The sequence below is a fragment of the Pelobates fuscus genome, chromosome 8, assembly GCF_036172605.1.
Source record: "Pelobates fuscus isolate aPelFus1 chromosome 8, aPelFus1.pri, whole genome shotgun sequence".
Classification (NCBI taxonomy): domain Eukaryota; kingdom Metazoa; phylum Chordata; class Amphibia; order Anura; family Pelobatidae; genus Pelobates; species Pelobates fuscus.
In genome coordinates, this window is record NC_086324.1 from 129669258 (window position 1) to 129741346 (window position 72089).

At 40.4% G+C, this 72089-nt stretch overlaps 2 protein-coding genes across 3 annotated transcripts; both read left to right on the forward strand.

Annotated features, from left to right (window-relative positions):
- Nucleotides 1–9785: 9785 nt before the first annotated feature.
- GSPT1 (G1 to S phase transition 1) lies at nucleotides 9786–34319 on the forward strand. 2 transcript variants are annotated; one of them, XM_063430304.1, is made up of 15 exons: nucleotides 9787–10159; nucleotides 18824–18871; nucleotides 21731–21772; nucleotides 23374–23598; nucleotides 24583–24616; nucleotides 25187–25264; nucleotides 25550–25730; nucleotides 28589–28743; nucleotides 28996–29136; nucleotides 29621–29714; nucleotides 29924–30004; nucleotides 30602–30775; nucleotides 31561–31650; nucleotides 32148–32316; nucleotides 32442–34319. In XM_063430304.1, exons 1-15 carry the CDS (start codon nucleotides 9988–9990, stop codon nucleotides 32492–32494), a joined length of 1737 nt encoding a protein of 578 aa, XP_063286374.1. In that variant the 5' UTR covers nucleotides 9787–9987; the 3' UTR covers nucleotides 32495–34319. The 2 variants fall into 2 exon arrangements, with proteins under 2 accessions (XP_063286375.1, XP_063286374.1); XM_063430305.1 differs by lacking the exon at nucleotides 21731–21772 and having other exon boundaries at nucleotides 9786–10159.
- Nucleotides 34320–44885: 10566 nt separating this feature from the next.
- On the forward strand, nucleotides 44886–59017 carry RSL1D1 (ribosomal L1 domain containing 1). Its single transcript, XM_063430306.1, has 9 exons — nucleotides 44886–44988; nucleotides 46309–46448; nucleotides 47421–47559; nucleotides 48354–48502; nucleotides 50437–50538; nucleotides 50618–50711; nucleotides 55267–55383; nucleotides 56164–56355; nucleotides 57919–59017. Exons 1-9 carry the CDS (start codon nucleotides 44950–44952, stop codon nucleotides 58819–58821), a joined length of 1875 nt encoding a protein of 624 aa, XP_063286376.1. The 5' UTR covers nucleotides 44886–44949; the 3' UTR covers nucleotides 58822–59017.
- Nucleotides 59018–72089: the final 13072 nt, after the last annotated feature.

Genomic DNA, 72089 nt, shown 5'->3' on the forward strand with positions numbered 1-72089 from the left:
CTTAACGCAAACAATGGCTAACTTTTATTTAGCTATTTGGTTGTGCTAAAAGTAAGGACTTGACAGTTCCTTTTAAAACACAGGACAATTTTGGGGTTTTTAACTGCTTTTGTATTGCCCAACTTTGTTGCAGTGCAGCCACATATAGCATTGTATACATGTGTATGTACCTGAGCATCCTTGTGTGTGTCTGGGAGTGTATGTGTGGAGTTGTTGCTTGCGTTGTGTTTAAGTGGGGCTGCTTGTGCTCCTTATGTGTTGTGTTTATGATGAGGCTGTGCTATATGTGTGGGAGGTGATTGTGTATGACGATAACCATCTTCAGGGAGTGTCTGATAGGGTGAATGACTGTGGCAAGGTAAGTGCAACAGGGTAAGGCGCATGAATGAAGCAAGGTGAGAGGCAAGTGTGACAGGGAGAGGGGTGACTGGGGGTTGAGTGAGATTTAGGGGCAGTGTGATTGTGATAGGGTGAGGGTTGATGAGTGGGACAAGGATTGTGGCATAGTGAGTGAAAATATGACAGTGTATGGGGCCTTTGTGTGTGGATGGAGGCTGTGTTAAAGAGTCTTTCCATATAGTAATTAATTTTATTTATTTTTCTGATTACATCCCCACCCCTTCCACTTACTTATCTGCTGAGGAAAGGGGCAATAATATATCCAGTGGTGGTCCAGTAGGGTCCCTCGTAGCTTCAAATGGGGTTCCATGCCATCTGCTAGTGTAGCCCATTCCCGTCCTGCTCTCTGTGAGGACGTCAGAGTGCAGCCTGGGAAACATGGCGCCTGAGCTGTAGCTCTCTCACGCCGGAACTTTTTAAAATACCCAGCAGGGAGATCATTTGATTTCCCTGCCGGCTTGAGGTGGGTAAAGGTCCAATGAGAGCTCCAGGCTCAGACAGGGCCCGATTGGGCAGCCGCCTTGGTCACCTTATGGGTAATCCAGCTCTGGGAAAAATGTTATATTGTGAAATAATTGGAGGACACAAATTAGACAGTAAATTAAAATTACTTTGCCACTCTTGAACCCCATCAATAGATTTAACTAGGTAAGAATAAGTTAAAGGAACATTATACTGTCAGTAAAACACAAACAATGTATTCCTGACATTATAGTGGTACAATGGGAATTTGCAAAAAAGGTTATTTTACTCATCTTGTTTCCAGCGCCATTCCGATCTCGCTATGGCTGGCTCTCCCATAGGAAAGCTACTGGGCATGTGCTGCAAAACACCACACTCCTCATAGAGATGCAACAAATCAATGCATGTCTATACAGAGTGCTGAGACGCTGATTGCCAGTGTTGCACACTGTTCAGTACTGACCCAGGAAGCACCTCTAGTGGCTATCTGAGTGACAGCCACCAGAGGTGTTACTAGGCTGTAATGTAAGCACTACCTTTTCTCTGAAGAGTCAGTATTTATATTAAGCCTGTAGATACAGGCTATAGACACCAGAACAACAACAATGAGCTGTAGTTCTGGAAACTAGTGTCCCTTTTATAAATAATAACAGAAAAATAGTGGCAGATATTAACAATGTGTACTGTATATGATCTCACTTGGTATTGCAGTATCATAAAGAACTAGAATCTCCCCATACAGGTTTGGCTTTGTAACAGATACCTGTTTAATTGAGAAAACCAGGAAACCTACTGTCACGCCAAGGGTGCATAATTGTTCACAATAGAATATTGCCATTTAATGTAATTTGTGTAGTGCATATATGAATTGGTCACTTGGTAGAGGTCAGATCACAGAAGGGGTAATGTAAATTGTATAGGAATGTGAAAGGGGGAAGATGGTTTACAACATGGATTGATCCTTTGATTAATCAAAGGCTCTGTAAGGTGTGAGAAGTCACACATAAGTGGCCTGGAAGTCTAGTTCCAATGTAAACTAACTTACTTCAACCATATGGCCTGTACCTCTTAATTGATGAGTTAATTTCTTTGATATGTTAATGATCATTAGCTTTGTGTTCAAGTATCATGTAAAAAAAAAACAGTAATACTGACCCACAGAATAATAATTAAGTCTCATTTTTCTTATATTTAGAATGGGACAAGCACAATTTTCTAATCAAGCCTAAACAGGATTTGCGTAACTTAGCCATATGACAAGGGATTGTGACGTCTGTTACATTGGGCCACAAGTAAGGAGTGGAACATATCTATGGAAGGGTAAAATGGTAACACATCCATAGATGCAATTATTATTTCTGTGGCAAGTACAAAAGAGGAGATAGAAGAAAAGTTTATATTTGGATTGATGTTGGTCTGAAACACAAGAGGGTGGTCACTTATTGTCTCCATAGGTCCACCTTATCTCCACCTCTAGGCCAGGCTTGGTAATCCACAAGGTATATATCTAATGAAATGTGTTTGTACTTGCTTGGGGCCACCATCTTGGAGTCACCATCTTCCTTGCCAGAGACCCCCTGGGCAGAAGTTTAACTTTGAAAACCTAAGTGAGTAAGTGTTTAGGACTTCTGTTATTTTATCCCTTTTGGTTTTATCTTTTGTTGGTGTAAATAATTTGTTTATCATCTATTTTTTGTATGCAATGTGACTATTTTTTGCTCATAATAAATATTCCTTTATTAAGTTCTGCCTTTGCCTGGTAAAGAATCACGTTACCTGAAGAGACTAATAAGTGTTGTGCAATTGTATAGATATTGTGCTAAGTTGTATTTGGTGGGTTTTTATTATTAAGTTACCTGGGGGACCAAGGCACCTCATTTATAAATTGTCTTGGTGGTCGCAGCATTAAAATAGTAATATTTAAGTTTGGGGGGTGTTAAGGGGGACTTTATCATTATTTCCAGTCTAGTGCAGACAAATAGGGAACTTTAACCCCTTCACCACCACAACTATGTCACGCACACTCTTGAATTAGGGTGCGTTCGTGACACCTACTTGTTAAATCAATAGGGGTTTACATGAGGGGCATATTTGAGCAGCATGAAAGTTCGAGAGGAGTGAGAGGCTTATGTCTCCCAGTGAGCAGTAGAAGCAGCAGAGACTCTTTGGTAAATGGCAGACTATAGCAAGGGGAGCAATAGTAAGGGGAATGGAAAGTTTAACATAGAAGAACAATTAAGACAAAGTCGGTGAGAACAGAGAATTTGGAGAAAGAGTGATTATAGTAATAGAACAACAATGAAGTTTACTTGAAAATAAAGTCCATATGAACAAGGCAATGGTTGAATGCCTTATCTCAGAGTGTGGTTGTGACTTGTGAGCTGTGGTCTGATACCAGAATTTGAATGAGGCACAGGAATAATCAGAGAGAAGAGTTAGGTCGAGAGGGCAGAGGTTAGACACCAGGTGGGCAGCAGGCATGAAGGGGTGATCCAAGAGAATGATCAAGAACGAGAACCAGAAGCCAATAATGGAGGATAATGGCAATCCACAAGAAAAGTAAGGATTATGAACCAAGGTGTAAATCTAATGATGAACTGAGTAACCAGACCGGTTATTTGGGCCCACAAGAACTGAGGCAACAAGGTTACACATAGCAAAGAAAATTAACTCAATAATCAAGCACAAAGACAAGTTAGGAGCAGTGTTTAAATAGGCAATAATTGATTATATCAACCTGAATCAATTAAACATACAATCGTGACATTACTGAGTACTGAGCACAGAACATGAGGTTAACCCTTACTTTGGGCATTCTGACGGCTTCATTCTGGAAAACATCTGTTTACATAAGTATGTGCTTCCAAAGAGGAAGAAGATTCTTGCCACATCCATTCTCAAATTGACTAAGGTTCCCTTTTTCCACATGTTTTTGTAAAATTCTAGGAGAGACACTTCATTCCATTTATTTTTCAAGTCTGAGTCACATTGAAGATCAATGTTTTCTCTGGTGTCTCTATTAAATTCACAGAAAATTAGTTAGTCACCAGATTTAGGGTCCTTTCTGCAGCACAGAATTCTTGCAATTTCTTTTGGAACTCAGTCTGGAGCTGAGATTTTGCAGCTACGTATTAAGGTACGTATTCTGCAGATTGCAATTTCAACATGCTTTGAGAAATAGTTTAATTCTGGTCTTGAAGTTGGAACTTAAAGGGTTACTCTAACCTTTTTTTGCTAAACTTCTTTATTTAATGTAAAATGCCCTATTGGGCATTATTTTTTAGGTTCCTCTAGGACATTGTGCTATAGGTAAAAAATAAAAAATAAAAAAAAACTTACACAGTTACACAAATCACCTTGACCATTTTGGCTTTTGTAAGAGGTTATGGTGGTAGGAGTCTGTATGTGCAGCCTGAAATGCTGCAGATGCAGAGTAATGGGTGCTGGGGGCTATTAGCACCGCCAGGCACATGTAACTTAGGCAGCCTGGAACACTTCTCAGGGATGGCTAATGTCAATTATATGCAAAAATTACATCTGTCAGCACACTGGCAACAGACATAATGTGTTACCAATTGTTTTCTTGGAGACTATGGTCCCAGCTGCCTTGAGATCATTAACAAGATCCTCCCGTGTAGTTCTGGGCTGATTCCTCACCGTTCTTATGATTATTGAAACTCCCCGAGGTGAGATCTTGCATGGAGCACCAGACGGTGTTTCTTCCATTTGCGAATAATCACACCAAGTTACTTGGTGATAGTCTTGTAGCCCATTCCAGCCTTGTGTAGGTCTACAATCTTATTCCTGACATCCTTGGACAGCTCTTTAGTCTTGGCCATGGTGGCGAGTTTGGAATCTGATTGACTGCTTCTGTGGACAGGTGTCCCTTTAAGAGAGGGCTCCTAATCTCAGCTCATTATCTGTATAAAAGACACCTGAGAGACAGAAATCTTGCTGACTGATAGGGAATCAAATACTTATTTCACTCATTGACATGCAAATCAATTTATAACATTTTTGACATGCGTTTTTCTGGATTTTTTTTTTGTTATTCTGCCTCTCACTGTTAAAATACACCCAACATTAACCCCTTAAGACCACAGGGCGTTCTATGCCGTCCTTAAGGAAGCGGCTCTAAACGCCGCAGGGCGGCATAGAACGTCCCTGCGATCTTGTGTACTTAACCGGTCGCCGGCGATCGCGGTATGGGGACTCACCTGGGAGCCCAGGGAGTCCCCCTCTGTCTTCTTCGGCCCCTCTGGGCCACGTGATCGTGAGGTCCTTCCGAGGACCTCGCGATCACATGGACGGCATAGCCACCCAAGGCATTGCCAGCAGGGGGAGTGCCTGGAATGACAGGTACTCCCCCTGCTGTCTGAATTTTTTTTTTTTTAAAACAGTGTAAAATTAAATAATATATACTTAGATCATATATATTTATTATATATGATCTAAGTATATATATATACACATAAATACACATACACTGTCTAAGTGTATTTTAATATTAATATATATATATAATTATATATCTATATTCATATCAAAGTACACGTACAATGATATTGACTAAATATATATATAATTATCATATATATATATATTTATATATACTATAAAATAAACAAATATGTAAATACGTTAAAAAATAAAATAAAAAAATTATAAAAAATAAATATATATACACGTGTAATTTCATTCTAACTGTATTTTAAAATTAATATGTATATATTGATATCAAAATACATGTAGAATGAAATAATTTATATATCTATATACATAAGTATTTACGTATATATCACTATATATATTTAAAAATAATTTTAAAAAATGATATACATATATATATAAACACATACCGGTAATTCTACCTATATATTTAGGTAATAATTTTACATAATTAGGTCATTTTATTAATTACAATTTGCAGGACCTGCCTGACAACCCAGGCCGAAAGTTCAGGGATTTTAATTTGCTAACACTATATTTAACCCTGTAACTTTCCAAGACACCATAAAACCTGTACATGGGGGGTACTGTTTTACTCAGAAGACTTCGCTGAACACAAATATTAGTGTTTCAAAACAGTAAAATGTATTACAACGACGATATCGTCAGTGAAAGTGAATTTTTTTGCATTTTTCACACACAAATGGCACTTACACTGACGATATAATTGTTGTGATATGTTTTACTGTTTTGAAACACTAATATTTGTGTTCAGCGAAGTCTCCCGAGTATAACAGTACCCCTCATGTACAGGTTTTATGGTGTTTTCAAAAGTTACAGATTCAAATATAAGGCTTGCATTTCAGTTTTTTCACATTGAAATTTGCCAGATTGGTTATGTTGCCTTTGAGACCGTATGGTAGCCCATGAATTAAAATTACCCCCATGATGGCATACAATTTGCAATAGTAGACAACCCAAGGTATTGCAAATGGGGTATGTTCAGTCTTTTTAGTAGCCACTTAGTCACAAACACTGGCCAAAATTTGAGTTCAAATTAGTTTTTTGCATTTTCAAATATGAACACTAACTTTGGCCAGTGTTTGTGACCAAGTGTCTACTAAAAAAGACTTGACATACCCCATTTGCAATACCTAGCCTTGTCTACTTTTGCAAATGGTATGCCATCATGGGGGTAATTCTCATTCCTGGGCTACCATACGGTCTTAAAGGCAATGTAACCAATCTGGCGAATTTCAATTTGAAAAAAATGAAAAATGTAACACGCTCTATTTGACCCTGTAACTTCCCAAAACACCATAAAACCTGTACATAGGGGTTGCTGTTTTACACGTGAGACATCGCTGAATACAAATATGTGTATTTTATTTCAGTAAAAGCAAACAGTATTTTGACATTCACAGTTAAAATGTCACGTATAACTAAGAAAAAAAAAGTAAAAATCTTATTTTCTCCCATTTGTTTTACATTTTATTCATATTAAATTATGTTCCATACCTAAATATTTGATGTTAAATGAAAGCCATGTTTCCCCTGAATAAAATTAAATATAATAAGTGTGGGTGAATTTAATATGAAAGAGGTGAATTACGGTTGGACACACATATAGCGCAAATGCCAGGTTTTGTTTACGTTTTGTTTTGATCACAACTTGTACATTTGGCTGTGGTCTTAAGGGGTTAAAATTATAGATTGATCATTTCTTTGTCAGTGGACAAACGTTCAAAATCAGCAGGGGATCAAATACATTTTTCCCTCACTGTGTCTCCCAGAAACAGAGGCGCCTGGGCAGGTACCGTGGGTCTGTGCATAAAAGGCTGCATGCGGCTCAATAAAACCAGTTATACTCCCAGTATGACTATGTGTCGTCTAGTTGCTGAGGGGAATAGACCTATTCACTAAAGTGCGTTTATATCCTGCTTCAAGGAAATTCAGCGGAGATACCTAGTCCAGGTATTGGAGCTCTGCTACAAGCAGCACACCTGCAATGGTGCAGTGGGAAGCTTTAGTGTACTCTACCTCCGTTGTATGTTATTACAAATTATTATTATAATTTTTTTATAACCCCGCCTCTATTTACCCCCTATAATAAGTAATGCCCAGTAGGACATTTCAAAATAAAAAAAATCTATATATATTTTTAAAATGGGTAACAATAAAACTTTCATACATAAACGTTAACTTACCTGGAATCCAGTGCCGTGTGTAGCCCCCATTCACTGCCTTCCACAACCCATCTGATGTCAGTCCTTCCCTCTCCAATATCCAGTCAAATGATTCTCACAGAGAATCATTTGGTTGGGTTGTTCTCACCAGCTCAGAGAGCATGTGTGTACTCTGATCCGACGGATAGAGTGGATTATGAACAAGGGAGGCAGGTACAGCATTAATAAAATAAAATGAGTACCTGTCAATAAAGGCAGGAGGGGAGGGAGGTAACCAAGAGAAGGGACATTGAAGGCACGATCCCAGCACTGTCTGTAAGGGTAGATGATAACACCTTTCATCTTCATGCATTACCAGCTGACAACAGACATTTTTTATGCACAGATTTGACATTGGTGTGTCTGGAACAGAGTGGACATGTGACATGGGTGTAACTAGTCAACGGTACAAAAGTACATATATTTGTCTGGATGTGCAGTGTTTCAAGCAGAAATGCTGCGCATACATATTCCTACCATAATGATCACTTATAAAAGCAGAAGTGGTCATGGTGCTAGGAGTGATCATAGAACACTTTAGTTCATATATCTGAAAAAAACTTTCATGTGATTAAATAGGACATGTGCCAGTTCATCTTTTGATATAAACTTAACATTTAACTCATTCAAATGTGAAAAAATGTCTGTAAGGAAGGCAAAGTTGGTTAGTACTTGTATTTGACAGTTGTGTTCACAGGTCACAGTAAAAGCTCTGGAAGGCCACAACTGACCTGTAGCATATGTGTTGAACACCACTCATTTGGGTTGAGCCCTACATGATTGTTAATTTAATTAATTTTAATGTTTCATTTCTGAGTAAAAAGATATAAGCAATCAAATGTGAGCTATGATACAAGTTTAAAGAAACATCAGAACAAACAATACACAGGTCTATCTATGGGTAGATGGGGGAAATATACACCATTCTTCAAGCGGGTAGTAAATATTCTTTATAGGGATCAGAAAATTAGGAAAAAAGAGAGCGCCCACTTGAAGTGGGAAAGTTAAAAGACCACTTCACTCTTTTTGAAATTGTCACTTTTACAAGTCACTACAGAAACACCTCTCGGTCTTGAAGTCAGACAGCCATGGAGGTTATCTTATTGATCCAATTACTATATCCACAAAGTAATCCTTCCCAGAAAGCTGCATGCACACGCTCACAGCCCAAAATCAGAGGCTTCTCAATGAGAAACTTACATTTGGTTATTTCCTGATTTTTTTTTTTTAGCTATGTCAACAGTGGAAAAAAAAAAGTTTTCATTGGGGGTATAGCTAAAGGGTTTTTTTTTTTTTTAGTCCAATTCCTTTAAAGTGACACTGAAGGCACCACGACTTTATCTCATTGGATGGCACAGTCCCACTATTCAGTGTTGGTGTGACACTGACTGATGGTCGCCACTGAATGACTGCAACCTGGCCTCTCTGCTGCTCAGGGCTTCACTGTCACCCAAACTATGCATGAATCGGTGTGACGAATGTCAACTTAAATTCCAAATTAGCCATACCTCCAATGAAAGGAGGCCGGGACCCGTGGGTGCCCGCGTCCCTAATTCAGTGCCAAACTATACATCTGTACAGCGCCCGGGGACTGCAGGCACCATAACAACTTTAAGGTCGATAAAGAAGTTGTTATGGTGCCGTGTCCCTTTACAAACAGTGACAGTGTGCATGCATGTAACACACAGGACATATAGAGGCCTTGCAGCAGGACACACTGGGAAGGGACACAGTGACACAGGGGGTTTACTCACTAAATTCACACCAACTGTAGTTCTATTGAGTTGGAGAATCTTTATTTTTATTATATTTTATAAACATGTTATTTGCCTACATTTTGTAATGTTTTATTATTATTTCACTATAATTCGCTGTTTAGTGACTGGGCCCCTGACATGTTATTATAACCCCATAGAGCCTTGCTGTCAGTGACTCCCCCCGGCTATAAAGCGGCAGTGTGCGGTGCCGCCCGGTGACCATGGAGAGCTCTGTGTACCCGGCCGGTATGTGGACATGCTGCCAGCACACACAGTCTATGCACACACACAGGACGTGGGGGGGCTGAGTGTCGCAAACCACACTTCCCGGCAGCACTTTGCGGCTACGCACGGCAGAGGAGGAAAGGCCAGTCAGCGGCTTTGCTGTCGCGGTGGCTCACGGGACATGTAGTCCGCAGGCGGGCGCACGCCTGACGCTAGTCAATAGAAGCAGGGCGGTCAGGCGAACTACCCGCTGGCGCCTCCCGCGTCGCGTTCTGTGCGCCGGGCTTACGTCGGTGACGTCACGGCAGCACACGAGGAGCCGTTGAGTGAGTGCTGAGTCGGGTTAGTGGCGCCGCTCGCGGGATCAGCCGGGTCTCCTGGAAGCAAGCCGCAGCCGGAGCCGCCTCTCCCCAGCCCGAGCGGGTCACCAGCAGCCGCAGCCCCCCCTCCCCCACACACAACACCCGGAAATGGAGCCCAGCGACTCGGCCCCGGATTCCTGGGACCAGGCGGATATGGACGCCCCGGAGGCCCAGCTCAACTCAGCCCTGGCCTTGCTCAACGTCAACGCCAAGCCCTTCGTCCCCAATGTACACGCCGCCGAGTTCGTGCCTTCATTCCTCATCAGCGGCAAGGAGGAGGGTGAGCAGCGGGATAGCCGGGGGAATAAGCGGGACAGCCGGGGGGGATAGCCGGGGGAATAAGCGGGACAGCCGGGGGAATAAGCGGGACTGGGGGGTAAGGAACGGGCGGGGGGGACCCCGCTCAGCTCTCCGCCAGCCCCCCAGCCAGGGCCGACCGGGATGGGGCTTAAAACCGGGGAGGGTGGATCTAGCTGGGGCCTAGAGCCGGCAGGGAGGGTGGGCATGGCTGGGGCCTAGAGCCGGAGAGGACGGACATGGCTGGGGCCTAGAGCCGGCAGGGAGGACGGGCATGGCTGGGGCCGAGAGCCGGCAGGGAGGACGGGCATGGCTGGGGCCGAGAGCCGGCAGGGAGGACGGGCATGGCTGGGGCCGAGAGCCGGCAGGGAGGACGGGCATGGCTGGGGCCGAGAGCCGGCAGGGAGGACGGGCATGGCTGGGGCCGAGAGCCGGCAGGGAGGACGGGCATGGCTGGGGCCGAGAGCCGGCAGGGAGGACGGGCATGGCTGGGGCCGAGAGCCGGCAGGGAGGAGGGTGGACATGGCTGGGGCCTAGAGCCGGGGAGGATAGTGGGCATGGCTGGGGCCTAGAGCCGGGGAGGATAGTGGGCATGGCTGGGGCCTAGAGCCGGGGAGGATAGTGGGCATGGCTGGGGCCTAGAGCCGGGGAGGATAGTGGGCATGGCTGGGGCCTAGAGCCGGGGAGGATAGTGGGCATGGCTGGGGCCTAGAGCCGGGGAGGATAGTGGGCATGGCTGGGGCCTAGAGCCGGGGAGGATAGTGGGCATGGCTGGGGCCTAGAGCCGGGGAGGATAGTGGGCATGGCTGGGGCCTAGAGCCGGGGAGGATAGTGGGCATGGCTGGGGCCTAGAGCCGGCAGGGAGGGTGGACACGATGCGGCAGCCCTGATCTCCCGGCATGAGGGAGGTGCCTGCCGTGTGATAGCAGACAGACACCCCAGCCCTCTGTCTGCTCTCACATTAGGCACAGTGCCATGTGGGGCCCATGCCTGGGGTTATTACATTGATTTTTATGTAGCACTAGCTTGCATCAGGTAGATTCCAAAAATAAAAGAAATACTATAAAAGTTATGCGGTAGATGTGTATAACCTGTTTATGTAGGTTTAACGTCTGGGGAGGATGGTATTACATGAAAATGGGGATATTGCTACAATAGATATCATAGTCAACAGGAGATTGTTCTGAGCAGGTTACATACATTATGGCTAGGCAGATAAAACTGCACTTTTGAACTTGAGAGGGACATATGTAGCATGTTTACTAGGGTACAGAAGCGGAGTTTAAAAAAAAAAGCATGATTTTTATCACCATGTAGTCGTGATGACTCACAGCGTGAGATGCAGTACAGTTCTTATTGAGAATTACTGCTTTTATTTCACCTCCCTTTTGCAGAAGCTTTAGGAGTCGAATGGTAGAAACTGGTTTGGCTTGGGTATTGGCAGTTAAAAAAAAATTTAAATATTTTATGTAGTTTTAGCACAACTAGTTTTTTTTTCTTGGTTTTTGGTTTCCCTTCCATAACTTCAACGATAAGATCTTGAGATTTCAAAAAGTGCACACCTGGTGTTTTTTTCTCAATAGTTGAGATATATACGCTTGTTTAAAGCGTGAATGTCCACGTATAAACAATTTCTGCTTGCATTAAAATAACATTACATAATTTTTTTTTTTTAATACATGGTAGCAGATGTATAGATTTGAATTGAAGCACCATAACCACTATAACCTGCTGTAGTGGTAATGGAGCCTGGAGTATACTTTAGTTATAACTGTACACAGCGAAGTAAAGCCATGCAGGACTGTGCTCCTTGCCTGATAATATCTGCTGAGTGCTCTCTGCCAATACACATGGCTATGCTTTTATTTGTAGAGTTATCTTGTTTCTTCTGCAAGAGGAGACTGGATCTAGCATGGGTGTTCGATGGACCCAGGTAACTTGTAAACTCATATTTATACATTTTAGGGATATACTGTGTGATGGCACAGGACACTCATTGTGCCATTACTACTGCAGTGACTGAAGTAGTTGTTCTTGGGGTGCTCTTTTTAATTAAAATCCAGCATTTCACTGTCAATACTGGAACACTTGAAGTTAAAAATAGACTTAGAATTAAAATTAGAATGTTCCTTCATTTGAAAAAAGTCCACATTCCATAAACCAAGGCTTTATGCAGTGCCAGTCATGGTCAGGGCAGTAGGGGTTGCAGGACTGGAGCGTGGTTGTTACAATAATGTGAGACCAACTGATCTCCGAGAATCATAGTACTAGAGTGAAGGGTGGAAAGTAAGTGATAATATAACTGAAACAAATAAATCATTTGTCTTCTGCATTAGAAGCTGTTGTATTTAAAGGGCCACTCTAGTGCCAGGAAAACTCGTTTTCCTGGCACTAGAGTGCCCTGAGGGTGCCCCCACCCTCAGGGACCCACTCCTGCCGGGCTCTGGGGGGATGAAGGGGTTAAAATTACCTCTTTCTCCAGTGCCGGGCGGGGAGCTTTCCTCCTCCTCTCCTTCTTCCTTGCGACGTCATCGGCTGAATGCGCATGCGTGGCAGGAGCCGCGCTCGCATTCAGCCGGTCGCATAGGAAAGCATTTACAATGCTTTCCTATGGACGCTTGCGTGCTCTCACTGTGATTTTCACAGTGAGAAGCACGCAAGCGCCTCTAGTGGCTGTCAATGAGACAGCCACTAGAGGTTTTGGAGGCTGGATTAACCCTCAGTATAAACATAGCAGTTTCTCTGAAACTGCTATGTTTATAAAAAAAAGGGTTAATCCTAGAGGGACCTGGCACCCAGACCACCTCATTAAGCTGAAGTGGTCTGGGTGCCTAGAGTGGTCCTTTAAAGGTATGCTCCATAACCACTACAACCTGCTGTTGTGTTTATGGTGCCACTAGTGCCATGCAGCTCTGCCAGTGTAATTTCTCAAATCATTTTAAAAAGCAGGGGACTGCAGCCCCCTGGCACGACCCAGTTAAGTTTTCAAACCTTTCTAAATTGGTTTGAGAAATTATTCTGGGAGAACTCCCAGGGCACTGCAGGACAACCCAGTTACATCAGGAGTGCCTGAAAAGGTTGATCCCAGATGTCTTAAAACTAGTGTTTCCATGATGCTTTGAATGCCTTTTTAGAATGGCAAAGCATCATGGAAGTCTTAGTTCTACAACATCTGGGGATCTACCTTTTGAGCACCCCTGAGTTAGATCCATTTAGGAAAGCACTCAAGTGCAATTTTGTATCTGGCCGTTCTTTGCTCAGGAGAGACATCTGACTTCTCTGAAAACAAACGTAGAATGGGGGCCCAAGTAAGTTTCAAAACAGTTTGTCACAGATTACTCTTGCAGGCTGTAGTGGCTATGATGATCAGTCTACTATTTTGATGTTTAAGATGATGCTTAAAGGGACACTATAGTCACCCAGAAACTCCAGTGCCAGGAAAACAATCTGTTTTCCTGGCACTGGAGGGTCCCTCTCCCTCCCACCCCCAATCCCCAGTTACTGAAGGGGTGAAAACCCCTTCAGTCACTTACCTGAGGCAGCGGCGATGTCCCTCACCACTGTCTCCTCCGCTCCTCCTCTGTATTGCGTCGGCCGGTTGGCGAGACTGATCCCGCCCACCGGCTGGGGAGACCTAATGCGCATGCGTGGCAATGTCGCGCATGCAAATTACGTCTCCCCATAGGAAAGCATTTAAAAATAATTTTTCAATGCTTTCCTATGGGGAAATGAGCGACACTCTAGCACAGGTTTCCTGTGCTATGAAGGAGGAAGTGACCTCTAGTGGATGTCTACTAGACAGCCACTAGAGGTGGAGTTAACCCTGCAAGGTAATTATTGCAGTTTATAGAAAACTGCAATAATTACACTTGCAGGGTTAGGAGTAGTGGGAGTTGGCACACAGACCACTCCAATGGGCAGAAGTGGTATGGGTGCCTAGAGTGTACCTTTAAGGACCAAACTTCTGGGGGAAAAAAAAGGGAATCGTGACATGTCACACGTGTCATGTGTCCTTAAGGGGGTTAAAGAACAATATTTACATTGCATGGTTAAACTCCACTCTTCTTGCTTTCCTACAGAGAGCCACTAGAGGTGCTTCCACACTAATAACAGTGAAACTTTTATATATTTATTCAGTGCTTTCCAAAGATATGCGTTTGATTGGACATGTTATGTTTAACACCCTCCCATTCAGTGTTAAACTGCTTGCAAATGATTAAATATTGAATAGGGGGATGGGGCTCAGTGTAGCAAGGCACGATAACCATTCACCTATATGAAATAGTGGTTAGTGAGCCTTTAAGGCAGGGGTTCTCAACCCAGTCCTCAGGACCCCCTTCCAGTCCAGGATTTGGGGATTACCTGGCTGTGTCTAAGGTGTTTAGAAAAAGGGGGTGAAAAAACACCTTAGACTCTAAGGTGTTTTTTGTTTTTTTTTCTAAACGCCTTAGACACACCCAGGTAATCCCTAAACCCTGGACTGGTAGGGGGTCCTTGAGGACAAGGTTGAGAACCCCTGCTTTAAGGAGTAGTGAGTATTTGGGTGATGTGCTTTAGTTTTCTCTCCTGTTGTTTTTGAGTAGCTTGAAGAAAAGCTGGTCATTGCTGTGATCAAACACCTGCCCTTCTACCGTGGCTCGATTTTGGAGGTTGTATTTCCAAATTGGCTGTCTAATATTAACCACGACTAATAAAACATGAGCACAAGTTTCACTTGACCTGCTAAACATAAGCTTGTCTAAGTTACATTACACCAGTCATCCAAATCTTTCATAGAAAGTGAACACAAATTACATACATGGCTAGTAATCTATAGATGTAACATTCACACAAATAGCTACTCTTGGTCTGCCCTTTTCCAACTCTAGCCACATCTGCTTCAACTTCGATCTTTTTTTAACTGAACATTCTGCTTGTCTCACCATAGCTCCTGCTCCCCCTGTTAGAGATAATCAGTTCTGGTTACCTCCTGGTCAATAGAGAGCTTCTGGTAGAGGAGCATTAGAAGGCAGTTGGCGCCATGTAGATTTTCTGTTTATATCAAACCATTCAATGTTTTGATATTAAATTGAGGAATGCTGACGGGAGTCTAGGAAACATAACCACCACAGTAAGTTTGTAGCAGTTATGTTGTGTAGTGTCCATTTAAGTATCGATGGATTTGAATGGTCACAACTTTCCCAAGTCGTTTGATTTTTGTTTCACATACTTTGGTTTACATTGCTTTAACCTTGTTCTTTCTGCTCCAATCGAGGAGCTTTCAGTTTCTTTAGAGATGTATGTTACAGGGCTAGCAGAGTTTTTGTAGTCTTTCTGTGATATTTGTCTAGTTTAGTTTGTCTTTCTAAAGATTACGTTTCTCAGCAAGACTCCATAATCTGTGTCCAAGTGCTGTAGATTGACATATGTCCTATTGCTTCTAATCTCTTTTCCTGTATGACTAAGGAAAGTCCCACCCACTCTTGCGTAAACTAGTTTTCTGTACTTTGCTTGCAGAGAGCTCACATGTCCATTTCTGTTGGCATAAGAGAAGTCCTTTTCAATGTCGTTTGATTAACAAAGGGTGAGCAGCATCACTAAACAGCATTGTTTTGCATTACCTTTTAGTTTCTTGGCCCTGAGAGCCAAAACAATCCCAATGTCATGTATTGAATTTACAATCTGCTGGGAAATACTTCTTTGAATTTTAAAATCTCTTAAACTAATAAAATGTATTGGATATATTAAAACAATAATATTTCTGACCCTATAGTGTTAAAACCACCATGTAGCCCCCACTGGCCCCCTTTTGCCTCCCTAAATATAGTAAAATCTTACTTTAAGTCAAGTCTGCAGCTGCTGTCTCTAACCTGTCTGCTGACATCAGAAGTGGTGGTCTGAGTTGATCACAGTGCTTCCTCATAGGATTGGCTGAGACTGCCTAGGAGGCAGATCAGGGGCAGAGCCAGCACAAGTCAAACACAGCCTGGCCAATCAGCATCTCCTCATAGAGATGAATTAAAAATCTATGCATCTCTGAGGAAAGTTCAGTGTCTGCATGCAGAGAGTGGAGACACTGGCAGTGCGGCACACTAGGCAGGTCTGCCCCAAGAAGCACCTCTATTAGCCATCTGAGGAGTGTCCAGTGGAGTTATCACTAGGGTATAATATAAACACTGCATTTTCTCTGAAAAGACAGTGTTTACAACAAAGCGTGAAAGGAATGATTGACTATACTCACCATAACAAATACAATAAACTGTAGTTGTTCTGGTGACTATAGTGTCCCTTTATTTTATCATAGTAGACCACTGTGCCCCTTTAAAAAATAAAAAAAAATCCCTAAAATCACCAAATAACCTTGCCTGAAATCCAGCAATGGGAAAGTATACTCACATAAGACATATCCTCCTCCTGTGGCATCATGTATTCTCAATACTTCTGTATCTGCAAATCTGATTTCCTCAATGAATCTAGTGCTTCTCAGAGATGCACTGGGCATGCACAGCTTCTGGTAAAGCATACTTTTTATACGGACGTCAGTGGGTTCAGAATTTGAATCTTTTCCTGTCTGGAGCCTCTTACGACTGTCTGACAGGCACTAGTATGCATGGAAACAGTAAAATATATATAAACTTTTTTTTGAGAGGCAGTGCTGTTTATAGTAGCATAGCTGCACGGGGCGTAATTTGTTCCAACATAAATACACCTATATGTTTTTCTGCATTGTCCTGAGCCTTTTATGTTCCAATCTCCTCTACTTCAGAGGATTTGGCAAACTTAGTCTCACCAGCTGTTTAACTTAAAATACCATTAGGGAACTTTATTGCTGATGGCAACATTCTGTAAACGCATCCATTTTCCTGCAGCAATTACAAGTTTAAAAACTCACTTTGAGTACCAGAAGAATGTCATTTTGAGGGATTGACATTATACTTGTGGCATTTACCGTCTGAGGGGAGGTTACCACTGGGTTATTATATGCACTTTTCGGCCATCTTTTTAAGAGTCCTCATCCTATATTTATGTTGAACCGCCACCCTGTTGTAAGTATTCAAGTAGTAAGTAGACTTCTTATCTTGGTGCTGCAGGGAACCACTCCATTGAATTAATCCGATAGAGCTCCCTCTCTGAGCTAAACCCAGCATTGAGGGGTTTAGCTTATTGTTTGAGAGCAATCATCTGACATACTCTGCCATTGAACAAGCACTGCAGGTCTTAGCACAGGTGAGCTAACAGAAGCTCCATCCAGATTTCAGTCAGATGCAGTGGAGGCAGGGAGTGGCGCTTGGACTTACCACTCCCCATCTCCAACACAAGTAAGCCAGAAGTTAATAATTGGACATTTTTGTACTCTCCTTGCCTGAGAGTGATCAGCTGAGCTAATACTGTCTTTAGAAGTGGAAGGGAGCTGCTCCAGGCATTCCCCAGGTAACCAGTAAAGCTGTTCTAAAACAATTTGACTACTTAGAGGGGCGCCAGGACACGTGCTTCGAGTGTTTAAGTACTACTTAAAACTCTGGCTTGCAATCATAATTTTATATTCAGTTCTGCTGCCATTTAATGGTTTTATGTGTGACCGTTACTTATTTCGTAGCCAGCTAGTGTTTTGTGTTTTCAGGAGCCAAGCAAGTGCTATACCAATATCCTTCAATGGGCCTTGACAAATGTCACCAGCATCTAGAAGCCATGCAAGATTTTTAAATAAAGGGGTGCTCTAAGTAACACACCCACAACTGCTTGGAGGCCTGTTTTTTGTTAAGGTGTTTGAGCGTTGTTTTACAAAATCTTTGCTCTCTCTGGCCTTCGGGACCACCCCTTGCTCTGCCACATTGATAATGCAGAATTTACACGTCCCCATTTTATGATTACCAGTTCTGTCCAACTTAGATGGTTGTGATAGGCTAAGTGTATGGAAGCAAGAAAGCCATGTGGTTTAAAAGTGAAATACTCCTTGGCAAAACAAGCTACAGAAATTTGCTTCGTAGAGTTGGCATCCCCTTTACCTTAGATCTCTGACTACATATTTATCTAAAAAACTATGTAATGATTTCTGTTGTGACTGCAGGGGCAGCTTCTATGTCCTAAAATCACTTCATTTAGATGAAACAATTTTGCTGCTTTTTCTCCTCGTGACTTGTTTGGAAGCCATTGATTTGGTTGTCATGGAATTATTCACAGGCGGAGAACACACATAATCAGTGACATTTTAAGATTAGCATAGTGAGCTGTTAATAGAGGTCATTCTGGCTTTCCTTTAAATTGTCCTGCTGAAAAGCTAACTTGTATTTTGCCTGAGGCATCACCGCCTTGGTTTCTGTATCACCTGAATGACTGCCTTTGTTGGAAGCACTTACAATTTTAGTACAATTTCAGTTAAAGGATTTTAGTGGCCACATTATCAGAGGGCCAGACAATGGTCCATGTTATGGCTACGTGGGGAGAGCTTATAAACTCTTTCCACCATAACCACTGTAATTATATTTAGCATTTACAGTTCTCAGTCGCTTTAAATACTTGTCTTGAAACAATTGTCCTGATTTTGTAAATTAAAGCAATCTGTTTTACATGCCATTTAAAAAAAAAAAGTAGCTTAAACCCAGGTTGTCTTGAATTTACCATTTTTAATTTTCTATAGTTTTGAAACATGTCCTTTTGGTTTCCCCAGATACAACCGATAACTCGGCACAAGATGAAAAATCTCTGTCTTCAGAAGGTATGCATTTTGTATATATTTTATCTTCCTGTTTTTCATACTGGAAGTACATTTTTTGAAAACACTTGAATGAATGTGTCCTACAGCACTCTTTATGATACTGGGTGTTGCTGCACGGAGGCCATGACTTGGCATTTAATGCCAAGTCACCATCTCAAAATAAATTCAAACAATTACACCTTTGACATTCAGGGTGGTGGGATGCAGCTGTAAAACATTTAACTATTTACTAAAACCTGATATAAAATGTATTTATATCTGAGCTGTTGAGTATGGATCTTATAAGCAACAGCAGTTCATTCTCTGGAGCTGCTCTTATTTGCAGAGCATTAAAATAGATAACTTAGAGAAGTTACTAGCTGCGCAAGTTGTTTTTAATTGATATTGTAGAGGTACTCTAAACACAATAGCGCTACAGCGTATAATGGTATTGTCATGATGACACCAAACCACAGTCACCCTCATTTTCCATAAACTTCATACAGCCATGAATGGCATTGATCGCTAAACTACCCCAGCACACTCAGCCTATCGCGTCCATCCACTGTTGGACAGATTTTTATTAATGGCTTTTAGTTTTGGGAGATGTCTGTTGTACTGTCTAGACTGCTCAAGAGCAGTTTAACATCTTCAGCAATCTGGATAAAACATGGCCAACCTCCACCTGTCCTTGTATGTTAAGTTTCCCCCAATGCTTACAGGACCAATACTAAATAAATATATATATATATATATATATATAAAAAATTTAATATGCTGATCGGTCTTTATACACTGCTGCCCATCTTGCATATCACCTATGCATTTTTACTAAAAACGTAAAACTTTAGTGGGCTTGGTGGGACTGACTTAATGTGATACAGGGAAATAGCACCTAATGACCCATTTGACTAATATTATTGGTATTTGTATAGCGCCGCAGCGTTTTTACAATATAATGAATGGGGGTAAATTTAACAAAGTAGATATTTACAAAATGTTACAGGACCAATAGGTAGATGAGGACTCTGCCCAAACGAACTTAGTCTAGAGGAGGTGGGGTATAAAAAAAAATAGGGCAGCAAAGGGGGAAACTAGCATAGCTGGATGTAAAAGTGGAGTGGTTCTTTAGGAGAGAGCAAGAGACAGATATGTTACACTGGGAGGCCATAAGCATTTCTGAACAAATGGGTTTTGAGGGACTTCTTAAATGATTGAAGACTAGAAGAGTCTGGTGGTAAGCAGGCAGTAACAAAGAAAAGTCCTGCAAGCGAGAGTTCGCAGTAAGCAGTCCTGACACTTGTAGGATACAGGAAGCCAATGTAAGGATTGACTGAGGGGCAGGGTATGGGAGGACACATTCATTACAAATTGTAGGGGGTAGTACAGCTTCTAGGGAGACCAATTATGAGAGAATTATAGTAATCCATGCGAGGGATAAAGGGTACATGAACAAGCTGCTTGGCAGCATGTTGTGTATGAAGGGGGCGGATGCGGGCAATGTTTTTAAGGTGGAATCGACCGGTTTTAGCAACCTACAGGATATGAGGTGCAAAGGTGAGGCTATTATCAAAGATAACACAAAGACAACTAACTTGCAAGTACCATGAACTTGCAGGAAAGCAAGAGATGGATTAGCATTGTGAGGAGGAAAAATAATGAGCTCTGTTTAAGGGGGTGAGGACCAGAGTGAATAGGGTCGAGGAGAGAGTTGGAATTGAGTAAGCGAGCCAAACTAAGGAAAAGTCTTTCTAGAAACTTGGGGGGAGGGAGCAGAGATATGGGACGATAGTTGGAAGGAAAAGATCTAGGGTGGCTTTTTTTAGGATGGGTACGACAGCATGTTTAAGGGGAGTAAGGACAACACCAGACGAAAGATAGCTGTTAAGGATGGTTCAAGACAAGGGGAGAGAGATCTGATAAAGTGGGAAGGCACGGGATAAAGCCGACCGGTGGTGAGACAAGAGGAGAAGCGCAGCCATCTCCTGTTCAGTAGCCGAGAAGCTTGAAGGGTAGGGAAGGTATGGTCCATGTGTGGTTGCGATAGAGGGGATTCTTTCCTTAATTGTTTAATCTTGTCGGTAAAGTAGCCTGAAAGGTTAGTTTGGGGGTCGTCTTGAGATGGGGGAAGAGAGTTGAAGGTATCAGAAGCCTGGGATTGTGAGAGCATGGACGAGAGTGGAAATGTAGGATTGTATAGCCAGGGTGATGGCTGCGCTGTATGTACGCAGAGATGGATTTTATAATAAGTTTGCCAATGCGGAACTTACTCCAGCATTGTTCAGCTGATCGGGAGCATCTCTGCAGGTAGCTGGTTGACTTAGTGTGCCAATGTTGAAGTTGGGGCTATATAGTCACTATATAATGGTTTAGGTACTTCAAGTCCATACAGTTTTAAGGATATGCTGAATGTAGCCAAAATATATAATACATGTGGGATACAGCGGCTAAACCTAAAATATATAATAATAAAAAAACAAAGCATAATACAGTTGATGGAAATATAATCATTTCTGCTAAAGATTGCACTCACATGATTTTGGAGTTAAATACACTCTAATGGTGCCTCCCCTGGAATTTGGGGGGCTAATGTCTCCCTCTTAGGATCAGGTATCACCCAATATCAGGAATCATGCAGGACTCCGGCAGGTAGATGAGTAGAAGAGGTTTATTGGAAATAAGTTTTAAAATGGCAATAAAAATACATTTTGGTCTTGCGCATTTCGTCCTCTTATGGGACTTCCTCAGACCAATATTCAATAAAAACAATGATGCTCCCAAAAAAGCAGCCTAAACTATGCTGAATGTAGATATAGATATCTGAAACAGTCGTGTTTGCATCAAATGCCAAGCTATTTTATAAGGTCTTTTTGTCTTCAGATTCCAATGCAGCTGTTGGGATGGAGATTTCTGAGCCTGTTGGTAAGTGACAGCTTTTTATATTCTGCTGTCGGTTCAGTTATGTAACACTGTTTGACATTTTGTTGTTGGGGTATAAGGAACAATTTAATGTGTAGTTTTTAGTTTACAGGTAATTTGGGTATATGAATTATCTGTGTGTATTTATGTTGATGTCAGTGTGCTTGGATTTTCAGTCCACGGCAAATTGAGTGTGTGAAATCTTTACCTTGAGAAAGCGACCACTCATGTGAAATGTGAGGGCTATTTAGGAGCCAGCAGAAGCAGAGCTATGGAGCAATACTGATGTGAGACTTTGACATCCTGACAGGAGAGCTACCACAGACTCTGGGTGCAGGGACTGTCAATCACTGCGATATTTGGCTCTCTGCTCACAGTGCTTTTATTGCAAGCCTCACTGTTCCAAAATATACATATTCATTCTCTAATGGCAAGTGGACATTTTGGGTCCTGACAAACCTTTGTAATGCAGTAAGGCTACATAGATCTGTAATATTTCTTTTAACTCCTTAAGGACCAAATTTCTGGAATAAAAGGGAATCATGACATGTCACACATGTCATGTGTCCTTAAGGGGTTAAACTGTCCTTTGAGACAGCTGTTTGTATTGGCTCTTTGTGTACACTACATGGTCAAAGGTATATGCGTCCCCATTGTAATTAATGGAAGAGTACAGGAGTAGACAACCTTGCAAAACATCTCCCTTAATGGTTTGCTAGCATTATGCTAGATAAAGTGCATATCTGAAGTGTTGAAGGATTCCTACTCCTGGAAATAGGGTATATTCGCTTGTCATTTAAAAAAAAATAAAAAAAAAAATTTAATTCCTAAGTAGAAATGTCTAGTGTTTAATTATAAAAATGCTTAACTCGCACCAGGCCTCCCTTAACATATAAACATAAGTCATTTCCAGGCTGTGCTAACTAACCCTATAGATTTCGCTTAAACTCTGAAATCGTAGGATTCCCGCAAATTAAACGCTCAACTGTACATGCCAAGATTGTACCAATCTCCTTTACAGGTCATGCAGAAGAACGTTGCTATGCACAACCAATTATCATTCATTTATGTTCTCTTAAATAAACCCTCCTGTATAGTGGCTTTATGGACAGATTTGTCTTTGGCTGAGCATGTTGGGTGACTTGCTTAGCCAATCAGTGGCATAAAGAAGTAGAACTTCTGCATTAGTTGTTTTTGTTGGTTGAGGGCAGAACCCACGGGTGCTAAGAACCTGTTCTTGACCAAGAACAGGGGGTGACGTCCACAGCCTAACACCATAACCACTACATAAGCATGTACTAATTATGGTGTTCAGGCTGGTCCTCTAAGCTTAGCACTTTGTGTTCTCCAGTATTGCCAAACCAATTTTCTGTCTTTTATGCATCTATACTAGATGTTGACTTTGATCCAGTTGACCATTTCGAATGTTTGTGTAGGATTTTGAAATGTCCGTGGCATAAGTTTAATTCCCATTGTTCTTTCTGAATTTTCTTCCAAACTACTAGGCTGCTACTGCTTTTAGGTGTTCCCCCAACAGGTCACTAACTGTCAAAAACACAACTTTCTTAACCATGCAAACCATTACTTTCTATAATCTCTTACAGTAGAAAATGGAGAGACGGAAATGTCACCTGAAGAGTCGTGGGATCACAAAGATGAGCCCAGTGAAACAGAACCTGGAGGCGGTTTAGGCGATGGAGGGTCTTCTGAAGATGCTGCACCAGAAATGATGGAGGAAGAGGAAGAAATTGCAAAACCCAAAACAGTTGTAGCACTCCCAGATGCCCCCAAAAAAGAACATGTTAACGTGGTTTTCATCGGGCATGTAGGTATGTTGGCCAGGACGCTTGTTCTTCTTTAATTAAAAAAAATTATATAATTTTTTTGTTTTAAATTTATTTTAACATGTTAAATACAATTAAAGGTTTGCTGAAGGCCCTTTCACTTATAAGTCTGCTTATCTGTGTTTGTACCTTTCAGCGATCAGACCTGAAATTATCAAATGTATAGTATATGGCTGGGTTTATCAGTGCATGTGTTTTGTATGAGCATCATTAAATGGAATACAGTTCTGCATGTGAATTACCTTAAAGAGACACTATAGTCACCTGAACAACTTTAGCTTAATGAAGCAGTTTTGGTGTATAGAACATGCCCCTGCAGCCTCACTGCTCAATCCTCTGCCATTTAGGAGTTAAATCCCTTTGTTTATGAACCCTAGTCACACCTCCCTGCATGTGACTTGCACAGCCTTCCATAAACACTTCCTGTAAAGGGAGCCCTATTTAGGCTTTCTTTATTGCAAGTTCTGTTTAATTAAGATTTTCTTATCCCCTGCTATGTTAATAGCTTGCTAGACCCTGCAAGAGCCTCCTGTATGTGATTAAAGGTCAATTTAGAGATTGAGATACAATTATTTAAGGTAAATTACATCTGTTTGAAAGTGAAACCGTTTTTTTTCCCATGCAGCCTCTGTCAATCATAGCCAGGGGAGGTGTGGCTGCTTCTAAACTTACTATAACAATGGGTGAAAAGTATTCCTAATGCAACGTTGTTCATGACAAATGTTTAAAGATGATTTAAACGTTATTCAAGTTCCAATGCTTCTGGTTTACAGCAAATTCATTTATCACTTAAAGCATTAAGGGACTTTGCACTCATGTTCCATATAGGCCACCCAGCTATGGGCTGCAGGTAGTATAGGGAAATTTTCTGCACACTGCAATAAAATGACTTGGAAAAACAATAATATTTTTACAAATGTTTTTTCATCCAAACAAAACCTTTTTACTTACCATTTCTATTATTTCCAGATGCCGGAAAGTCTACCATTGGTGGCCAAATAATGTAAGTATATTTAATCTGCATACAACACAATATTACAAGTGTTGAATCTGTAATCAGAGATGTGATGAGAATGATACCAAGATGTAGACAGTAAGAGTGGCAGATCCTGGAAACAGGGATTGCAGGGGTGGGGGGAGAGACAAACCCAGAGAGATACAAGTGCAGGAAAGCTCACCATGGAGTAATGTCTATTATTATTATTGTATTTATAAAGCCGCATCAGATTTCGTAGCGCTGTACAATGGGTGGACTAACATTTAATTGTAACCAGACAACTGGACATACAGGAACAGAGAGGTGGAGGGCCTTGCTCAATGAGCTTACATTCTAGAGGTCTTTCTTCCTCAATAATATTACAAGAGAGGCTTTAAAGGAACATAAAAAAATGTCTTGTAAGGTTGGTCAAACTGAAGCTGTCCTTTTACATTGATGTTGAACAGTACTATTGTAGTGAGCAATAAGCCAAAATCCAAGTAAACCATAGAGACTGCTAGTCCAAAAATATGTAAACTGGCTATTTTTCTGTGTGTGGCTATATATATATATTTTTTTTTTTCTTATTTTGTTTAGGTATTTAACGGGCATGGTTGACAAAAGAACACTCGAGAAATATGAAAGAGAAGCTAAAGAGAAAAACAGAGAAACCTGGTAATTTTAATCTTAAACTGTCTTACTTGCACACACGTATACACAGTTAATAAACTGCTGGGTATTCGGCATTGGAATTATACTATTTTTATAAAACAAAAAAAGCACTCCAGTCATTTACAACTCATATCTCACAACATTGGCACTACATGACCGATTTATTACTGCCCTCTTTGTTCTATGCTGACTCTGTAAACTTTGTAGTCTACCTTGCACATTTATTTGTGAGAAGCAGTCATGCTTTTTACATTTCATAGTGCTAACTAGAGGTCTTATTTGTTTCAGGTACCTCTCTTGGGCACTAGACACAAATCAGGAAGAACGAGACAAAGGTAAAACAGTTGAAGTTGGCCGTGCTTACTTTGAAACCGAGAAAAAACACTTTACTATCCTTGATGCCCCTGGCCACAAGAGCTTTGTTCCAAATATGATTGGTGGAGCTTCTCAAGCTGACCTGGCTGTTCTAGTAAGGCTTGTTTATTTATTTTTATTAAATGTTGATTTTGATATTTTTTCTGTGAGATACATACACTTGACGTTCCTGTGTTTTGTGATTAAAAGCTTGTGTTAAATAAAGTCTTGACAAACTAGAAAGTGATGGTCAATCCTGATGCTTAAATGGCAGGTGTGGTTTAGCTTTGGCTGTTGCAAATGGAGGGGGAGTGACAAAACAAAAACATACTAATTGTAACCTATATTTACACATGGTTCCTAATGAGTTAGTGTTGCAGGTGTCGCTTTAAATGTCTGCTTTAAAACAATGCTTACTTTGTGGCTTAAAACTTGAAGTCGAATGCTATTAACCCGGCTTTTAAAGTTACTCACATAGCCAGCAAGGATTACATTTTACTTGCCAAAGCACTTGCTAGCAATGTTCGCATGATGTAAATTGATGCACAAAGCACCATAACCACATCACTAGTGATGGTGTCAGTAGTCCCTTGTGTCGTCCTAGTGTAAGACATGCGTAACGTATGGATGCAACTAATTTTTTTTAATTTTTTTTCTATTAATCTGATCAAATAAAAAAATGCTCAAAGTGAATTAACACTTTACAGAATAAGCCATTTTATGAGTCATATAGTAGAATAGAGTGGTAATCTGTGATAAAGGCGCTTAAAAAAGGTGGATTGCAATATAGTACACAGTAGAGTGGTAGCAGCTCACACAACAAAAATAGGCACTCAACAACCTATTCACAATTAAAGCGGCACTGTCATGCCGAATCCCGTTTTTTTTTTAATCCCCCTCCTGCCTCCACTACATCCAATCGACCCCCTAGTCACCCCCAAATGCCCCTAAGCCCCCCTCATTACCTTTTTTTTATTCTTTATCTTCTGCCCCGATCTTTATTCAGGGCGCCGCCATCTTTGTGTGGGTAGGTGAAGTCCCTGTGGGACACGTCATCTACCCACACTACACAGACTGTGAGATTCCCACACATGCCCAGTGAAACACCTGGACATGCGAACGGGAATTTCATCCATTCATTCATTCATTCATCAGACAGACGAATGAATGAATAGAAAAAATCAGATGAACAAACTAACACTGAGTATCAGTGTTAGTTTGTTCGTTCAGTTTATTACAAGGAGGGAGCTACCGGCGTGCAGCTCCCTCCTTGTAATATGTAACTATAGAAGCGGCAGGGAGCTGTGCTCCCCACCACTTCATAAGCCCCCCAGGTGTCCTCCTCACTCTATGGGGGTCCATATGACCCCCATAATAGCACAAGGGAGATTAAAATCTCCCCAATGCCCCTACTCGCTATACCGCGAGTAGGGGCATGTCCACTAAACAGTGAGCAGCCTGTGGCTGCTCACTGTAAAAAAAAATGGTGGTAAGGGGGGGGGGAACCTACTGTCCTCCCCCCTGGCCCCCACCCCTGAGCGGTGGGTGGGGGCCCTAATAAAACAATAAGGGGGGACCTACTGTCCTCCCCCCCGGCCCCCACCCCTGCGCGGTGGGTGGGGCTCTAATAAAACAATAAGGGGGGGACCTACTGTCCTCCCCCCCGGCCCCCACCCCTGCGCGGTGGGTGGGGCCCTAATAAAACAAAGGGGGGGGAGAGTTTTTTTTTTTTTTTACAGTGAGTAGCCACAGGCTGCTCACTGCTTACTAGACATGCCCCTACTCGAGGTATAGCGAGTAGGGGCATATTATTTACGAATACCAAGTAATCTTTACTTAGTATTAGTAAATTTGGCTGAAAGACCAATTCAGGTCTTTCAGCCTTTTAGTAGATAACTCCCTAATTCCCACGGTATTAGGGAGCTATCTACTAAGCGGCTGCAAGATGCAGCCACAGCAATGAATAGGATCGGAGTTTCATTCATTAGAATGAAATTCCGATACGAACAAAGTACCGAATTGCATCCTAACACCAATGGAGAAACTGTTCTCATTCTGTTAGGATGCAATTCGGCAGTTTTGCCGGCGTTCTGTCTAAGTGACAGAACGTTCGGCAATACTGACAGGAAGCATTGTGGGAACAGGGAGGAACGCTAGGGATCATGGGAAAATTGCTCTGACCAGCGGAAATAAAGCACACTTTGCTCTTCCGCTGGTCAGAGCTGGTCAAGCGGAGGAATCCTCCATAAGACAAAGAGTCCCTACTTTGTCTTATGATTTTAAAGAAAACTAAAGAAGACGGGAAGAAAAGAACAGATCCCGAGAGAGGGGGAGAAGAGGAAGAGATTGAGGAAAGGTAAGTTCGGCATGACAGTGCCGCTTTAAGTATATACAAAACGCTATTGTGCAAATAAATGCCTAATAGTGCAAAAGAGTGTGGAGCGCTTTTAGCAGTAAACAAAACACTTACTCCTGTGGTATTCAGGAGATATGTAGAAATAGTCCAGACTATTGAATATAGTCTGGACTATTTCTACATATCTCCTGAATACCACAGGAGTAAGTGTTTTGCTTACTGCTAAAAGCGCTCCACACTCTTTTACACTATTACGCATTTATTTGCACAATAGCGTTCTTTGTACATTTTATGAGTCATGGCCATCACTACCGTTGGGATATATTTTTAAGTACTACACACACACACATATAGATACATACATGGCTATACAAATGCACACATACACGAAAACATTTTATTTAGGCACCCTTGATTTTAGTTAGCATTTTGCAGCTTGATCATGGCTTCCCTGGGGTGCAGTGGGGAATTCTAAGCTTGCTTGGGCTGCATGTGACAAGCTCCTCTCCTCACATGTGGTTTCTACGGGGGGGGGGGGGGGGGGGGGTGCTCTTGATACATTGCAATGAGTAAACCATAAATGTTTTTTTTAATTTATTTATTTTTCTTCCTTGCAGGTAATCTCTGCACGAAAAGGTGAATTTGAGACTGGATTTGAAAAAGGAGGGCAGACGAGAGAACATGCCATGTTGGCAAAAACAGCCGGTGTAAAACATTTAATAGTTCTTGTTAACAAAATGGATGATCCAACAGTGAACTGGAGTAATGACAGGTAATTGATGAGTTACGGTTACCTTCCACTAATAGCTGGTTGGAGATGGCGTGTTGCACCGCATGTGTTTTAGGATCATTTGCACAGAATGACCAGGAAAATGTAAGTCAGGAAAGCATGCATAGCTACATCTGTTCTCGATGCTTTACCACAGTCTAGTTGTAGGTCAATTGCTTGAACTAATATATCCAGCTATGTTTTCATCATATTAACTAATTTACTCTGATGATTATTTATTTTTTTTTTTGTTAGGTATGAAGAATGTAAAGAAAAGCTTGTGCCCTTTTTGAAGAAAGTTGGTTTTAACCCTAAGAAAGATATTCACTTTATGCCATGCTCAGGACTGACTGGAGCCAACCTTAAAGAGCCAGTGGATTTTTGCCCATGGTACAAGTAAGTGTTAAAAATTAAGATTCTCATGCAAATGTTCTGTACAAATCACAGGGGTGCAATCCTACATATACTGTTCTAGTTGAAGTAACCATTCTTTTAACAGATTGGTTTTCCATACTCTCCATCTATCGGTCTACTTCAACCTTTTTGTTTCCCATTACATTTTTCCCACTCTTCCTTTTTGCCACTCAACAGTTGTTCTGCCCTGTGCCAGTGTCCTTTCTGCCCTTTTATCTTTTCACTTTCCTGTACCAGTCTACCCTATTCTAAACTCCTTTTCATTACTGCTTATTAAATTTCATTACTGCTTATTAAATTGGTGCATAAAGGTTTTGTCTGAATATGAGGCCATGTCGAACTGATCTCTGTGGCTAGTTTAATAGTCTTCTTGCGTACCCTTTAATACTTGTGCAAAGTTTATGTGCTTGTGTCATGAGTTGTATGTAACCCCAAATGTTGCTGATCAATCGTATTCTTTCTGTAGTGGATTATCGTTTATACCATATCTGGACAACTTGCCAAACTTCAACAGATCATATGATGGACCTGTCAGGCTGCCAATTGTGGATAAGTACAAGGTGTGTTTTTTTTTTTTTTTTTCTACTACATTAAGTCTTTTATTTTGAATGTACAATTTTTCAGTTATTGTAACCTTTGTAGCTTGGTGCAGGTGTATTCAGTATATGTTAACTCTTATTGCAATAGAATTAGTTATTAAATGTTGTGCTGTGATTAGCTGGAAAATGAGGCATTCAATCGGTTTTTAACCCGTTTGGTTTCTTTGCAGGATATGGGTACAGTTGTTCTAGGAAAACTAGAATCTGGTTCAATATGTAAAGGACAGCAGCTTGTGATGATGCCAAATAAGGTGAGATTTGATTTTGCTTAAACCTTTTACATTCTTTTTAAAGGACCACTATAGTGCCAGGAAAACAAGCTTGTTTTCTATTAACACTATAGTGTTAATAGGTGTGTCCCCCCCCCCCCCCGCTAGGCTCTAGGGGGAGGAAGGGGTTAAACGTTTATCTTTCTCCAGCGCTGGGGACTCCTCCCTCTTCCGACGCATGTGCGGCAAGAGCCGCGTGCGCATTTAATCAGTCCATAGGAAAGCATTTTTCAATGCTTTCCTATGGACTCAAGCATCTTCTCACTGTGAAAATCACAGTAGGGAAGCGCCTCTAGTGGCTGGATTAACCCTAATCTAAACATAGCAGCTTTTCTCTGAAATTGCTATGTTTACAGCGGCAGGGTTAACTCTAGATGGACCTGGCACATTGAGCTGAAGTGGTCTGGGTGCCTATAGTTCTCTTTTAAAGATTCAGTGAAAACGTTATGGGGATTTTTCACCCAGTGGAGTGTAGTCTTGACAAAATGAAGATAAAAATCAGTGTTATGCTTTAAACTTTGTTAATCTGCATCAAGTATAAATATCTTGCTGTTATTTTTTTTTATTATTATTATTTAGCACACAGTTGAAGTTCTTGGACTGCTATCAGACGAAGTGGAGACAGAGCTTGTTGCGTCAGGTGAAAATCTGAAACTCCGACTTAAAGGCATTGAAGAGGAAGAAATCCTTCCAGGTTTTATTCTTTGTGAGCCGACCAATCTTTGCCACTCTGGACGCACGTTTGATGCACAGGTTAGATGATATTCCTGTTTCAATGATTATAGCAGCATAATGATTATGATGGTTAGGAGTACGTTGCCCCCATTAATGTAGCAAACTTTTTTTTTTTATTGGTTTGTTCTCTTACCACTAATGCAAATTTCAGGCGTCTGCAGAGCAAAGATCTTGCTGCTCATTGATTGGCTGAGAGTTAGCTGATCACTCTCGGCCAACGAATGAGCGTCTGCATTGAACTTTTCTCAGAACTGACCTTAACTAATGTTGCAAGAGAGCGAAGTTACACCTCCAACAGCAGAGTAGTTTAATATTCAAATTTTAAAGTGAAACTCTGAAACTGTGAAACAGTCTCCAGACACAATGACCACTTCAAATAACTGAAGTAGTCATGATGTAATCCTGGAATAACCCTTTAAGAGCGCAATAGGTGACATGCCACTTATATAATGTGGATAGATTCATGGATGCATTGCCTCCTAAAATTAATGTAATTTTTCCTGTTTTTCAGCTTTTAGTAGTTTCACCGGCTGTGTGGGGTGGGGTTGGGTTAGTTATAAACTGGGTACTCTAGATCAGGTCTTAAAATTTACACTAGTCATTAGCGAATGAAAGTTTAGCCCTTGCAAGTAGAAATTAACCCCTGATACGCATTCTATGACTTGTAGTGGCAAGTACATTTTATGGCATGGCTAGTAGAATAGAACTTCAAATTGTAATCCCTACTGTAGTTAATGCATACATTTGCTGGTTTGTTTTTGTATATGTTGATTTTTAATTTACAAATTTTATATGTATTGCAGATTGTCATTATCGAGCACAAATCTATCATCTGTCCTGGTTACAACGCAGTGCTACATATTCATACCTGTATTGAAGAAGTCGAGATAACAGTACGTGTTTCCACATATCAGCTCGTTTAGCATAGCTGACCATTCTGTTTTTTTCACCTGTTAAAACAAATATTTTTTGGGTGGGGGAATGCACTCCAGCTGCTGATCACTAATTTGTGAACAGATGTCACTGACCGGCAGCTCATGCATGTGTAGACCTGCAACAAGTGACCGTTGCAGGACTACAGGTGAACATTAGTTGATAAGCATAAGTTTATGACTTCAATAGTATTTGCTCAGTGAGCATCCATGTAGGAACAAAGTTATCAAAGCTGGTATGTGTTGATTTGCAACACACTGCATATTGTGACTCCATGCTTCTTGAATATTTGTAAAGCCAAGCTTCTAAATGTGTAATTCCTCTCGGGTTTTTGTTTGTTTTTAATTTTAGGACGCTTGGCACAATGGCTCTTAAGATAGGACACTGCAGTTTAATTGGAGTTACATGTCTGAATCCTGTATCTAAAGTTACTTCCTCCCCCCCCCCCTCTCTCTAGGCCTTAATCTGCATGGTAGACAAAAAATCAGGGGAAAAGAGTAAGACACGGCCCCGGTTTGTAAAACAAGATCAAGTATGCATTGCCCGCTTGAGGACAGCGGGAACTATCTGCCTTGAAACCTTCAAAGATTTCCCTCAGATGGGTCGATTTACCTTGAGAGACGAAGGTAGGATACTGATGTTTTAAAATTACACCAGTTTAAATTGAATGTGTAGTTCACTTTATAATATGATGCTATTCTTCCTCTGCTGCAGTTGTATTCTCACCACATTTCTCTACTTCTCCATTTAGGTAAAACCATTGCAATTGGAAAGGTCTTGAAACTGGTTCCAGAAAAGGACTAAGTTGTTTTTCTGTATTTTTTTGTTTCTTTATTCTTTTTCTTTTTTTTTGTTTACATTTTTATTTTATTTTATTTTTCCTCTTGATCCTGCACAAACGTGAGGAAAATTGACTATACAGAAGCCTACTTCACATCGCCTTCTTATTTTCTGCCCATTGACAAACAATTCCCAGAGATCAATTTCACAGCAGAAATACTATGTCCACATTGTCAGCTTTCTCATATTGAGAGCTCTGCTATGCCACTGTTGTACACCCCCTGGATCTTTTTTTTTTCTTTTTTTCTCAATCCCGTCTAAATTCCATTTCTTTGGAGAGATTTGGCTATAGCTTTTAAGTCATGTGGACAGTTACCTACATACCCAATTCAAATTTTTATAATTTTTCTCCTCCCCTTTTTAAATGAAACATTTTCCCTTTCCTCACCTCCAAAAAAGACAACTTTGAAAGGCAGAACATTCAAAGTGTGCGAATGTGTGAGCACATGTTACAAAGAACTACCACCATGTTAATAAAATATTCCATTTAAAACCCTTATTCGGTATTTGAATTGCTTTTGAATGCTATTTTTATTTATTTTGATTTTTTTTTTAACCTGAATGTAACACCTGCTGCGTTAAATTTTTAACTTTCCAAGTAACCAATATTTTGGCTTGGACCCCTAAATTATATACCCATTACCCTTTCCCAACAAATATGCCATATACAGATAGGTTTGTAATATTTCCAGTTGCCCTTATGAAGTGTTAATTTTGCGTGCCAGGCCTGGTGAGCAAAGTCTCCTGGGCAATTCGCATGTTGGCGGTCTTACAAACTAACTGCATTTAAGCAAACTTGACTCTGCTATTGTTAATCACAAGATTGTTTTGAAAAGAAAAATATATTTTGAAGTTTGAGTGTAAGTTCATCAAAAGGCAGGTGGAGTAAAATACTTGTATTTTCTATATTCAAACACTATATGTGTAGTAGAAATGATGAGGGGTCTGTTACTCCTCATCTCTGCAATACGTTGCAGGTTTCTTCAGCATTTCAAGGGATGAAATTACAAGCTTGCTAGAAAATGTCAGATTTCTGATTTTAAATGGAAGTCATTAGTAGCTTTTAAAACAGGCTACATTTTAATATTGACTGGAAAATATTCCAGTTCTTGATTCCAGTTAAGTCTTTGTGTTGTGTAATATAAAGACTTGACTTCTTATCCTTGCTGCTTTAAAACTTGTTTGAGATGAGCAGAGGACTATCATTTATTAAGCTCATACGAGTTTGCACATATTGAAATTTTGGATATATGATCTTAGATAGTCCTGCCATCTGTAAACTGCATATCAAGAGTTGTGCTTCTCTAGAACTGAAAGCAATGTCTCTGAGTTATTAGAAACTACATCAGCCAACTTTGTAAGCCTTCTGCCCCTCTTATCCTCAGGGATACCAAAAGCAAAAGTGTAGTGATTATGAAATGAAACATCCACTGATACAACAAAACGACCTTAACGAAAAATATGTTAGAAGGCATGTATGCTCATGTCAGGCAATGCCTGAATTTGATCTTATGTGTTGCCTTGTAACACTTTTTTTTTTTTTTATTACTTATTACATTAGAATCTGGTTGTATTTCGGCAACCTATACACAACTGCAGTTTTCAAAAGTTGAAACCGTAAAGATTGTTTAACCCAATTTTGTTTCTTTGTAACTGTGATTTCACATTCATTTCACCTATGAGGCTACATTGTAAGGCCAGAGAAATTTATTGTCCTTCAGTTTCAATTGATTGCTCTTGTAGCTGCCGTAATGCATGAAATGGAAATAAATTTTATTATGTCGGCAAAGATGTGGGTTTTCAGTTTTTCTGGTCAACCTTAATTTTATTTTTTATTTTTTTCATTTATTGTTTTTACATTTTGTGGTATTGTGGGGGGAGCAGGAGTTTTCTTTTTATTTTATTTTACATACTCTTGAACTTAGATGATTATAATAAGATTATTTATTATGAAATTGTCTAGATGCTTTGTTTATACTGTTCCATATGAATTATTTTAGCAGATTGTTAAATATGGTATACACAGTTTGATTAAGAGCATTTGTGTGATCCATTCCCCTCTAATGCTGTGCATTCCCCCACCACTTTTTTATTTTCTTAAAGGTTACCAATTACTCAATTTTCATGCATGTGTCTATCAAGCTCTCTCATCAGGAATAGACCCCACCATTTCATTCTGTTCTATGGGTTTCTCCTTCTGCCATAAACGAATAAGTAGCAATATACAAGATATAAATATCCCTCCATTAGGAATTTCAATTATTTAAGATAGGTGGAACTCCTCAGTTAACTGGTAGCAGCCGTAACATGGTTCAGTAAATGTAGCTGTATTCAGTGACTGGCATAGTTGCCTTTAGTCCAAGTAGTGGAGACCTCAGGATTGCTATTGGGCTGGCCCTAAATTGTTAGTTCCAATTGCTTGATTGACAAGTCTGCTGGACTAACTTTTATTTAATTTTAAAAAAAAAATTCCTGCAATTTATAAGTCATGGTTAACAAGCCCTTTGTTGCAGTGGTGACAAATGACCTGGCCCTGAGATTGTTACCAAGGGAAATTAAAAGGTCTCTCCCCTATAGTCTGTGAGTGAGCCTGCTGTCTTTTACATGCTCCAGCAACACACCTTCAAGACTCCCCTCACTGTCATGCATGGTACTGTATGTCCCATGAGACCATGTGATTAAGGTGAAACCCTGAATCTGCTGCTTACTTCATTTTACCCTTCAGAGCAGTGACAGAAGAAACTTGACTTCAAGTAACAAAAAAGCATGGTATTTGCACCAAAGACTTCTTGCATACAACTGCCATGTAGTTAGTGGTGTTTTGTGTTACTTAAAGGGTAAATACAACTTAATCTGAAATGAAAGAATTAAATTGTATCTGTACACTGCTAGCAAAAGTCTAGATTTCTTTAAAATCAGATTTAAAACTGCACTTTTCTCCTCGTCAGTTCATCCTGTGTCAATGTGCTCCGCATGTCGTCTCAGGGAAACCCTCTTCTGGTTCTCTTGCTTGCCTCCAGCCTAAGGTAAAGCAATGCCCCCCCCAAATTCACTGCATTGCCCATGGCTATATGTTAAAGTACTCTGAGTTATGGTAATAAATATTTAAAGGGTTATTATAAGGTCCAATACAACCTGGCTTGATTGAAGATAGTGGTGCACAGTGTGCATTGCATTCACTTTTTTTTTTTTTCTATAACTCCCACCCCAACTTTGACCTAGCAAATTCTTTATTTATCCATGTCAGTTTTGTACAACTTTGGCCTTGATTTTAATATGCTTTCCAAAGGATTCAATACAGTTGTAAACCTTTCTAAGTGATTTTAATAACCAATGTCACCATTAAAGTCTAATGGAATTGTAGATAAATCATTTTGGAATTATTTCCAACAGAGTGAGATGAGCATTGGCTGTGTGTATGGACAGTCTGGGGCTCAGAGTGCAGGGTAAGCGGAAGCTTGATGCATTTGCCATACATGGTGTCAACTACTACAACAAAGGAAAGGAATGTTGCAAAGACAGAAATACACATAGTTTAGTATTTTTGATACATGGTTTTATTGACCTATAGAAAACAGAATTACAATAAAGCACATGGTGAACAGTAGAGAGAAAATATTACTAGTTATTGTAAACAAGGATATGAATAAAACCTTATAATGAGTGATATGTGGAAAGATTCCAAGTAACCGGAAAGGTGAGGTAGGTATAGATGTGTAGGTATGATTTAAATGTTAAAGAGTCCCTCTAATACATAAAACGTCTTTACGTAGTGGTTTTCATCTGTCTTTGCAGTCTCTCTAAGAGTGAATCATTTCAAGAACTGAAATAATTAATGGAACTCATAGAGGATCATTGGATTCAGTGCATCACACTGACTGGCGTTTGCTGTGCATGTGCAATATAACGCAAGTGTTTCTCTATTAGATGCATTTGATTGGCCCAAGATCATTCGTTGGGATGGTCTCAGAAAAAAAGTAAGCCAGAATGATGTTGAAGAAAAAAAAATGTTAATGTGCCTTGCCCCCCATTTATGTATTACACTGTTTCATAGCAAATAAAATGTAGCCTATATTAGCAATTCATTTTTGCATATATGGGGTAGACATACGTTTATTAAAACCAATAAGCATTCACTAGTTTATTTACTGAACAATAGGTTGAAGTGTTAAACTGAATAGTGAAATGTAAGCTCAACTTACAGGTTTTTTGTTTCCCCCTCCCCCCCCAAAATGTTATTGAACAACTCGTGTGATTGATGTGTAAATATAGTCGGAATAAAGTAAATTGCTTAACTACGTCTACAATCCTTAAAGTATATCATGATTACCATGACAGCCACTATAGATGTTATGTTGCCAGGAGTTACCTAGTGTGATTTATCAAACCATTTTGGAATGCTTTGACAACTTACCTGGATCTCCTGGGCACCAGCAGCCACATATCCTACTCTGGGTCCTCCTTGTACAGGAATCGCGTTAGCTGTGCTAAGCTAAGCAGGGCCATGCAAGATGTGCTTCTTTACAGAGTGTCCTGTATCCGCTTTGGCTCTAGGGACCCTTTAGGCTTCTCCTGCAGGAGAGAATAGTTTGTGGTCTGAGGTTCCCTGGGGACGCAGGTAAGTTAGTTTAATTTTGTATTGCAAGGTAGTACAAACAAGAATATGTAGACCTCGCACATGAGTATATAGAGTTGAAAACCTTGTCATCAAGACTGCACTATTTATGTTTTTAATGGAATAAAGAGGTCAGCAAGAGCACAGCCAAGTATTGAGTTAACTGAGAGAAATACATAAGTTGTAACAGGGAACTGAATGGGAGTTCAAGATACAGCCATGGTAGATTCTTTATAGGAGGCCATGTAAAACACAATGTATTATAGCAGAGAAGAGTCAACATGTCGTACAGTTAACTAGACAACACAAAATAAAGTAAAAGAATATACGTGGCAGTCCTGTCATATGCCCGTGAATGGGAGGCCTGCACCCTGTAGGAATGAGTTAATCTTGCTCCGTGGGTTCTCCCAATTCGTGCCTCCGCGAGTCGGCAGTATCCAGCGGGAGGGACCCAGGTAAGTTGCCACCTGCTTAAGAATTACACCTGAATAGTGCCAGGCCCTTTCTGACACTACAAAAACTAAGTTGAGGTAGTGGCTATATTACTGAGTGTTCCTTTTAATACTTGTATCAAGCAAGTACCACACGTGAATTTCACTTATTTTAGCAGAAAAGATGTGAGAGCAATAGTATGAGGAAGAATCTGTGGACTTGGAAATAATCGGTCATTCTTGCCTGTGGAGTGATGCATGATGAATCTGCTTGTCTGTTTGCCCTTATATAATAAGGCATTCCTCAACTTCTAGGAAGAAACTAGTTTTTTTGTTTTATTCCTTCTTGTAACAAAACAGTCCAAATAATTGAATGGGATTTATTGTGTGGCATGTTTAAACAGATGTATGTGACCCAGAAGAGTGGGTTGATTGAAATGCTTATTTACAGCAATGTATTCAAATAAACATGGTGAAGATTCAAAATGTGTATAAAATATTTCTAGCTAGAATGATTTCACAGTAATTTTATTGTTTTATTTAACAAATATGCATTAGCTACTGTCCCATCCAATGACACGCTTGCTAGATACCTTTTTATTTTCCTGTTTTGTATATCAAACCAGATCTAGACTCTGCAATTGCATTTTTTTCAGTCTGAGCTCTTGCGTGTTTGGAATTTGCATGCCCCTCTGGGTAAAGTGCGACTAAAAGGGACACACCTGCCCTGGGTTACAGCTGACCTCATTCAAATGTACCAGTTTAGAGATTCACTGTGGTCAAAGTTCAAGCATACTGGCTCCACGAACTATCACTGTACTTACAGACATTGGCAAAATAGATGCACAATAACAAACAAAGATGTCAAAGGCCCAATATTTCAGTGAAAATTTGAACAACCTATCAAATCCAAGAAACTTCTGGAAAGTCATAAATAGCATACAAACCCCCACAATCCACTCCCAACCCTCTACGGTCAAAGTGGACAACCAAACACTACAACACCCCCTAGATGTAGCGAATGCCTTTATAATTATTTTGTTGGGTGTGCTACTACCTTGGTTGCTAAGATAATGAATGACACTCATTTTCAGACCACAAATAAAGATCAGGCCCTGCCAGATCTTCAAAATACTCATTTAGAGAAATTCCATTTTAGACCTGTACCTGTTGGTGTCGTTAATAAACACCTTAATAATTTAAAAATGAAAAACCAGTGTGGACCAGATCAAATCCCAGCAATGTTGTTAAAGCACAGGATACATTCCCAAACTTTGGAAGACTGCAAAAGTTGTACCTATCCGTAATAGTGGTGACAATACTTTGGTTTCTAACTATCACCTGATATCATTGCTCCCTGTATTGTCAAAAATCTTGGAAAAATTTGTCCATGCGCAGCTATGTGAATATTATCAACGATCAAATTATCTGACCCCTGATCAATCAGGCTTTCGTCCAAATCACTCAACTTCGACAGCCCTCTTAAAAGTTTGCAATGACATCCAAATTGGCATGGAACAAGGAGACTTAACTGGAGCTATTTTCCAAGGCTTTTGACATAGCAGACCATGGCATTCTTTTGCAAGAACTCAGGCATTGGTGATTGTATGTTTAAGACCGATTGCAATATGTGGCCATTTCTCGTAGCTCTTCCCTCCCTCTTGCAGTCACGTGTGGTGTTCCCCAAGGCTCCATACTTGGCCCCCGGCTATTCACATTATTTATAAATGATCTGCCTAATGTCTGCAAATCCTCAACTATACACATGTATGCAGACGACACTGTAATCTACGCTAGTAAACCCAAGCTACCACAGCTTGAGGATGTGCTCCAAAACCAATTCACAGAGGTAGAAAAGTGAATAGCGGATAACAAACTCTTCCTAAACACTGACAAAACCGTTACAATGATCTTTGGAACTGTACCTAAATTAAATAAACAACAAAATCAACAATTGTGTATCATAACAAATTCAAATAGCACACTGACAGCCGTCTGCTCTTTTAAATATCTAGGTATGTTGCTAGACCCCAATCTATCTTTTGGCCTTCACATTGAAAAAAAATCTCTTAAAAAATGTACCCAAAACTAGGTGCCCAGTACAGAAACAAATCCTGCCTACACCCTACAGTAAGGAAACCGTGCAACAAATGCTAATTGATTATGGGGATGTACTGTATGCATCCGCACCGCAAACCCACCTTAATAAACTTAATACGTTATATAATTCGGTCTGCCGCTTTGTACTAGAATGTAATTACTTTACCCACCACTGTGACATGTTAAAAGAGCTAAACTGGCTGTCGTTGGAATCCCGACACACTTCATCTTTCCAGCCTTGTGCATATGAGCATTTTTGGGAAACTCCCACCCTACCTGAGTGGAATGCTCTCCCCAGCTGTTCTGACTTCCTATTACCTCAGATCCAGTACTAGCACGATATTTAGCATACCGCAATACAAAAAAAAAAAAAGTGCCTCTTTTTTTCTACAGAGCAGCGCAATTATGGAATAAACTCAGGGACACAGTCAAATCTTCATTCAATCTAAAATCTTTTAAGAGATCTATGGCAATATACCTCAGCACATAATGCACCTGTTATGCTTGAATATATTTATTACCTGTTATGTATTAAATTTATACATATATATGTGTGTGTATATATATAGATAGATAGTTTGTTTATTGTATTTTTGTAATATTGTAACAATGTAATGTTTTGTGGACAAAGACCCAGGACATACTGGAAAACAAGAGAAATCTCAATGTATCCATCCTGGTAAAATATTTTATAAATAAATATCACAAGATACCTTACTTGAGGCCAACGGTGATGATGTGGAATAAAAATGAATGTGCAGAGTTTGTGAAATGACCCCAAAGATTTTGTTAAATTAAAGGAGCACTATACTGCCAGGAAAACAAACTAGTTTTCCTGGCACTATAGGGTCATTAGGTCGCCCCCACCCTCATGGCCCCCCTTCAGCCACTTACCTTTCTCCAGCGCCGAGCAACTCTCCTCCCTCTGCTGATGCCAGCCCCGAATGCGCATGCGCGGCAAGAGCCGCGCTCATTAAAAATGCCCATACGGGGAACTGATGCAATCCATGTATTTCTATGAGGATATTTCAGCGTTTCCTTGCAGAGTGTAGAGATGCTGAACGACCCCATGAAGCACCTCCAGTGGTCATCTAAAGAGTGGCCACTGGAGGTATTCCAAGGGGGCACTGTAAACACTGCCTTTTCTCTTTAAAAAAAAATAAAAAGGCAGTGTTTATGTGAACATGTTTGTAGGGAAAGATCAACATTAAGCTATAGTTGTTCTGTTGACTGCAAGCATCATAACCAACACAGCAAGCTCTAATGGTACCAGGACCACCCCCTCCCCCAATCAAATGTAAATGCTCACACCATTTTAGAATGTTTTAACTTCTTGCCTGAGGCACACCTGGTGCTGCTCCGCTCCTCAACTACAGTGTTCAGAGAGCCAGCAGGTCTCTTTCTGAACTAAGCCCAGCTTAGCTCATTGGTTAAGAGCATTCCACCAATGCTCTCAGCCACTGGTCTATGCCATCACTGCAGGGCATGGCTCAGGAGCTTCTAGATTTCCTGGATGCAGAGAGATGGCTGGGTTAGAAATCAAACTGTTCTAAACAATTTTAATCCTTACAAGGGGTAAGTGTTCTGTACTTGCTATGGTGCTTTGAGTGCCCCTTTAATGTATTGGGTAGTTCAGTATTTTTATGGGGACCCAATAGTAAGAACATTCACATCATAATCAGATACTGTCAAATTGCAAAATTCCCACAATTACGTTTTTAATTGTTCCATGCAGTGCGTACCCCTCTGATAATCAAGTTTTTTTTGTAAAATATTCTTATTTTATTTAAGAGTGTATGCGCATCCTAACAGATATCAGTATTGGCAAATCATACCATTATCAATCCTAAATTTGTTGGTGTAGCACATTTCCCTGTATATATGTAAAACTATGAAACACGAACAATTGCAATAAAGGTAATTTATCCACACCCCACACCCTTCATGATTCATCATTACATGACAAACAATGTGAATTTCTATAAAGAAGAAATAAGTGACCACAGGCAGCTAGGCCAGTAATTACATTTATACAGGAAACTCAATCAAACACCTATTATAGGTAACTTCCTCGTGAAGAGACTGAACGCATGTATGTATTCATTGGTGGTATGTCTACGAAATAGGGATTTTGCTTTAAATAAAAAGAATCATTTAAAATGTGGAGTGGTCCTTTTAAAATATAGAAGCCAAGATTGCAAAGGTTTTAGGTATGTGACAGTGTTCTTGGTGGATAAAATACAGAAGAATGGCTTCCTGTCAGCTATGAGGATAATTTGGGTGAAGCCTGAGTACTTTGTATTAGTGGAAGGAATGAGTCATTAAAGGACCACTATAGTGCCAGGAAAACAAACTTGTTTTCCTGGCACTATGTAGTCCTTAGGTGTGTCCCCCACACCTCATGGCCCCTCTCCCGCTCGGCTCGGTTAAAACCCTTTCAGCCACTTACCTTTCTCCAGCGTCTGGCTCCCTCGGTGCTGGGGAACTCTCCTCCTCCTGCCGACGTCAACAACGAATGCGCGCATTCAAACCGCCCATAGGAAAGCATTACTCAATGCTTTCTTATGGATGTCAGCGTCTTCTCACTGATTTTTACAGTGAGAATCGCGGAAGCAGCCTCTAGTGGCTGTCAGTGAGACACACACTAGAAGCTGGATTAACCCTCAGTGTAAACATAGCAGTTTCTCTGAAACTGCTTTGTTTACAGCTGCAGGGTTAAAACTAGAGGGGACCTGGCACCCAGACCACTTCATTGAGCTGAAGTGGTCTGGGTGCCTACAGTGGTCCTTTAAATAAATACCATATTGATTGTGCAATAAACATTCCAAGTAAACAAAAACAAAGCTGAAAGGACAATAACTAATAGCTTGCCATTCAGTGGGTCCCCAATAAGTTAATAATTTTACCCCAACTTGTACCAGTATAGAGAGATCCTAAACTCTTTGCATGTCGAATCAATTCTACCCATCTAAAGGGCAGTTATATCCAAAATGTTGGCTGGCTCCCTCTGAACTATAGATCCGTAATTCAATACTCCGCTGCATTTTAATTTCTTTCTATCGGATCTGAAAAGTGGAATCGTTGAATAAGCTAGTTGGAGCCTTACCACAGCTGCCATTAATTTATTGACAGACTTTGGACATTTTTATGAATGATGGCTGTGTATATTTTTCTATAATTTGGACTAGACTACCACTACTACCACTAAACTACCTTTAGCTATCCCGATTCCCAAGTCCACAAGAATGGAAATTTTTCTGTTTTCGGTACTGCCATATGCGCTTTATAGTCATATCCAATAAGAACATTAACACTCGATATTCGGTTTGATTTTAAATCCACAAGTAATTTAAGAGTTCTGCGGTTTCATCATACATTGTATTTTTCTTCAAAAGTCGAGATCCATGCAATTTAGTTCCATTTGCCTCCCTCCTCTGTTTTTGCACTTGTCAATAAAATACCTCCCTTAAAGGGAAACTAGTTCCAGGAAAACAAAGTTGTTTCCTGGCACTACAGCACCCTATAAAAAAAACTGCACTGAATAATTTTCTAGGAAGATCAAACCATAAGTCAATAGTAGGCAACCTTTAGCAATCCCAAGGTCGTGGACTACATAGGTAATTGTAACTTAACTTACATGACATATTTCATGCAATCCATCACAATGATTAGGTCTGAAATATTAAGGGGTACACAAAAGGTCCTCTGTTCTAAAGAAAGGACTGTAAATATTCTTAATTAGCCAGGCTATTTGTTCAGGACCTGTGTGAAAAAGAACATCTTGAAGCAGATTGGATGTTTGATAATATTTACAGAAGTTTGGTAAGCACAATATCCCTTCCCAGGTTTAAAATAATGGGTAAAATTGGCTAATTCTCGTGGGTGCATTGGCTTTCAAACCAAATGTAGTTCTACAGTAGCTTAATAGAATGTAGAAGGTATAAACTGGCAATATGAAGTATTTGGTATGGAATTATCTTCATAATGATAAAAAGTGATCTGACAGCAGGGCTGTCACAAACTTGAGTCACGGACAACTCATGCCTATGTGTCAATACTAATGTAAGAACATGTCAGCTGGCCCCACTCTGAAAAGAATGAAAATAAAATAAACACAGTAAAGTAAAGAGCCATACGTGTATAGTCTGTACAGAACAGACTTCCTCAGGGGAATATTTTCTGTATTTGTCGGTTAATGCGCCATGAATTCCTCAACAGTCCTTGTGTGATAACCAAAGAAAAACAAGTTACCTGCGCTCTTTCCTTAATCCCTATGTATTTTTAAACAAATGGAGGTTTTTTAGTTACCTCCAATGGCCATGAGAGGATGAGCCCACCTGCCAATGTCAAGGCAGGGGGGTCTGCCTTGACGTTGGCAGGTGGGCTCATCCTCTCATGGCCATTGGAGGTAACTAAAAAACCTCCATTTGTTTAAAAATACATAGGGATTAAGGAGAGAGCGCAGGTAACTTGTTTTTCTTTGGTTTTTACTATATATTGGGGCTGATGTGTACTGTAGTCATTGCAGCCGCCCAGTGATGGGAGTGAGCGCAGGACTTTTCTTTCTGCATTTGAGTCCTTGAGTGATGCTGAGTACATGCTGGTGTTATAGCAGAGTGGGCACCTGCTTTCCCCATATTGGAGGTGCCTACTCTGCTAGCATTTACGCGGCCAGCGAGGGAGCTTAGTGTAGCCTAACCCTGCAAATTCTCTAATTCAGCAATTATTCCAATTTAGCTACTTTAACCTTAAATCTGAAATTCACTTTGAATTCTCACTTTAGTGAAAAAAACTAAGAAATTTAGAGTTTGTCCACTAAACAGCACATTGAAACTTGATTGTCAAGATTGAGGTTACAATACCAAGCTGTGACCATAGCTGAGCTGCACACTATATATTTTCCCAGATCAGCTAGTTTAACCTTGCTGTATAAATCTCTCATTCGGTTGTTATGTTTGTAGAATAAATCACTTTAGTGAGAATTTCCAATAAAGGCCAGAGTAGCCGAATTGAATGCAGAGCTGATTTGGAGAATGTTTCCAGATCGGCTACTTTGGCCTTGAATGTGACACTTCCTTTAAAAAAAACAACCCCATCTCACTGGCGACCAGCAATGATTTTCATGCCGACCTCTCCCACGTGTCACAAGGTACACGGAAACGTCACTTCCGGCGCGACGTACCCCTAGCTGTCCCGTGTCAGTATGAATAAAGTTTTGCTTGTTCTGTGCTCCTTCCTTGTGCACCGTGCCTGCTACACGTGTTTCTGGTAACATGGCCGAGTCCGGGGCAGTCGGCTTGGACAGTGCTCAGGTGAGCCCCTCTTACTGCTTATAAGGCTGGGGTAGGGGGTGTTAAAGGGGTACCCCCACTATTGGGGGCCAGGGGCTCTAATAAAGTTGAGAAACATACCCCATTCACTGTATGGACAGCCTCAGCACCCCATGCCGCGTGTGTGCCAATAGCTCAATTGACTGCCAGCAAAATGGATTGAGATTCTCTTCTTTTTCAGTAATCATATATAAAAACCAAATTACTTCTTCTGATGTCACTACAATAGTTTTTTGGGGTTTTTTTTTGTGATTTGTCCATTTCACTATTTTGAAAACCTCTTGCCTGCATGTTGTCAGTATGTTGCAAAATAAACAAGAAGATAATTAAAAATAAATAAAAAAAATTAAAGCTGCTATTTACTTACGCTGTGACCGGGTTATTCGTTAATGCTGAATAGTTGCAAAATTGCATTCTAGTGGCAGAAATGTAGGCTAATGTAGCTAGTTTTGGAGCGAGAGAGAAAAATCAAACTACACTATAGTCACAGTTTATAATTTGCCTCAATTCAGTGTTTAATAATCCTGTCTATTGTGAATTTCAAGTGTTTTTTGAAACAGCTAAATTTTCACTTTAACTGTTCTGGACAAAACTTTAAATTCGCTGTGACTTTTTAAAATAAATTGGTTCTTCTCATCGCCTCTGCACTGCTACTCTATGCTTGGCTTAATTTGCTAATGTGAGTATATAGTGACTGTTTCAGAACTTCATTTATGCATACATGGGGAAACCAGACTCCTCCAAAAGCCGTGTTCATAAGCATACCTCCCAACATTTTAAAAGGACACAAAGTGACACTTAAATTTAGGTCAAGTTGGGGAGTAGCCGGGTGTGAGTCTTTCCTGAGACATTTTAAGAGACATACTAATATAAATTTATGCAACTGAAATGTAATTTAGAAAAAGAACAATGTATCTTATTTAAAAAGACTAATTTCTAAACAAATTAATTGCAGCAAAATAGGGGACTGTCCCTCCTAAATAGGGACATAGGGTGGTATGTGTGCAAAGGGTTAAGTGTAGATATAGCAGTTTTGACCATTTTTGGACAGAATTAATTGAGCGAGGGCTGGACATGGGTGGAATTTTAGTTGGTAGGAACTAATGCAATTGTTTTATCAGAAGTGAGGGATACACTTTGAGGGATCTGGGTGACCTGGGTAAGTGTCGAACTGTTAAATAGCCGCTTCACTGTTACCTGGGTGGGCAACACAAGCATACTCCTGGCAACATATACTCTTTAACACACTGCAGTGGCTTTCGTGCTTAGACTGATTCTTTAAGGTGTCAATTTCCTTTGTAGATCAAAAAAGCCGTTCAGGCCCTTCTTGCGTACCAGAAAACTAAAAAGAGTGGAAACTCATTGCTTCTTAATGAATATGACCGCATTTCGTTAATGATAACAGTATGGAGAATACCCAAGCGCGAACAAACCATCAAAATGTGAGTATTTTTTTTAAAATACTGCTTCATGTTTTCGTTTTTTTTTTTGTTTGTTTTTTTACTATTCTTAAAGTGTTCAAGTATTCAATGAATCATAAAAATCATGGTTTGCTAAAGCATTTTTTTAATTTTATTTTTCTTTTGGTTTGCTAAATGAAAGTCCATAAACCTCACTTGTAGCATTTATACCCCATAATTGATTACCAGCTTGTAGAAGAATTAAGTCCCATGCTCCCGATTAATAAAAGTTAAAAGCACCAGCTTTTTAGACATAATGGTTTTACCCTTCAGATAAAATGGCGTCTGGGTCTTCATTGCGCCATAACTACGTCATTACTATGACGTTGTTATATTGCCCATTGTGTCCCTTTAAGCTCAATAACCATTACAGCCCACTGCCACAGGAATAGCTATACACAGGTTCTGAGACAAAGCGTCTAGTGCTACTGCCATAGCTGCAACATTTAACTGGCATTTTGTGGCAGTATCTATGAATGTCTCTGAGAAGCATTAGGTTGGATGAAAGTAGTCACAGATGACTTCACCAAAGGTGGGGCAAACTGCTCTGTGTAGGCTTATCTAGCCGTAACTAAAGGTAAGTTGTAAGGCGGAGAGGGGCGATGTGGACAATCTGAAAGCTAAAACTCTCAGGGTTATTTACGAACTGAAAGCATAGTTGACTTTTTCCATTTCGGCTTTAATTCTCACTTTAATAAATAAGTCTAAGGATGTTAGAAATCTTTTTTTTTTTTTTCTTTTTTTTTTTTTCTTTTTTTAATATAACATTAGTGCTGGTTTGAGTCTAATTTTCACCAGTTTGCTCTCAAAACCCTCTGTCATTTTTTTTTATTTGCTTTTTTGTTTTTTTTTCTGTTTTAAAAGTAAAATTTGTTCTATTTTTCACTTTATTGTGGATTTTGATATTGTGTAAGTGGTTTTAATGAGTTAAAATGTGCAAATATCTAATTACAGTGGATTACCCCATGGGATTCGACCTGAGGAAGTTGAGGTTTGTCTCTTTACTAGAGATGAACCAAGCATGTCTTCTGATCAGACAGAAAAATTCTACAAAAAGCTACTCAGTCAACATGGGATCAAACACATAACAGAGGTAAATAAAGAGGGTCATAGTCAAAAGTAGGATGTGTGGTTTATATAACATTTTTCTTTTCAACAGTTAAAGGGATACTATAATCACCAGAACAACTACAGCTTAATGTAGTGGTTCTGGTGTGTATAGTATGTCTTTGCAGGCCTTTTAATGTTAACTCTGGCTTTACAGAGAAAATGCAGTGTTCACCTTACTGCCTAGTAACGCCTCTAATGGCTGCCACTCAGACGGCCACTAGAGGTACTTCCTGGGTCAATGCTGCAATACGTTCAGCGTCTGCATGCTCTGCATGGAGGCGCTGAATGTTCCTCCTAGAGATGCATTGAGGAGATGCTGGTTGGCACAGTGCTGCATTTTGCTGCGTATGTGCAATGGCCTCTCAATGCTTTTCCATGGGAAAGCATTGGATTGCCTGAGATCATGCATTTTGATGTTCTCAGCCAAGGAGGCACAGCCAGCCGTGGCCAACCTGCTCGGCGCTGGAATAAAGGTGAGGTTTCATCCTTTTTATTATTTATTAACGGGGTTAGGAGACACGGTTTGTATTCCTGACACTATAGTGTTCCTTTAATATCAACACAGATCATGACATCCACTGCTGTATTATAAAATGAAGAACTCACCTTTGTGATGGGTCCAGTTTAAGAATACAAATTTGCTGTTATGGGAAATTAGTGCTTTTCAGGAAAATTACAATATCGAGTAAATCATTGGTGGTGTGAAGGTAACTGTTCCTGACTGTTTTTATCAGCTGATTAAAATTCCTTTAAGAAATACTCTGACTTATTTTTCAGGTTATTCCCCTTCAAAAGCTTAAAAAGGAATACAAACCATTTGAGGCAAAGCGGCGTCTTCTGGGCAATTTTGACATGTTCCTTTCAGATGATAGAATCCGCCGTTTTCTGCCTTCTCTACTGGGGAAGCATTTCTACAAGGAAAAGCGGTACGTGGATGTGTAGTATTGACGTCCTCTTATATTAAAATGTTACTCCATCCATCATAAATACTACTGCCCTCTGTAATGATTATGGTAGGCACCCTGGCACAGTTCCCCCATTTTACAACAGTTTACCCACTTACCTGGGTCCCTGGTGGGCACTAGGAGAACACTGCATGTACAGACGCCAGGCACCATGACCACTTCAAATCACATAAGTGGGCATTGTGCCTGGAATGACCCTTTAACGTGGGAATAATGGCACAAATTGTTAATCTAATAAGCATGTATCAGTAACTGCTTGAGTAATGTTAAAACCTTTCCGATTAGGCAAATGCTAGAATATTTACTTTTTGTTTGGTGCTATTGTAAGCTCTTTGACCAACACATACCATACCGCTATTGGACTCTTATTCTATGAGTGGGGTGAAAGCTGGTCAGAATATACTGGGAAAATATAATAATAAATAAAATAAAAAAAAGTTAAAGAATAAGTCTCTATTATGATGGAAATGACTAGACACGATAACTGACATTCATTAAGCATTACTGATATGCATTAGAAGTACTCGTGTAGCTTAACTCGTCATGTAAGAATCCATAAACAAATCGGATACTGGTACACTACTCTGCACTGCCAATTAATGTCACTAATCCCAGTGCACTGTCATTCTGCTGATACTTACGGAGTTCTTCCCTCAACAATAACCTTCCATGTGCAATTTATTCAGATCTACTAAAATAAGGGATAGGAAGTTGCACTTATATCGGCAATTAAGTGATAACGTCATAATGGTGCTTCAGGCAGCAGAAGCCTCACCAATTCTATTACTGTAAATCAGGGCTCGACAAATCCCGGGCACCAGGTCGCCATGGCGACTAGAAATTTTGCCCTGGCGCCTGGGATTTGTCAGCCTTTAACCAAAAGTGCCTGCTGGCTCAGGGAGCATGTAGCCGGCCGCCCTGGGAAGAATGGGGGCGGCCGGCTCAGGGGTCGTGGAGGTGGCAGGCAGGGGCAGCGTGCAAGGGAGCAGTGATCTTCCTGTAGCTCCTCTGTTTCCTCGCGCTGTGTAATGATGCCGGGAGCCAGAATGACACCATTCTGGCCCCGGCATCACTGCAGACCGTGCAAGGGAGCTGAGAGGAGCTGCAGGAAAATCACTGCTTCCTCGCACACAGGAATAGTAGCCCCACTGGACCCCAGGGAAAGTCCACTACGCTCTCCCAAAGGTAGGGAGGCTGGGTGGATTAGAATTAAAAATATACATTTGTGAGTGTTAGAAAAAGTGTGTATCAGTGTGTGTGTCTCTGTTTAGGTACACATGATTAGTGTTTTTACTTACCTTTTTTCCCTACGCCGTGCTGGTTTTGCTGTTGCTCGTCCTGCCTCCATAGCGGAGATCTTAATGATCTCAGCAAAGCCAATGCTTTCCCATAGGAAAGCATTGGGGGGATATTACGCATGTTCTCTATGGGTAACATTCGCGCCTCCATGCAGAGCACTGACACAGGACTCTCTAGTGGCCATCTGAGTGACTCACTAGAGGTCTTAGTAGGTTACAGCGTTTACATTGAAAAGGCGACAGGGACAGGCTATAGGCACCAGAACAACTTCATTAATCTATAGTGTTTCTGGTGACACTAGTGTCCGTTTAAAAAATAAAAAAAGACTCCTAACTTTTTTAGCAGCCCCCTAGATTCGAAACCAATTTGTCAAGCCTTGCTGTAAATGGTGTACCATGACATGATTTTACATAGTGGTATCCTGATATGTTTTGTTATGCAACATATCTAAGCCATTGGTTTCAGTTGTGACATTCTGAATGAATCGTTGTTTTGATTATGACAGAGGATTTAAAAAAAATGAGAAATTGAACTGTCCTAATGATGCAAACCAGCATATTGTACTTTCTTTAAATTTGAAAAATGTATTTTAACAGGAAGCCTATATCTGTGGACCTGAAGGCAAAACTCCTAGGGGCAAAACTAAACCGTGTTATACAAGGAACACAACTCCAAATAACAAACAAAGGTTGCTGCTAGTAAGTGCTATTTAAGTTATAAACGTTTATATTTGCAATCTTGGGCTCAGTGAGTAAATCAATCTCTCCTTCTTTTCAGTTCGATTCGTGTTGGCCACACTGGGATGAACATTAATGAAATAGTGGAAAACGCTGTCGCTGTTGCAGGTGTTCTAGCAGAAAAACTACCATTGGTACGGTTTAGTATGGTTTTTATATGTAACAAGTGTCCTGGTTTGTCATTAGAATGCTGTAATGTAGCAATATCATATACAGTAACCTGTAAGACACTCGATGTTTGGAAATCATAAAATGTTTTGTTGGGGTGACGTGTTTTTTTTTTTTCACTAACCACCAATCTGGAGTGAATTATTAACTGAAATGAGACATCTTAAGCTTACATAGCGCTGTATATTTTGAGTTGGAGAATTTTTTTACTTTATCCATTCAAGTTTAATCGTTTTGAGGGGTACATGACCAAACTGATTACATAACTGACTTGGAGTATTTTCGGGTTTAAATTCTCAGGATTTAGTAAATAACAGAAATTTTGACTCACCATAAATTCTTTTTTTCTTAATATGGTGGCAGTACATATGAGTTGTTCTTCCTAATTCCTAACAAGCATCTGCAAGATAGGTCATTAAGAAAAGTCCCTCCCCTTTGCCCTATAAAGGGCTAACAGGTAATCTGATCTTCTGAATTAGGCTGATATTGATAGGTACATCTGAAATGCCCTTTTTTTTAACTCTAGAATATGCTATCTAGTTCCAGCGGGGAAGTGGCCTAATTATAGAAGGATGAGCTGATTAACTGCTCTAAAAGATAACTCTGGAAGATTTGAAGTTTTAGGATGCAACACAACTTTCACCCTGATGGAATATAAGAAATTCCACTGAAGATATATCCTGAAGCTCGCTTACGCTCTTGCCATAATGTAATTTAAATCCATAACCGGTTTAACCCCTTAAGGACACATGACATGTCATGATTCCCTTTTATTCAAGAAGTTTGGTCCTTAAGAGGTTAAAGGAATGATAACCAGGAGATTCCTGAAGAATCGAAAGAGCTTTGTGGTTCACAGAATCATATTTCAAACTCCTTGAATCCAACAGGAACACTGTTTCTGTAAATATAGTATCAGATGTTCGGAAGATTATGCATTGGGCAGATTTGAAATGGTGAAGCGGTGCCCTCTTTAACTAGATCAAGAAACCAGGGATTGCAAGTAGGTTCTACTTAAAAGCCAGGCAAGAGACATTCAGAATATGTATGTATGTATATGTTCCCAAATGCATCCTAGGAATGTTAAGTGACTATTGAATGGTACTCAAGTCATCTACCTCAAAGGGATGAAGGGCTAAGTCAACCCTGCAGGGGAAATCAACCTGTGAACCCCCAAGGTTTGAACAAGGTCTAAACCCACTGAGCTATCCACACTTCGTATAAAAATGCAGGATCACGCCTCCAAGCTTCCTGGCGTCCGAAACGCCTACCCATGTCGGGCCTAGTTTTACTTGTCTTGAGGCAGAGATTTTTTCCTTTTTCGATAAAGGTTATAAAAGATACCCCTTCTCCCTAATAGGAGTAAACAGGGGACCGAAGAGGACGCTGATCTGCCGTCCAAGCTTTAGCCATCAGGATATAAGGGAAACAGCAGATCAACCCATGATCTTGGCCGTCAAATTGTATTAGTCAAATCCATATAAAGTATGTGACAATCACAAATAAAATAGGAAACGGACGAGCTGCTTATCGGGAGACTTAAATAACCGACATTAATGATTGTAAACAAAGTTATACGTTTTTGTTGCACCTGCCCGCAAAGACCCATACCGAAAACCATCATTCTGGAATGATTGTCTGCAAGAAGTCTCAGCCTTCTTGACGACAGGGTTATTAAAGCCACTACTGCTGCAGAATTTTATGGATTCCCAGTGTACCTGGGGGTGTAACATTTACTCATTTGATGGTAACATTTTAAACGCTGGGCAGGAAAGGCTCGTTACAGGGTTCCCATTTCTGCATATAAGAAAGACGTGGGGTCTGGGGGAACAGATTAGTTTAGCAGATTTATCCTGCCCCATGACAGATTATATTCATAATGAACCTTGTCAGTACATCAGGTGGGAACAAACTCCACACAGTATGATTAACTAGACATGTCTTAAGAAGAGGTAGATAAACATTCGCCAGACATTGGAAGTAATCGAAGGACGCTTCTCTTCTGTCTGCGGAACATCTCGGGCAGGGCAACTGATACACTTTTATTCTTTATAAGAATTCAAAGCTAGGAATGATCGCATATTCTCTGCTTAACCCCTTCAGGACCGGTCTGTTGTGTCCATGTTGTATGTTAAGGACCAGAGCTGTTTTAACACTTTTGTGTTTAGCTGTAATTTTCTACTCTCTCATTTACTGTTCCCATACAAATTATATATTGTTTTTTTTTGTTTGTTTAAAGGGTTTTCTTTATATACCATTATTTGTATGATGTTATATAATTTACTTTTTTTTTTTTTTTTTTTTTAAATGGGTAAAAAAAAAAACATGGTTTTTGACTTTTACTTAAAAAATATTTTGCTTACCTACAAAAGCGAATGGGGAAAAAAAAAACTGCTAAATAGATTCAAAATGTTGTAGTGAGTTTTAAAACACCCACAAAAAAAGTACATGTGAGGTGTGATTTAAAGTAGACAACCCAGGCTATTCAATATGGGGTATGTCCTGTCTTTTTTAGTAGCCACTTACTCACACTGGCCAAAGTTAGCATTTATATTTGTTTGTGTGTTTAAAAATGAAAAAACAATTATGAACACTAACTTTGGCCAGTGTTTGTGACTAAGTGGCCACTTAAAAAGACTGGACATACCCCATTTGCAATACCTTGGGTTGTCTTCTTTTGCAAATGGTATGCCATCATGGGGGTAATTCTCATTCCTTGGCTACCATACACTCTCAAAGGCAACATAACCAACCTGGCAAATGTTAATATAAAAAAATTTGACCTGTAACTTTCAAAAACACTATAAAATCTGTATATGAGGGTACTGTGTTACTCGGGAGACTTCGCTGAATACAAAAAACAATAAAACGTATCACAACAATATCAGTGGAAGTGCCGTTTGTGTGTGGGAAAAATTAAAAAGTCACTTTCACTGACCATATCATCGCTGTGCTAGGTTTTACTGTTTTGAAAAACTAATATTTGTGTTCAGCGAAGTCTCCCGAGTAAAACAGTACCCCCCATGTACAGGTTTTAGGGTGTCAGCAAAAGTTACAAGGTTTTAATACAGTGCTAGCAAATTAAATTCTCTGGACTTTCGGCCTTGGTTGTCAGGCAGGTCCCTCAAATTGTAATCCATAAAATTACATAATTGTGTATAAATATTACATAAATATGAATGTAGACTTTAAATATACATTTATATATTTGAAGTCTACGTGTATATTTATGAAATGATGTATATAATTTTGTGTGTAGATATATTAGTTTTTTTATATATATATTTATCAAAATACAGTTAGAATAAAATTACTGTAACTTGTATGTTTTAATTGTATTGCTTATTTATATTTTATAATCTATTTGCTTGCATAATTTAATAAGTGTATTTTTATATTAATATTAACGATTACTGCTATGACGGTTCAGGACCATCGATCCTCAAGGGGATATTTCTGATGCCTGTCCTGAAGGGGTTAATTTTACCGAAGAAATTGCAGCACCTTGGTCATATTTATAAACCCCAGAACCATATTAAAGGGAGTAGCACAGATACAATAAGCAAAAGCCTTGTATAGCAGAGGCATTCCACGGTGTACAAACAGTGCAGTTTGCACATACAGTCCACTTTCTGCAAAACAATTTCATCCATAACTTGCAATTTTAATCAAAACAGATGTTCAAAGCAAAGATCAGCTAATCTTACCTTGAAAAGCTGTGTGGTGGGTTGGTGACACGGGGAACCCTTCTGACAAGGTTCCTCCTACCAGAGGGAACAGCACAGCGACCCACACTCGGCAGTTTCCCGGAAGTTCAGGTTCGCACATGCGCAATAGTGCGCCCGGAACCTTGATGGAACGCGACACCACCCGGGCGTGCGTCCCACCGCTGTGCGCAGGCAACATAATGATGGTGTCCCCCGGCCCACCCATACTCACCAAGCCGGAACATACTCGGTGCAAAGTTAAAAGGGCTACGGAGCCATGCCGCTCAGCCAAGGCAGCTATCAGCCTTCCTCCCCCAGACAGCAACCGGTGTGCCTCACCTTAAACAGATGCTTGATCCGTCCTGTGCTGGGACAAGGAAGAACTGAGGTGGGGTTGCCGGGGGAAGCCCTTTATAGGGTCAAGAGGAGGGACTTTTCTTAATTGCCTATCTTGCAGATGCTTGTCCCAATTAGGAAGAACAACCCATACGTATTGCCACCATATTAAGAAAAAGCCCATTTTGACTCTCTCTCTCTGTTACAGTACTTATTTGACCCACTACCAAAGATTTGTGCACCAAGAATGAGTCTTAGGGTTTCCTCCTTTTTTTTTTTCCCTCTTTTCTTTTCATCTTCAGAACTCATTTTTGTATGTTATAGACTCCACTTTTAACAGCGTTGTTAGGTATTTATTTATGAGACCAGAAACTGTTGTTACATGTTCTGCATTCCAAAATCATTTAGCATGTTGTTCAAATACCTGGTATTCAATTGGTTATTACATCTGTTTTGATTTAATCTTTATTTTTGGTTTTAGAAATGGAAGAATGTTAAAATATTACATTTAAAAACCCAGTCCTCTGTGGCACTTCCAGTGTACACCTCTGCCTTCAGCAATCTGAAAGAACTTGAGCACTCTTCGGACAGTCGTAATGTAAGAATATACATTTTCACATCTATTTATTATGTATTTTACACCAGTTTTTTTTTTTTTTATGCACCAGTTTAGGTTGATTGATACACATACTTTTAAAGGCCAAAATAACCACGGCAAATAAAAATGAAATGAAAACCAAACAAGTTAAGCCTTGTCCTTAAGAGGATGACATTCTGTTAAGTTCACAACAATTCCTTGTTTAGTGAATAAACCCCACAGATTTCTTATGGTTACTGGGGTCTGTTCTGGAAAATGCTTAAAGGGACATTAGAGTCACCAAATTAACTTTAGCTTAATAAAAAGCCGTTTTGGTGTGTATATATTATGCCCCTTAAGTCTCACTGCTCAATTCTCTGCGCTTTAGGAGTTAAATTGTTTTGTTTATTCAGCTTTAGGCACACCTTCCTGCATGTGACATACACAGCCTTCCTAAACACTTCCTGTAAAGAGTCATCTAATGTTTCATTTATTGCAAATGCTATTTTAATTTAGAATGTGTCTACTGCATGTTGTTATAGTTAAATTTACAGAGCAGGAAAAAAAAACGTTTAAATTAAGTTACAATTTTGTTTTCATGCAGGCTGTGTCAGTCACAGTTTGGTAAGGTGTGGCTAGGGCTGCATAAACAAACAAAAGCAATTTTAACTCCTAAATGGCAGAGAATTGAGCAGTGCAACTTCAGAGGCATGATGTATACACAAAAGTTTAACGGACTCTCGCTTATTAAATGTATATTTATATTAAGTATGTGGGTAAAAACAATTTGTATTTACTCAGGTAAATCAAGAAAATTCAAATAAACTAAAAAAGAAAAAGCCACTGGACAAGGAGATTGATAATGTGTCGTCTGACCATGGGATAACATCTGATTCAGGAAATGCTTCTGCAGACCAACCAATACCAAGCGATGAAGAGATTCCGATGCTGGTTCCTATCCAGTCGCCCACTGGAAAGAAGAATAAAAAGAAGGTAATTGTCACAATCTTTGTGTAGCATTAAATAAACACTCCAATCGCCATAACCACTATAGTGTGCATGGCTTGTTCCATTAATGACTTCCTAATTATTCATCATTCTCTAAATTGTGGGTCTGCTAAAATATAGAAGAATTGAAATAAAAAAGACAAATCCATACCAAGGAGCTGCCTGAAGGGTAAATCTAACATGTTGTTCAATATATTTTCGTGTACTACTCTGCTTCAAAGTGTTGTATATTTCATAGAAACTATAGAATACGGGAATATTATAGGGTATGACAAAAATGATTTGAGATGTGGATCAAAGTAAAACCAAGAACTTGCTGTGAGTAGAAATAATTCTAAATCCAGGAGTCATGGTATTCCACAAATTGTATATATTGACTGTGACTTCAAGGGAGGTGATTTCCAAATCACAGCACTTGGTGTCAGTATTATTTGTTTCATTTAAATGTGAATTTCAAATTTGAAAGTAAAAATAGCTGAACTGGAATTCAGTTGTTTTTGCTTGAAGCTCTGTTATTTTGGCCTAGATTTTTAAATTTACTATGAATTTCCAATAATTCTCAATTTAGTTGTTAACCCTGTGTGTTTTGAGGGATGTGAAAAGTTAATATATCTTCTAAATGTCCTTCATGGCATTACAGCTATTGGATTGTCTTCCTTCTCACTAACCAGTCAGGTAAAGTTAAACGCCCCCCCCTAAAAAAGGCCCAAGTTATAACCACTTGCTTCTCCCCTCTGTTATGCATGGATTTGTGCCTCAATACACATGTCCCCAGTGTCTGGCTGTCCTCAGTAAGGACAGGATGGTAATTGGCTTTTTTTTTTCTTCATTGAGTTTCCTAGTTGGAGATATGCATAGGTTCATCTGGGGCCGTGTGGCATTCTTGCATCTGTGCCCTGTTGTGACGTGGTGATTTATTCAGTGGCCCGGGTGGCCTTCTGTCTGACCAGAATCCTAGCCAGGTTGGGGTTATAGCATTTCAGCAGATCTGTCATTTCTCCAGCTTGTTGAAACAAACTCATCATGTGTTGTGTTTTGGACAGGCAAAAGGATTGGCACAAATTCTAATTTAAAATGCGTTGCTGAGCGGAAAAGCAGTGTCTGGCATTTTGAGTGGTCTAAGAAGGACAATCTAATTTAGGCTATAAAGCTTGTTAAACAAGGCCCTATTTTGGTGGTTTCAGATACAAGAACATGATGGTTTTTTTGTTTTTTTAACATACCTGTTCAAAAGGAAGCTTGTGACTAGGTGTGCAGAGTGGGCCAGTCACATTTGTGAGTGCATTTAAACTTGAGGTGTGTTAAATAGTTGCTAATACCATTTAATAGAAATTTGCAATAGTATGATGCAGCAACAGAACAAATCGTGCAACAAAACAGATGCGGTTAGAGTAGCTCAGTCTAAGACTATATATACATTTCATTTTAAATACTACAAAATGGCAGATTATGTTGTTCGTGATTAGGGGGAGAGTTACCTTATACTCTGATGGAAAATCACACAATTTTTACGTTCCGCTGGTGATTTTTTATTTTTCTATTTTCCAGAAAACAAAAGTCTGCAAAACACCTAATAAGTCTGAAGTGGAAGAAAGCCAGGAAGCTGCCGAGAGCAATGATATAACACAAGCTAGCAAAACTACTACCAAGAAGCTTAAAGCAAAAGAGAATAACCAGGAACCTGTAGCAAGCAACCAAACCCCATCACAAGTCAGGAAAACGCCGGCCAAAACACCTAAAGCAAAAGAGAATAACCAGGAACCTGTAGCAAGCAACCAAACCCCCTCACAAGCCAGGAAAACGCCGGCCAAAACGCCTAAAGCAAAAGAGAATAAGCAGGAACCTGCAGCAAGCAACCAAACCCCCTCACAAGCCAGGAAAACGCCAGCCAAAACACCTAAAGCAAAAGAGAATAAGCAGGAACCTGCAGCAAGCATCCAAACCCCCTCACAAGCCAGGAAAACGCCGGCCAAAACGCCTAAAGCAAAAGAGAATAACCAGGACCATGTGGAGAGCGATGAATTGATAACACAAGCCCGCAAAACACCAAAAGCGAAAGCAAAGAAACAAGAACCCGTAGCAAGCAATCAAACACCAATACAAGGCAGGAAAACTCCTGCCAGAACGCTTAAAGAGAAGAAACCAGAACCCGTGGAGAAGAGTCAAATCATGTCAACACCACAAAGTGTAGTAAAGAAACGCAAAGCTAGTGATGTGAAAATTGAGGACCTTGCAGAAAAAACCAACACTGAGAAAAAGTCTACTCCCTTAAAGTTGGCCAAAACAGAGGAACAGGAGCAGAACTCTCTGACCAAAGCCAGCATCCTTAAAAAGACACCCAAAAAGATTGCTGGGAAGTCTGCTGTGAAACTAAGCAAATCTGTTAAAAAGGCTCCTCAAACCCCAAAACTAAAGCAGAAGAAGATTCTAAAAGCCCCAAAGTCTGTTTAGTGCCCTTTAGAGCAAAACTAAGGTCTGGTCCGTCTCTACTTCGTGTTTCTAGTTAATCTTGCTACACTATCTGTAAGCAAATTTATCTAAAAAAAAAAAATTTTTAATGAACATTTTATTTTGTATTCTGGTAAAACCGTTCTCCATGGAGTGTGTAACATTATGTATTTTGCAGCGATAAAAGCCTACTTAAAGTTTTGGAGGGTTGTTACGTACTTTTTTTTTTTTTTTTTCCTATGAAGAGCTATTAACCCTTTAAGGACACATGACGTGTGACATGTCATGATTCCCTTTTATTCCAAAAGTTTGGTCCTTAAGGGGTTAAACTGTACCTGTCACATGTAGAGATTTTGTATCTTCTGCAGTGATCTATCCAAATGTCATGTTTGCTTGGTAAGAAAGAGAAGTTCCCATTGTGCTAGTATTTCTGTCTGCACTACTGCCAAGTCTTGTCAAATGAGTCTTGGAGGAACCTGTATGCACATAATTACAAAACATTAGTCTGTGGGTGTCCATAAGAGTTGGCACCAATGCTATCTTTCACTCCATTCAGAGATTTTCTCCGTGATTTCAACTACTTAAAGGGGTTGGTGGGGTGGGGTGAGGAGACATGACTGCATACATTTTGTCAATCTAGTTTTGCTTGGTGTATTTAAATACTATTTATATATTAACCAGCAGTTAGGGAAATAGACAATCTAAACACAAATAATCCATAAAGTAAAAAATAAAATCTTATTTTTGTACTTTTTTTTTTTTTTTTTTTTTTTTTAAATGAGTCTACTGCCATAATTCTCAACCAGTATTATGAGCTGTTCAGGCAGGGTGGATACACTGCAGCCCTTACTGTAGGGAGATCAGACTATTTCCCTGCCTGGCCCAACTCCACATGACTATAGCGGAGTGTGGGGGGTCTGCACCTCAAACAGATGTAGAGCACTCTCCGTTCCCTCAATGTCCTGGTTCTCGGGGAATGAATAAAGTGCTGTCCGTGTGTTACTATGGCAATGCTCATTGGACCACTATGGATAACACTTGTAGGGTTATTCACTAAAGTGAGAATTTAGAGTGAATTTAAAACATCCACATTTTATATTTTGGAAGCTTCAACACACTGTCTGGTGGAGAGGCAGTAGGAAATGCTGGTTAGAATTAAAACTGAAACAGACTGAAAGAGTAGTAGCAGTTATGACCTAGAACTTGAAGAGCCAGAGGCACTTATAAAATAACAGGGGAAAAAAAAACTGGAAAGGTAAAAAAAAAAAAAGATGAAATGGTTATCAGCAAGAGGTACTGTCACAGAAGAGATGGAGACACATAACTAACATCAATTATTAGACCAAGAGTCCATATGACCTGTGAATACTCCAAAAAAAAACATTGCTTTTCCCGCTGAATGTGATTGAATGAAATACAGGTGTCCTGGGGACTTACAAAAGTTGTCGAACTCTGAAATGGCTTAACATCTAATCATGGGACAAAACCAGGAAACACCTGGCAAAACCACTACAGCTTTCTGTATTACAGAAATAAAAATTGATGAGAGCACACAAATATTGTACAATATTACCACAAGCTACACAAAGAATATAAACCTAAAACCACAAAAACATGGAAAAAAAATACTATAGTGTAATACAGTATGAACACATTGAAATGGAACATGCAAACGGTCTCTCATATGGCGCTGAGCTACTGAAATAGCTTGCTCAGTTCAATGCCTTAAATTTAGGGGTTCCCAACCCAGTCCTCAAGTACCCCCTAACAATCCAGGATTTAGGGATTACCCTGTTGTGTCTAATGTGTGTTTTATTTTTCTTTCTTTCGAAAAGACCTTAGACAGAACAGGGCAAACCCTAAATCCTGGACTGGTAGGGGGTACTTGAGGACTGGGTTGGGAACCACTGCCTTAAATGAAAAGATGACATTGATATTTCCAGAGATTGGCTAATTTAGCTTTGCTCACACTTGACGCGTTTCGACTCCTGCCTTTATCTAAAGCACTTATATGATATTTTAGGAGAGACACTTCATTACATTTGATTTTCAGGTCTGAGGCGCATTGAAAGTCAATGATTTCCAGTAGGTGGTCCCCTGCAGTCTTTACATTCACAGAGAAGAGATTACTGTATATACTCTAGTATAAGCCGAGTTTTTCAGCACATTTTTTGTGCTAAAAAACCCCAACTCGGCTTATACTCGAGTCAATAGTCTGTATTATGACAATTTGCATTGCCATAATACAGACTGGGGGAGAGGGGGGCTGGCAGAGCTGTAACTTACCTGTCCTTCAGCTCCTGTCAGCTCTCTCCTCCTCCGCGCTGTCCGTTCAGCACCTCGGTCAGCTCCCAGTGTAAGTCTTGCGAGAGCCGCGGCTCTCGCGAGACTTACACTGGGAGCTGACAGAGGGAGCTGCACGGACGGCGCGGAGGAGGAGAGAGCTGACAGGAGCTGCAGGACAGGTAAGTTACAGCTCTGCCAGCCCCCCTCTCCCCCCCCCCCCCCCCACTGAACTGCTAATGCTGGACCACCAGGGATGGAGCCCCCTCCCTGCTGAGTATCAACCAGGGAGGGGGGGGGGGGGGTGAATAAAATATATATTAATAATAAAAATAATAATAATTAAATCAGAAATAATAGTACAAAAATAATAATAATGAAATTAAATAATATAATAAAAAAAAGTAAAATAAAAAAAAAAAAAAAAATTGCCCACCCCCCACCAAGGCTCTGCAACACTCATACACACACACACACACACACTGCATTCATTATACACACACTGTAAATAAATATTCAATTAATATATTTTATTTAGAAATTTACCACTAGCTGCTGCATTTCTCGCCCTAGTCTTATACTCGAGTCAATAAGTTTTCCCAGTTTTTTGGGGTAAAATTAGGGGCCTCGGCTTATACTCGAGTATATACGGTACTTGCTTTATTTAAGGTCTGGGTTCTTGGAACTCCGTCAAGGGTTAGATATTGCAGCCACATGAATGTATTCTACAGACTGCAATTTCAACATACTTTGGAAATTAGGTAAATGTTGATCTTGAAATTGGACCTTCAAGAGTCCTAATTTCATCTGACTAAACCGGACATTCATCAGCTGATCTTTTGGCTGAAGCTTTACATTTAACACACTGAAATGAGAAGAGGTACCACCCATAACTGAGTGATGTCAATAGAATTTCACGCATGTTCGTTAAGAGTTTTATACCAGCTCAGCTCTGCAATGAGAAGTTACTATGCTGTGCGATCAGCTTATAGTTGATAGATTTCTGACAATATTGAAGGAATAAGCAGAACATAGTTTGAGCACACACAAGCTAGATAATCAAGGTTGTGGGGGATCTGTGCCTTCTTATACCCACCCAATGTTATCTCCATGTGATAACTACAACAGTGGGCTTAGTTAGCACCCCTAGTTTTGCAGGACCAGTTGCTACAGGCATGGTGGTTAGACTGAGACTAGCTTTGTAGCAGTATTTTATATAAAGGTTGCTTAGAGGTCTATGTATAGTTTTTCTAGTGTTTAGAAATTAAAATCTATGAGTTCATATCTACTTGTATTATTGAAATACATAAACAGTAAATATATTTCCCAATAAAACTATTTTAATTAAAGCTATGTAATACTACTGGTGTAGATTTTCTTCCAAGTAGATCAATTTTCAGCTAACATATTTCCGGATGTGTTATCATGTAGTTCATGTGATGTAGTGATCTGGCAAAAACAGAGTCACTGATACATTTTAACCCTAGGCAGATGTAAGAAGGACTGCTGGAAGAGAGGCAAGTACCAATCAACATTTAGCTTGTTCTGTACAGAAAGAAAAAAAAAACATCCGTAAAACATTACTTCTGCATGTGTATATCTACATGTAAAAACATAGTTTTAGTTCAAGATTGCAACTTCTACAGTGTAAGGATATAAACTACAGCCCAGTGTTCAGCTCATAGCTTTTTCTGCATGATCCCTTGCACAGCTAGGGATAGTAATGATTCCAGAATGCAGTGTAGGAACTGTATTGCCAGGGTTTGTGGGGACACAGGAATAACCACTCACTCCACTACACAGAGCTAGATGTAAAATACCTTTATTTAAAATCTCTTAACTGAAAAAAATGCAGTGTCCCTTTAAGTATTATTTGGAATTTTGAATAACACTACATATATATTGTCCTGATCAGCATCATACTTTGAGTCTGTTTAAGTGAGAAAACTCATACATTCTTCAGTGTAGAATATCTGTTTAAAACTGTAATGGGCATAAACTCTGATACCAGCCTCCTGTTTTCATACCATTTGTGTGCAGGCAGGTGGCCTCCCTGGAGCTCAGTGGGAGAAGGATGCTAAGAACCTTGTCCCTCTTTCCGCAATGCAGCTCCTGCTGGGAGGAAGTAATGTGGAATCACTGCCACTCAAAAAAGCAGCAATGGCCAAGTTGTTTCTGTCAAGCTGGGTTCTAGTCTGCTGCCCTGTTAAATATTTTCTTAGCAAGTTATTTCTACCCTAGCAGATTACACAGTGGTATATTCGCATATACACTGCTCAAAAAAATAAAGGGAACACAAACAACACAATGTAACTCCAAGTCAATCACACTTCTGTGAAAGCAAACTGTCCACTTAGGAAGCAACACTGAGTGACAATCAATTTCACATGCTGTTGTGCAAATGGGATAGACAACAGGTGGAAATTATAGGCAATTAGACACCCCCAATAAAGGAGTGATTTTGCAGGTGGTGACCACAGACCACTTCTCAGTTCCTATGCTTCCTGGCTGATGTTTTGGTCACTTTTGAATGCTGGCGGTGCTTTCACTCCAGTGGTAGCATGAGACGGAGTCTACAACCCACACAAGTGGCTCAGGTAGTGCAGCTCATCCAGGATGGCACATCAATGCGAGCTGTGGCAAGAAGGAGGCGCTACCAGGAGACGTGGAGGAGGCCGTAGGAGGGCAACAACCCAGCAGCAGGACCACTACCTACGCCTTTGTGCAAGGACGAACAAGAGGAGCACTGCCAGAGCCCTGCAAAATTACCTCCAACAGGCCACAAATGTGCATGTGTCTGCTCAAACGGTCAGAAACATACTCTGTGAGGGTGGTATGAGGGCCCGACGTCCACAGGTGAGGGTTGTGCTTACAGCCCAACACTGTGCAGGACGTTTGGCATTTGCCAGAGAACACCAAGATTGGCAAATTCGCCACTGGCGCCCTGTGCTCTTCACAGATAAAAGCAGGTTCACACTGAGCACATGTGACAGACGTGAGTCTGGAGACGCCGTGGAGAACGTTCTGCTGCCTGCAACATCCTCCAGCATGACCGGTTTGGCAGTGGGTCAGTAATGGTGTGGGGTGGCACTTCTTTGTGGGGCCGCACAGCCCTCCATGTGCTCGCCAGAGGTAGCCTGACTGCCATTAGGTACCGAGATGAGATCCTCAGACACCTTGTGAGACCATATGCTGGTGCGGTTGGCCCTGGGTTCCTCCTAATGCAAGACAATGCTAGACCTCATGTGGCTGGAGTGTGTCAGTAGTTCCTGCAAGACGAAGGCATTGATGCTATGGACTGGCCCGCCCGTTCCTCAGACCTGAATCCAATTGAGCACATCTGGGACATCATGTCTCGCTCCATCCACCAACGTCACGTTGCACCACAGACTGTCCAGGAGTTGGCAGATGCTTTAGTCCAGGTCTGGGAGGAGATCCCTCTGGAGACCACCTCATCAGGAGCATGCACAGGCGTTGTAGGGAGGTCATACAGGCACATGGAGGCCACACACACTACTGAGCCTCATTTTGACTTGTTTTAAGGACATTACATCAAAGTTGGATCAGCCTGTAGTGTTCCACTTTAATTTTGAGTGTGACTCCAAATCCAGACCTCCATGGGTTGAAAAATTTGATTTCCATTTTTTTATTTTTGTGTGATTTTGTTGTCAGCACATTCAACTATGTAAAGAACAAAGTATTTCAGAAAAATATTTAATTCATTCAGATCTAGGATGTGTTATTTTTGAGCAGTGTATTATCCTATGTGTAGGGCAATGGCACACAACTCTTATTTTGGGGTTAATGTTTTTTTTTGTTTTTTTTTAATATAAGAAGCTTTTTCTAATAATTTAAATTAAGCAAGTGGAGAGTGAAGTGCATTCTTGTAGTTTTTTTCCCCCATAAGACAGGACCCTTGATCAGAGATGATGCTTTATGCACTGATGGCAGCGATAATTGTGAAGGTCACCTAAAAATGTATTTTTTTTTGCATTTTTCACACAAACGATATAATTGTTGTGATACGTTTTACTATTTTGAAACACTAATATTTGAGTTCGGCAAGGTCTCCTGAGTATAACAGTACCCCCTATGTACAGGTTTAATGGTGTTTTCAAAAGTTACTGAGTCAAATATAAGGCTTGAATTTCCTTTTTTTCACATTGAATTTTGCCTGATTTGTTATGTTGCCAGAATTACCCCCATGATGGCATACCATTTGCCAGGGCTGCCATCAGAAATTTTGGGGCCCCTGACAAAGCACAAGGTCTGGGTCCCCCCCTCCCCCGCCCCCTCCCTACCTAGTCCGCTGACAATGATGCGGGACTGAATGTGGTGTGTATAGTGGAAGTGAATTAGAATGTGTGTAATGGATGTAGTGTTTGTGTGTATTAGATACTGTTTGTGCAGTGAATGCAGAGTGTGTGTTTGTGTAGCGGATGCAGTGTGTATAGTGAATGCAGAGAGTGTTTGAGTAGTGGATGTAGTGTGTGTACAGTGATGTAGTGTGTGTGTTGTGTAGTGGATGTAGTGTTTGTATGTACTAGATGAAATGTGTTTAGTGGATGTAGTGTGTGTATTAGACGCAGTGTCTGTGTATAGTGAATGCAGAGTGTTTCAATTTGTGGTGGATGTAGTGTGTGTACTGTGAATACAGGATGTTTGTGTAGTGGATGCTGTGTGTACAGTTGATGCAGAGTGTATGTTAGTGTAGTGAATGCAGAGTGTGTGCATAGTTAGTGAATGTATAGTGTGTGTTAGTGTGTAATAAATGCAGAGTGTGTGTTAGGGTGTAGTGAATGCAGAGTGTGTCAGTGTAATGAATGTAGTGTGTGTGTAAATTTGTAGTGAATGCAGAGTGTGTGTTAATGTGTAGTGAATGCAGAGAGTGTGTCAATGTGTAGTGAATGCAGAGAGTGTGTTAGTGTAGTGAATGCAGAGAGTGTGTTAATGTGTAGTGAATGCAGAGAGTGTGTTAGTGTAGTGAATGCAGAAAGTGTGTTAGTGTAGTGAATGCAGAGAGTGTGTTAATGTGTAGTGAATGCAGAGAGTGTGTTAGTGTAGTGAATGCAGAGAGTGTGTTAATGTGTAGTGAATGCAGAGAGTGTGTTAGTGTGTAGCGGATGCAGAGTGTGTTAGTGTAGTGAATGCAGAGTGTTAATGTGTAGTGAATGCAGAAAGTGTGTTAGTGTGTAGCGGATGCAGAGTGTGTGTTAGTGTAGTGAATGCAGAGTGTTAATGTGTAGTGAATGCAGAAAGTGTGTTAGTGTGTAGCGGATGCAGAGTGTGTGTTAGTGTAGTGAATGCAGAGTGTGTTAATGTGTAGCGAATGCAGAGTGTGTGTCAGTATAGTGGATGCAGTGAGTGTGTTAGTGTGTAGTGTATGCAGAGTGCATGTTGTATTAGTGAATGCAGTGTGTGTATTGTATTAGTGTATTAGTGTATGCAGTGTGTGTGTTAGTGTATGCAGTGTGTGTGTTAGTGTATGCAGTGTGTGGGTTGTGTTAGTGTATGCAGTATGTATGTTGTGTTAGTGTATGCAGTGTGTGTGTTAGTGTATGCAGTGTGTGTTGTGTCAGTGTATGCAGAGTGTGTGTTGTGTTAGTGTATGCAGTGTGTGTGTGTTGTGGTAGTGTATGTAGTGTGTGTGTGTTGTGTCAGTGTATGCAGTGTGTGTGTGTTGTGTCAGTGTATGTAGTGTGTGTGTGTGTTGTGCCAGTGTATGCAGTGAGTGTGTGTTGTGTCTGTGTATGTAGTGTGTGTTGTGTTAGTGTATGTAGTGTGTGTGTTGTGTCAGTGTATGCAGTGTGTGTGTGTTGTGTCAGTGTATGCAGTGTGTGTGTGTTGTGTCAGTGTATGTAGTGTGTGTATGTAGTGTGTGTGTGTGTGTGTGTGTGTGTTAGTGTATGTAGTTTGTGTGTTGTGCCAGTGTCTGCAGTGTGTGTGTGTTGTGTTAGTGTATGTAGTGTGTGTGTGTGTGTTATGTCAGTGTATATAGTGTGTGTGTGTTGTGTCAGTATATGCAGTGTGTGTGCTGTGTCAGTGTATGTAGTGTGTGTGTGTGTGTGTGTGTGTGTTGTGTCAGTGTATGCAGTGTGTGTGTTGTGTCCGTGTATGTAGTGTGTGTGTGTGTGTGTTGTGTCAGTGTATGCAGTGTGTGTGTGTGTGTGTGTGTTGTGTCAGTGTATGCAGTGTGTGTGTGTGTGTAAATGTGCAATCTGGGGTGAGGGGGAGGGGGGGCATTTTAACATAAAAAAAATATTTAAATTGTTTCTCCCCCCTCCCTGCTTACCTGTGTCTAGGGAGGGGGAAGATTCCATCCCTGGTGGTCCGGTGGCATGGTGGGCCCCCCCGGCTTCCCTGTTACCGCAGAGGGGGCCCAGGCAGCACACAGCCTCTTCTCTTCTCTCCTCCAATAACTCTTGCGAGACCCGCGGAGCGTTGCCATGGCAACCGGGTCTCGCGAGAGTTATTAGCAGAGAAGAGAAGAGGCTGTGTGCTGCGATATTCGCTATCTATGTGTGCAGAGAGGGAAAGTGGGGCCCAGGACTGTCAGAGCAGTCCGGGCCCCCCAGGGCCGCCGGGCCCATGACAACCGTCATGGTTGTCACCCCCTGATGGCGGCCCTGCCATTTGCAAAAGTAGACAACCCAAGGTATTACAAATGGGGTATGTCCAGTCTTTTCTAGTAGCCACTTAGTCACAAACACTGGCCAAAGTTAGTGTTCATAATTGTTTTTTCATTTTTAAACACACAAATATAAATGCTAACTTTGGCCAGTGTGAGTAAGTGGCTACTAAAAAAACACTGGCCAGAGATAGCGTAATTTTCATTCCTGGACTACCATACGGTCTCAAAGGCAACATAACCAGTCTGGCAAATTTCAATGTGTATAAACTGAAAAATTTAATGTGCTATATTTGACCCTGTAACTTTCCAAAACACCATAAAACCTGTACATTGGGGGTACTGTTTTACCCGTGAGACATCGCTGAATACAAATATGTGTACTTAATTGCAGTAATAGCTAACAGTATTGTGACATTCACAGTTAAAATGCCATGCAGACCTAAAAAGAAAATCTTAATTTCTCATGTTTAAAAATATTTTATTCATATTAAATTATGTTTAATATACAAATATTTGATGTGACATGAAAGCCCTGCTTCTCCTGAACAAGATGATATATGATAAGTGTGGGTGCACATAATATGAAAGAGGTGAATTACGCCTGAACAGACATATAGCGCAAATGCCAGGTTTCGTTTACGTTTTGTTTTGATCACAACTTGTACAATTGGCTCCGTCCTTAAGGGGTTAATTATACTTTTATCTTGTAAGCGCAATAAAATATGGAGCGTCTTTTTTAAGTGAAGATCTACTCCATATGTCTATTTTCTTTCTTTTTTTGGAATGATGTGTCACTAACCGAGATCCAAGAAGAGAGGGGATACCTCTGATGATTTTTAAAGGTCTACTATCATTTGTCTGTTTGAAAGTGCGATACATACCCTTTCCCTTTTTTATTTAGAGTTTTTTATGGTTTTACGCTATGTTTCGTATTTTATATTTATAGGTACTGGTGTGTATTTATATCTAATTTTTGAGAAGACTAAGAGGAGCCTTTTGTATCTATGAAAGGAAGAAACTAGGCTAATATTTTATTCCCTTATTCCTATATTTTATCTCTTTCACTGGTGTTGCTATCTGTTGGGTATAATAGCGTGTAATGTGATTGAAACTATGACTGTATGCTGTTGCATGCCTGTTTTAAATTAAAATGTTATTTTGTTTATTCTTAAATCATATGAATGCACTCTAGGATGGATATAGTTTGACATCAGGACAAGAAAGACACTTCAAGTTTACCCTTTAACAAACTCACTAACGCTCAATTACATACATTTTCACTGATACACACACACACACACACACACACGCACGCGCGCGCGCGCGCTTACTGGCACAAAAAAAATTTCACGCTGGCACACATACCTACACAATATGATTGATGCGCACTCATACATGCAAATTTACACACTTACATACGCTCATTAACACACAGTAACCCACATTAACACGTTAACACAGTAACCCATGCAAACACACTGACGCAGAATCTCCAATGCACACACATACTCTCTGACAGACTGACGCAGAATCTCCAACGCACACACATACTCTCTGACAGACTGACACAGAATCTCCAATGCGCACAGACTGACGCAGAATATCCAACGCACACACATACTCTCTGACAGACTGACACAGAATTACTAATGCACACACATACTCACTGACACATAATCACTAATGCACACACATACTCACTGACACATAATCACTAATGCACACACATACTCACTGACACACCAGACTGGCACACAATCCCCAATGCACACACATACTCATTAGCATATACAAACACACTGCCACACAATATTTGACACAGACACTGCCACGCTCACTTGTCACCCTCTGGTCCCTCTTCACTATAGCTCTGCCTTGCTCACAACCCCGGTGGTAGTACTGCCTCTGCCCCTCATAATGTGTTGTGAGACAAAAGATGAGTCATGACTAACACATTTATATCTCTCTCGTTACCCATGAAGCATTCTGACTACCATTATATAAAGAGAGGAGAAAGCAAATAAATGAAGGATACATGGCTATGAAATGTATTCGAGCGGCATATTCCATACTGTGCACTATAACACAGAGAGACTAATAGCTCTGCTTCGTATAAAAACATTTCACAGAGGAACAATAGGGACATGATGACAGAATACCTGTCCCTGTTCACGGCTATACAGAGTTGAGAATCAAATAATTGTTGAAAAAGTACTTGCAGCCTCACGCAAAGGACTAATACACAGGCCCTTCTTTTGTACAGGGCTCATTATCCACATGATGGCTGTACAGGTCTGTGTCAGAGTTATTTACCCAGCTGTCCCAGTGTAATTCATTTTACAAACATACAAAGGTTTATTTGGAAATTGCCAGCTGTTCCACTACAGCTAAAAAAAAAAATGTGAATATAAATATATTAGCAATTATCCAGATAGCACTCCCGTGACTTATTCCAGTTTGCTTAAAATATAACTTTTTTTGCTCAAAAAATAAAAATCAGCAATTTGACAAATCAAACTTTCAACAGGACAGTTTGGCAGACTGAAACGTTGATTTTTTTATTTTTTTAGCAATAAAGGTTCTATTTTCAGCAAACTGGAATAAGTCCTGGGAGTTTTATCTGGATACTTCTTTCATTATTGCTGGCAAGCACCGGACATGGAATAAGGCAGTATGTGGAGTGCAGGATTATTCGATTTTATATATACACACACTTCAGTGTTACTATCTTTTATATTACATGTTTTTTTTTATAAAATTACTGTTCCATTAATATTAAGGCATTTAGAGATTGTTGGCAGGTTACTATGCTAAGCAATCATTTACAAATGCTCTGATGTCTAAATGCACTTGCTTTTATCTCAATGAAGTGGTCTGAAAGCAGTGGCAGTGTGAAACTCTGCAGTGTCTGCGAAGCTGCAATATTTACATTGAATAATACACCTCTAGTGGCTGACTTCCAGCTCCAGAACCGAGTGAAATTCATTCCCGCAGTCAGATGTTGCTCATAGTATCATTTGATTGGAGGAGTGCGGCGTTTGGCTGTGCATCCGGATCTCCAATCTATTCCTTCTGAATTAGAAGCAATGAATTGGAGGAGATCATGAATATGTCAGCAGGCACACTGACATCTTTGAAGGCGGAGCAGACAGCAGTGAAGAGTTATAGCACTGGAAATAAGGTAAGTGATCATTATTATTATCTTTAAAAAGGGGTGGACAGTGCTCACAGTGATAAAAGGTAAGCATATGTTATGTTTGTGTTCGGGGCTATAGGTTCCCTTTAAGGGGAGGTGAAGAAGAAATTGTGGCTTAGGAGGAATGAGAGGTAGTGTAGCCAAGATGTGAGGTTGCAAATTTGGTTTAGGGTGAGAGAGATAATGTGGCTGTGGTTTGGATGAGTGCGAAAATGGCAGAAATTAGGAAGATCGTGGGGCTTAATGATGTCATTATTATTTTATCATGATTTTATTATTTATATAGCGTCATCACATTCCGTAGCGCTGTACAGTTGGTGGACTAACAGACATGTAATTGTAACCAGACAAATGGACGTACAGAAACAGAGAGGTGGAGGGCTCTGCTCAATGAGCTTACATTCTAGAGCGAGTGGGGTATAGTGACACAAAGGGTAAAAGTAGGGGTATGAAGTAGGTTGTTAGAAAAGTATTCACTGAGCGCTTAGTAGGTAATTTTGACAGTTGCAGGAGAGGAGTCATGGAGGATGGGGGATAAAAACCTGCTAACAGTTTAATTGATATGCTTTCTTGAAGAAGTGAGTTTTCAAAGATTTTTTGAATGAGTGGAGACTGGGGGAAAGTCTTATGGAGAAGGGAAGGGAGTTCCACAGAAGAGGTGCAGCTCTGGAGAAATCTTGGAGGCGAGCATTAGAGGTGGGCTTACGGACAGAGGATATACGTAGGTCTTTGGCAGAGCGTAGGGGCCTTGACGGGACATACTTGTGTATTAGGGAGGATAGGTAGGTTGGAGCAGCATTATGTAGGGACTTGTGAGCAAGCACCAAAATTTGAGCCCTATATCAAACTGGAAGCCAATGCAGGGACTGACAGAGCGGGGAGGCATGGGAGGTGCGAGCAGACAGGAAAATAAGCCTTGCCACCGCATTCATTATAGATTGCAGTGGTGCAATCTGGGAACACGTAAGACCACTGAGAAGGGTATTGCAGTAGTCAAGGCGAGAGAGAACAAGAACATGGACCAGCACGTTAGCCGTATCCGGGGTTAGATAGGGGCGAATGCGCGCTATGATTTTGAGATGGAAGCGACAGGATTTGGCAATTGATTGGACATTAGAGGTAGGAGTCAAAAAGAACACCCAGGCAGCAAGCCTTCGAGGT

What these genes read in the sequence shown, in the direction of transcription:
- RSL1D1 (XM_063430306.1), top strand. Translation starts at nt 44,950, where the DNA reads ATGGCCGAGTCCGGGGCAGTCGGCTTGGACAGTGCTCAG. An exon ending in GGATCAAACACATAACAGAG is followed by an intron (nt 47,560 to 48,353) that starts GTAAATAAAGAG and finishes CTTATTTTTCAG; the next exon opens with GTTATTCCCCTTCAAAAGCT. An exon ending in ACTCTTCGGACAGTCGTAAT is followed by an intron (nt 55,384 to 56,163) that starts GTAAGAATATAC and finishes GTATTTACTCAG; the next exon opens with GTAAATCAAGAAAATTCAAA.
- GSPT1 (XM_063430304.1), top strand. Translation starts at nt 9,988, where the DNA reads ATGGAGCCCAGCGACTCGGCCCCGGATTCCTGGGACCAGGCGGATATG. An exon ending in AAGCTGACCTGGCTGTTCTA is followed by an intron (nt 25,731 to 28,588) that starts GTAAGGCTTGTT and finishes TCTTCCTTGCAG; the next exon opens with GTAATCTCTGCACGAAAAGG. An exon ending in CAATTGTGGATAAGTACAAG is followed by an intron (nt 29,715 to 29,923) that starts GTGTGTTTTTTT and finishes GTTTCTTTGCAG; the next exon opens with GATATGGGTACAGTTGTTCT.